We start from the raw sequence: 72,089 nt of genomic DNA, 5'->3' as shown, positions 1-72,089 counted from the left end.
AATTGACCAAAAAATCTAGTTTACGTCAGGGGGAGGCGATTGCCCTGAGGCGCTTAGTTATGACGATATTAAGGAAAAAGTTTTAGTCCCATAAGGCTGCCATGTTAATTCAACTCGATATATATCGAAAAGTATCGCACTTTTCGGAATTTTGAGATTTTTCCTCCCGATGAATTTTTTTTTAATTTTACCACCGAAAATTTCAACTCGATCGGCCCGGTAGTTTGGGCTGTGAATTTGTATCAATGAGTCAATTGTTAATCAATTTGCAGCTATTATATATCCAACGAGTATATTGGCGCTTGAATTCTTCAAGCGTGTCGTGGTGGGTAAGGAGATATGGTGGTGTGAATGGTGGCCTGGTCCTGGGTCCATAAGTTGTTGAAAAGTATGAGAAATTCACCATATCAAAGGTAAAGCCAGTCGATTAATTTTATGAAAACTCATATTTGATATTAATTGGAACTTAGCCCATAGTCTTCATTAATTTCTATTTGACAGCAAGTGGAATACTAATATGTACTCAGACACGAAATTTCATACCTCTAACTGAAATAGTTATTAAGATATGTCAATTTGCATATTTGCTACAATAATCGAATCGAACTTATGAATAAAGTGACATCTGTATTGAAAAATACACAAATCTATTCATACTTTCATCAAAATATCCATACAAATTCATTCTATTCATCCATTATCTATAAACCTTCTCGAATATGCCCGTTGATACAAAATATTATGTTGTAAAGCAATGTGATACACCTTAAGTAATCGCATTTTCGATATATATCGAATGAGAGACTAAATACAAAACATATGTCCTATGTGTATTTTGAAGAATACCAATATTTACTCATTTACCAAATTTCATTCATCTACCTCAAATACTTTTCATGTTATGTCAATATTCGTATTTGTTATAATAATCGAATCGATATTTCGAATATACTTACATACATAAAGTAAAATGCTCAGAGATAATGATTAATATTCATTCTATGGTCATCCACTATCTCTCACCTTCTCAACTATGCCCGTGGATGCCAAAACCTACGTGGTATAGCAAATCGATACATTTTAAGGAAACGAAGATTCGATATATATCGAATGTGAGCCTACATACAAAACGTAATTCCCCTTGGCATAATGAGAAATACCAATATGTACCCATTTACCAAATTTCTTTGATCTACCTGAAATACTTATCAAGTTATATCAATATTCGTATTTGCGATATTAATCAAATCGAACTTACGATTATACTGACATCGGTACAGTGAAATACTCATTGCTATTGATTAAAGTTGCGTTCTATGGTCATCAAATATCTATTACCATCACAAATATGCCCGTGGATGCTAAATACTATGTGATATAGCAATTCGATATATTTTAATGAAAAGCGGATTCGATATATATCGAATGTGAGACGACATACAAAACGTATTTCCCCTGTGCGTTATGAGGAATACCAATATGTACCCATTCACCAAATTTCATTCATGTATCTCAAATAATTCTCAAGTTATGTCAATATTCGTATTTCATATAATAATCGAATCGAACTTCGATTATAATGACAACTGTATGGTAAAATTCTCATATTAATTTCTTCGAATTTCATTCTATGGTGATCCACTATCTATTTCAATCACAACTATGCCCGTGGATGCTTAATTTTTACGTAGTATAGCAATTCGATACATTTGAAGAAAACGCAGGTTCGATATATATCGATTGTGAGACGACATACAAAACGTATATCCCCTGTTCATTATGCCAAATACCAATATGTACCCATTTACCAAATTTCATTCATCTACCTCAAACACTTCTCAAGTTATGTCAATATTCCTATTTCTTATTATAATCGAATCGAACGTTCGATTACACTGACATATGTGCGGCAAAATGCTCAAAGCTATTGATTCGAAATTCAATCTATGGTCATCCATTATCTATTACCATCGCGCATATGCCCGTGGATGCCAAATCGTATGTGTTATAGCAATTCGATATATTTTAAGAAAACGCAGATTCGATATATATCGAATATGGGACTACATGCAAAACATATTTCCACATTCCATTATGAGGAATACCAATATGTACCAATTTACCAAATTTCATTCATCTACCTCAAACACTTCTCAAGTTATGTCAATATTCCTATTTCTTATTATAATCGAATCGAACGTTCGATAACACTGAAATCTGTACGGCAAAATGCTCATACCTATTGATTCGAAAATCATTCTATGGTCATCCACTATCTATTACCATCGCACATATGCCCGTGGATGCCGAATCGTATGTGTTATAGGAGTTCGATATATTTTAAGAAAACGCAGATTCGATATATATCGAATATGGGACTACATACAAAACAAATTACCCCATTGAATTATGAGCAATACCAATATGTACCAATTTACCAAATTTCATTCATGTATCGCAAATACTTAAAAAGTTATCTCAATATTCATTTTAGTTATAATAATCGAATCGAAAATTCGATATTACTGACACCGGTACACTGAAATATCTATGTCATCTGTTGTTTTTTCAATTGGTTGGTCGTTTTTACATGTAATGCCGAAACTAATTCCCTTCGTAGATGAGTATTCCAATAAGTTATTAACATTCGATAGAATTAAAGAAAACGTAGGTTCGATATATATCGAAAGTGATGGCCATTATTGGACTAAATTTTATATGGTCATAATAACAATACAATGATGTACCAATCTCCCAAATTTCATAGGCCTAGGTGAAATACTTTGGAAGTTATGCTCTTTTCCGTTACACCATTGCAGTAAATTCACCTTCTAAGCCTATGGCCAATGTCAATGGGAAATCCCTATATATAACAAATGACTGTTGCACATGCGATACCGAATACGTAATGAAAAAATCAATACTCAAAAAAGTTAGGCGGTGACGCTTTACTGGGATCATAACCATGTTAGCCCTCTCCAAATTTCATCCGTATACATGCACGTATGAGATAGGGAAATGCGTGTATTACTTACGGGCACCGACCACCGCCCGTTTGGCGGAGAGGAATGGCGGCGATTGCCGCGGGCTCAAGAAAATAATTTGGGAAAAATTCGGAATGAAATAACTCGTTAAATATTACGAAATCTAAATAAAAATGAAAACCTGGACGTACCGAAGGTACGTTTGTAGGCATGCTTTTTTGAGCTGAATAGCCTAATTTTGAAGCGCCAGCTCTCAAATCGATATTTATCGATCGTCCTATCTCGACAATGTTATTTCGATAATACTAATAACTCGGAATCTATTCGACAAACTAAAATTGCGAGATAGCCAAAAAATCAGGTAAAAAATTAGATAAATTGTATTAGGCGGCGACGGTCCTACTACTTTTGCAAGTGGGTCAAAAAAAATTCCAAAGTTGGTCCATAAGAAAAGCATTGTCGATTTTTAAAAATTATTTCGACAGTGATCGAAAGAGTTCGAGGAAAAACGAAGAAACCAAAAAATCGACCAAAAAATCTAGTTTACGTCAATGGGAGACGATTACCCTGAGACGCCAAGTTTAGTCGTAATTAAGGAAATAGTTTTAGTCCCATAAGGCTGCCATGTTAATTCAACTCGATATATATCGAAAAGTATCGCACTTTTCGGAATTTTGAGATTTTTCCTCCCGATGAATTTTTTTTTAATTTTACCACCGAAAATTTCATCTCGATCGACCCGGCAGTTTGGGCTGTGAATTTGTGTCAATCAATAAGTGATCAATGACATCGCAGCTTTATATTATCCAACGAGTATTTTATCGCTTGAATTCTTCAAGCGTGTTAGTGAAGGGTATATAGTTAGAGTAGTGTCATAAGTAGTTGTGTCTTGGGTCCATAAGTTGTTGAAAGTTCGAAAGATCCACCACGTCAAGTTAAAGATCTTTGTTATATTTTATCAAAACGGATACTCAATTGTAATCGAAAGTTAGCCCATTAGCGTCATTATTTTTCTATTTAGCAGCAAGTGGAATAATAATAAGTACTCACATTCCAAATTTCATTGGTCTATCTTAAATAGTTATGAAGATATGTCAATTTGAATATTTGCTACAATAACCGAAACGATATTATGAAAAAAGTGACAGCTGTATTGAAAAATACGCAAATATAGTCATACTTTCATCAACATATCCATAGCGATTTATTCTATTCATTTACTATCTATAAACCTTCTCAACTATGCCCGTGGATACTAATTATTATGTGGTATAGAAATTTGATACATTTAAGGGAAACGCAGATTCGATATATATCGAATGTTAGACTACATACTAAACGTATTTCCCCTTTGCCTTATGAGAAATACAAATATGTACCCATGTACCAAATTTCTTTGATCTACCTAACAGACGTATCAAGTTATATAAATATTCGTATTTGCTGTATTAATCGAATCGAACTTACGATTATACTGACATCTCTACAGTAAAATACTCATCGCTATTGATTAGAGTTTCGTTCTATGGTCATCAAATATCTATTACCATCAACATTATGCCCGTGGATGGTAATATTTATGTGATAAAGCAATTCGATATATTTTAAGGAAAAGGGGATTCGATATATATCGAATGTGAGACGACATACAAAACGTATATCCCCTGTGCATTATGCAAAATACCATCATGTACCTATTCACCAAATTTCATTCATCTACCTCAAATAATTCTCAAGTTATGTCAATATTCGTATTTCATAAAATTATCGAATTGAACTTCGATTATACTAACACCTGTATGGTTAAATTCTCATTTTTATTTCTTCGAATTTTATTCTATGGTGATCCACTATCTATTATTATCACAATTATGCCCTCGGATGATTAATTTTTACGTATTATAGCAATTCGATACATTTGAAGAAAACGCAGATTCGATATATATCGAATGTGAGTCGACATACAAAACGTGTATCCCCTGGGCATTATGCCAAATACCAATCTGTACTTATTTACCAAATTTCATCCATCTACCCGAAATACTTCTAAAGTTACGTCAACATTCCTATTTCTTATTATAATCGAATCGAACGTTCGATTACACTGACATCTGTACGGCAAAATGCTCATAGCTATTGATTCGAAATTCATTCTATGGTCATCCACTATCTATTATCATCGCACATATGCCAGTGGATTCCGAATCGTATGTTTTATAGCAATTCGATATATTTAAGAAAACGCAGATTCGATATATATCGAATATGGGACTACATGCAAAACATATTTCCCCAGTGCATTATGCCAAATACCAATATGTCCCCATTTACCAAATTTCATTCATCTACCTGAAATACTACTCAAGTTATGTCAATATTCCTATTTCTAATTATAATCGAATCGAACGTTCGATTACACTGACATCTGTACGGCAAAATGCTCATAGCTATTGATTCGAAATCCATTCTATGGTCATCCACTATCTTATACCATCGCATATATGCCCGTGGATGCCGAATTGTATTAGTTAAAGCAATTCGATACATTTTAATAAAACGCAGATTCGATATATATCGAATATGGGACTACATGCAAAACATATATCCCCATTGCATTTAATAGAATACCATAAAGTACCAATTTACCAAATTTCATTCATCTACCTCAAATACTTCCCAAGTTATGTCAATATTCCTATTTCTTATTATAATCGAATCGAACGTTCGATTACACTGACATCTGTGCGGCAAAATGCTCATAGCTATTGATTCGAAAATCATTCTATGGTCCTCCACTATCTATTACAATCGCACATATGCCCGAGGATGCAAAATCGTATGTGTTATAGCAATTCGATATATTTTAAGAAAACGCAGATTCGATATATATCGAATATGGGACTACATACAAAACAAATTTCCCCATTGAATTATGAGCAATACCAATATGTACCAATTTACCAAATTTCATTCATCTACCGCAAATACTTATCAAGTTATCTCAATATTCATTTTAGTTATAATAATCGAATCGAAAATTCGATTATACTGACATAGGTTCTCGGAAATACGCATGTCATTTGTTTTTTTTCCATTGGTTGGTCGTTCCACATGTTATGCCGGCATAAGTAACTCTCAAGATATGTATTTCAAATAGTTATTAACATTCGATAGAATTAAAGAAAACGTAGGTTCGATATATATCGAAAGTGATGGACATTATTGGACTAAATTTTATATGGTCATAATAACAATACAATGATGTACCTATTCGCCAAATTTCATTGGCCTAGATGAAATACTTTGGAAGTTATGCTCTTTTCCGTTACACCATTGCAGTAAATTCACCTTCTAAGCCTATGGCCAATGTCAATGGGAAATCCCAATATATAACAAATGACTGTTGCATATGCGATACCGAATACGTAATGAAAAAATCACTACTCAAAAAAGTTAGGCGGTGAGGCTTTACTTGGATCATAACCATGTTAGCCCTCTCCAAATTTCATCCGTATACATGCACGTATGAGATAGGGAAATGCGTGTATATCTTACGGGCACCGACCACCGCCCGTTTGGCGGAGAGGAATGGCGGCGATTGCCGCGGGCTCAAGAAAATAATTTGGGAAAAATTCGGAATGAAATAACTCGTTAAATATTACGAAATCTAAATAAAAATGAAAACCTGGACGTACCGGAGGTACGTTTGTAGGCATGCTTTTTTGAGCTGAATAGCCTAATTTTGAAGCGCCAGCTCTCAAATCGATATTTATTTATCGTCCTATCTCGACAATGTTATTTCGATAATGCTAATAACTCGGAATCTATTCAAATTACGAAAATTCCGAGATAGCAAAAAAATCAGGTAAAAAATTAGATAAATTGTATTAGGCGGCGACGGTCCTACTACTTTTGCAAGTGGGTCAAAAAAAATTCCAAAGTTGGTCCATAAGAAAAGCATTGTCGATTTTCAAAAATTATTTCGACAGTGATCGAAAGAGATCGACGAAAAACTAAGGTTTAAAAAAATAGACCAAAAAATCTAGTTTACGTCAGTGGGAGGTGATCTCTCTAAAACTGTTATTCATGATGATATTAACCCCTCAACGCCGTCATGCGTACCCAGTACGCGCCCTTTAAATTTCGTATGCCGCCGTCATGCGTACCCAGTACGCTTCCTGACCTACTGTATACAATATTTTTTCTCCGCCAGACATTGCATGTTAAATTAAAACTAATTACTCTATCATTTGAAGAAATGTTTTTCCTCTCCAATAAAATATCCATAACGGCTTTATGCCTTCAAAATGTTTTTAAAATGCTTCGATAAAACTCCGTTTTAAACCGGTTGACGACTTCGGTCCAAAAACTCAACGCCTTCCTTCAACTGTTCTATCATGAAAACTTCCGCCTATTCTGCTTGAGAGACGTCAACAAGGGTCAGCTACTTTAGCTTGAGATACGGTATCTTCAGAACTGATTGCCTTCTCTCCGTCCTCTGCTTGTTTGTCGTCACCTCGAGCCCCAAGTGTGTTTGGCCCGCCTCGTTAGTCCTTAGCGTCCTAGGCGAAGGGGCCATGTGCCTCACTCTGCATTTATTTTTTTATATTTTTTTTCTGGACAGTAATCAACGAAGATAAGATTTCATCTAAACAGTCAGCATATACCAGGGCCCCTTCGAGATATTTTCTCGTCTCTTGAGGGAGCTTCTAAACCACGAACTTCAGTCCACTAGAGTCATTCATGCTGTGTGGTGTTCTTTCAAGCCGTGTGTTGAAATTCTAATCGGGTGTACTCACTGTGAGTGGTATTTTTTTTACAATTGGGGATCCTACGAAATGGGAATAATATTGAAAGGTAAAAAAGAGACTCGGAAGTCTGGTAGTGTGTTAGGTTATAGTAAATTCATTGGTGGGGTGAATTTCAAGGATCTGTAATTGCATTCGTAACTAATGGAAAGAAAACGCCATCACAAGTGGTGTATGAAGTTATTTAGGAGACAATTGAATGCGGCAGTCCTAAATTCATATGTTGATCATAGGAAAAACACGTATAAAAATTTGACTTATCATTTCGCGTGCCATTGGTCGAGGTAATATTTTTGAAATATCCGACGTCAAACGAACTGTTTGGACATGGCCGTCACTCATTGCACAATTTAGTACCAAGACTCACAGAAATACATTTCCTAAAGAAAATTCCTGCAGCTGGGAAGAAATCAAAGTCTCATAGGAGGTGTGCAGTTTGTGCCTAATATGGGAAATGAAGAGATTGCGTGTACTGGTGTGAAAAATGTGCAGTGGGATATGTTTGGATTGCTTCAAATCATGTCACACAAAGCAGATTTTCTAAGGTAAATCATTTGAATATTCACATATTGACGTTTGAAACATTAGCACATGATTACCTAAATGAAATGATACGGTAATAATGGAACAAAGTCAGAGAAGTGGGCGGAGTGGTAAATTTCATGTAGGCGAAACGGGTAATCCTATCGAAAGTATCCAATCTGTTATGACATTTTCAACCCTAAATAACTAAATTACATCATGTAATTGTATTTTTTTAATGCATGGAATGTTAGACATCTCGTAGCTTATTCAAAATCAAATTAAAATCTTTCGAAATTGAAAATTTATTCATTAGTTCATAAAAGGAGATACATAAAACAATAAATATTCTTTCAAATCGCTCGAAAAATTGTTATGTAGTAGCGTATTATATTAGGCAAGTTTACTCAAATTTTCAACGATACTGATTGTATATTATGAAAGATATAAATTATTGAATGATAGTATGCCAAAAAGGCGAAGTCATTTAAATCTCATCCGGCCGCTGAGATGGGATTTAATTAAATGCCCGCCGCGCTTGAGGGGTTAAGGAAAACGTTTTAGTCCCATAAGGCTGCCATGTTAATTCAACTCGATATATATCGAAAAATATCGCACTTTTTCCAATTTTGAGATTTTTCCTCCCGATGAATTTTTTTTTAATTTTACCACCGAAAATTTCAACTCGATCGGCCCGGTGGTTTGGGCTGTGAATTTGTATCAATCAATAAGTGATCAATCGTTTTGCAGCTTTATATTATCCAACGAGTATATAATGCTTGAATTCTTCAAGCGTGTTAGTGAAGGGTATGGAGGTAGAGTAGTGTCAGAAGTAGCCTAGTCCGGGGTCCATAAGTTAGTAAAAACTTAGAAAATTCCCAAACACCAAGTTAAAGTTATACGATATATTTTATGAAAACGCATATTAGATATAAATTTAAAGTAAACCAATTATCTTCATTAATTTCTATTCAACAGTAAGTGAAATACTAATATGTATTCACACCTGAAATTTCATACCTCTAACTGAAATAGTTAAGGAAGTATGTCAATTTTAATATTTGCTACCATAATCGATTCGAACTAATGAATAAAGTGACATCTGTATTGAGAAAAAAGCAAATCTATTCATACTTTCATCATATTATACATTTCCATTCATTCTTTTCATCAACTGTATATGACCTTCTCAACTTTGCCCGTGGATACTAAATATTATGTGATATAGCAATTCGATACATGTTAATGAAAAGCGGATTCGATATATATCGAATGTGAGACGATATACAAAGCGTATTTCCCCTGTGCGTTATGTGAATTACCAATATGTACCCATTTATCAAATTTCATTCATCTTCCTCAAATATTTCTCAAGTTATGTCAATATTCGTATTCCATATAATAATCGAATTGAACTTCGATTAAACTGACATCTGTATGGTAAAAATCTCATGGCAATAATTCGGAAATCATTCTATGGTCATCCACTATCTACTACCATCACAACTATGCCCGTGGATGCTTAATTTCTACGCATATAGCAATTCGATACATTTGAAGAAAACGCAGATTCGATATATATCGACTGTGAAACGACAAACAAAATGTTTATACCCAATGAATTATGCTAAATACCAATATGTACCCAGATACCAATTTTCATTCATCCACCTCTAATACTTCTCAAGTTATGTATATATTCCTATTTCTTATTGTAATCGAATCGAACGTTCGATTGCACTGACATCTGTACGGCAAAATGCTCATAGCTATTGTTTCGAATTTCATTCTATGGTCATCCACAATCTATTACCATCACTACTATGCCCTTGGATGCTTAATTTTTACGTAGTATAGCAATTCGATATATTTTAAGAAAACGCAGATTCGATATATATCGAATGTGAGACGACATACAAAACGTATATCCCCTGTGCATTATGCCAAATACCAATATGTACCCATTTACCAAATTTCATTCATCTACGTGAAATACTACTCAAGTTATGTCCATATTCCTATTTCTTATTATAATCGAATCGAACATTCGATTACACTGACATCTGTACGGCAAAATGCTCATTTATATTGATTCAAAACTCATTCTATGGTCATCCACTATCTGTTACCATCGCACATATGCCCGTGGATGCCGAATCGTATGTATTATAGCAATTCGATATATTTTAAGAAAACGCAGATTCGATATATATCGAATATGGGACTACATGCAAAACATATTTCCACATTCCATTATGAAGAATACCAATATGTACCAATTTACCAAATTTCATTCATCTACCACAAAAACTTGTTAAGTTATCTCAATATTCATTTTTGTTAAAATAATCGAATCGAATAATTCGATTATACTGACATAGGTTCTCGGAAATACGCATGTCGTTTGTTTTTTTTCCATTGGTTGGTCGGTTCACATGTTATGCCGGCACAACTATCCCCGGATATGAGTATTCCAATAAGTTATTAGCTTTCGATAAAATCCAAGAAAACGTAGTTTCGATATATATCGAAAGTAATGACCAGTACTGGACTACATTTTATATATTCAAATGCGCAATACAATGATGTACCGTTTCGCCAAATTTCATAGGCTTAGGTGAAATACTTTGGAAGTTATGCGCATTTCCGTTTCACCATAGCAGCAAAGTAACCTTCTAAAGCATGGGCCCATGTCAATGCAAAATCCGTATACATAACAAATGAGTGTCGCCTATGCGATACTGGTTTCGTAATGAAAAAATCAATACTTTAAAAAGTTATGCCGTGAGGCTTAACTGGGTATAGTCCTGTCAGCCCTCCGCAAATTTCACCCACCTAAATAAATGAATGGGATAGGGAAATGCGTGTATTTCTACCGGAGACCGACCACCGCCCGCTTGGCGGGGAGGAATGGCGGCGATTGCCGCGGGCTCAAGAAAATAATTTGGGAAAATTTCGGAATGAAATAACTCGTTAAATATTACGAAATCTAAATAAAAATGAAAACCTGGACGTACCGAAGGTACGTTTGTAGGCATGCTTTTTTGAGCTGAATAGCCTAATTTTGAAGCGCCAGCTCTCAAATCGATATTTATCGATCGTCCTATCTCGACAATGTTATTTCGATAATGCTAATAACTCGGAATCTATTCGACAAACGAAAATTCCGAGATAGCCAAAAAATCAGGCAAAAAATTAGAAACAATGTATTAGGCGGCGAACGTCCAACTACTTTTGCAAGTTGGTCAAAAAAAATTCCAAAGTTGGTCCATAAGAAAAGCATTGTCGATTTTTAAAAATTATTTCGACAATGATCGAAAGAGATCGACGAAAATCTAAGGTATCGAAAAATCGACCAAAAAATCTAGTTTACGTCAGTGGGAGACGAATACTCCAAGACGCCTAGTTATGGCGTAATTAAGGAAATAGTTTTAGTCCCATAAGGCTGCCATGTTAATTCAACTCGATATATATCGAAAAGTATCGCACTTTTTGGAATTTTCAGATTTATTCTTCCGATGAATTTTTTTTTAGTTTTCCCACCGAAAATTTCAATTCGATCGACCCGGTAGTTTGGGCTGTGAATTTGTGTCAATCAATAAGTCATCAATCGTTTTGCAGCTTTATTATATGCAACGAGTCGATATGCGCTTGAATATATCAAGCGTGTTAGTGAAGGGTATTGAGATCGAGTAGTGTCAGAAGTTGCCTAGTCCTGGGTCCATAAGTTGGTAAAATGTTTGAAAATTCAACCACGTCAGGTTATAGCAATTGGACATATTTTATGAAAATTTATATTCGATATAAATCGATAGTTAGCCTGTTATTTTCATTAAATTCGATTGGGAAGTAAGCCGAATACTAATATGTACACACACTCCAAATTTCATTGGTGTAACTGAAATAGTTATGAAGATATGTCAATTTGAATATTTTCTACAAATATCGAAACGAACTTGTGATGAGAGTGACATCTATATTGAAAAACACGCAAATGAATTCATACTTTTATTATTTTCTCCATTTCTATTCATTCCTTTCATCCACTATCTATTACTTTCTCAACTTTGCCCGTGGATGCTAAATTCTACCTGGTATAGCAATTCGATATATTTTAAGCAATCGTAGATTCGATATATATCGAATGTAACTCAACTTACAAAATATATTCCCCCTGAGCATTATGAGGAATACCAACACGTACCCATTCACCAAATTTCATTCATTACCTCAAATATTTCTCAAGTTATGTCAATATTCGTATTTCATATAATAATCGAATTGAACTTCGATAACACTGACATCTGTACGGCAAAGTGCTCATAGCTATTGATTCGATTTTCATTATATGGTCCTCCACAATCTATTACCATCAAAATTATGCCCTTGGCTGCTTAATTTTAACGTAGTATAGCATTTCGATACATTTGAAGAAAAGGCAGATTCGATATATATCGAATGTGAGACGACATACAAAACGTATATCCCCTGTGCCTTATGCCAAATACCAATATGTACCCATTTACCAAACTTCATTCATCGACGTGAAATACTTCTCAAGTTATGTCCATATTCCTATTTCTTATTATAATCGAATCGAACGTTCGATAACACTGAAATCTGTACGGCAAAATGCTCATAGCTATTGATTCGAAAATCATTCTATGGTCATCCACTATCTATTACCATCGCAAATATGCCCGTGGATGCCGAATCGTATGTGTTATAGCAATTCGATATATTTTAAGAAAACGCAGATTCGATATATATCGAATATGGGACTACATGCAAAACATATTTCCACATTCTATTATTAGGAATACCAATATGTACCAATTTACCAAATTTCATTCATCTACCACAAAAACTTGTCAAGTTATCTCAATATTCATATTAGTTAAAATAATCGAATCGAATAATTCGATTATACTGACATAAGTTCTCGGAAATACGCATGTCATTTGTTTTTTTTCCATTGGTTGGTCGGTTCACATGTTATGCCGGCACAACTATCCCCGGAGATGAGTATTCCAATAAGTTATTAGCTTTCGATAAAATCCAAGAAAACGTAGTTTCGATATATATCGAAAGTAATGACCAGTACTGGACTACATTTTATATGGTCAAATGCACAATACAATGATGTACCGTTTCGCCAAATTTCATAGGCTTAGCTGAAATACTTTGGAAGTTATGCGCATTTCCGTTTTACCATAGCAGCAAAGTCACCTTCCAAAGCATGGGCCCATGTCAATGCAAAATCCGTATACATAACAAATGAGTGGCGCCTATGCGATACTGGTTTCGTAATGAAAAAATCAATACTTTAAAAAGTTATGCCGTGAGGCTTTACTGGGTATAGTCCTGTCAGCCCTCCGCAAATTTCACCCGCCTAAATACATGAATGGGATAGGGAAATGCGTGTATTTCTTCCGGAGACCAACCACCGCCCGCTTGGCGGGGAGGAATGGCGGCGATTGCCGCGGGATCAAGAAATTAATTTGGGAAAATTTCGGAATGAAATAACTCGTTAAATATTACGAAATCTAAATAAAAATGAAAACCTGGACGTACCGGAGGTACGTTTCTAGGCATGTTTTTTTGAGCTGAATAGCCTAATTTTGAAGCGCGAGCTCTCAAATCGATATTTATCGATCGTCCTATCTCGACAATGTTATTTCGATAATGCTAATAACTCGGAATCTATTCGACATACGAAAATTTCGAGATAGTCAAAAAATCAGGTAAAAAAATAGATAAATTGTATTAGGCGGCGACGGTCCTACTACTTTTGCAAGTGGGTCAAAAAAAATTCCAAAGTTGGTCCATAAGAAAAGCATTGTCGATTTTCAAAAATTATTTCGACAGTGATCGAAAGAGTTCGACGAATAACGAAGGTACCAAAAAATCGAACAAAAAATCTTGTTTACGTCAATGGGAGACGATTACCCTGAGACGCCTAGTTATGTCGTAATTAAGGAAAGAGTTTTAGTCCCATAAGGCTGCCATGTTAATTCAAGTCGATATATATCGAAAAGTATCGCATTTTTCAGGATTTTGAGATTTTTCCTCCCGATGAATTTTTTTTTACTTTTACCACCGAAAATTTCATCTCGATCGACCCGGTAGTTTGGGCTGTGATTTTGTATCAATGAATAAGTCATCAATGAATTTGCAGCTTTATATTATGCAACGAGTATATTGTCGCTTGAATTCTTCAAGCGTGTTAGTGAAGGGTATAGTGTGTATCGTTGTGTCATAAGTAGTTTGGTCTTGGGTCCATAAGTTGTTGAAAAGTTGGAGAAATTCACCATGTCAAAGGTAAAGCCAGTCGATTAATTTTATGAAAACTCATATTTGATATTAATTGGAACTTAGCCCATAGTCTTCATTAATTTCTATTTGACAGCAAGTGGAATACTGATATGTACTCACACACGAAATTTCATACCTATAACTGAAATAGTTATGAAGATATGTCAATTTGCATATTTGCTACAATAATCGAATCGAACTTATGAAAAAAGTGACATCTGTATTGAAAAAAACACAAATCTATTCATACTTTCATCAAAATATCCATACAAATTCATTCTATTCATCCATTATCTATAAACATTCTCGAATATGTACGTGGATACAAAATATTATGATGTAAAAAAATTTGATACATTTTAAGTAATCGCAGATTCGATATTTATCGAAAGAGAGACTAAATACAAAACATATGTCCTATGTGCATTTTGAAGAATACCAATATTTACTCATTTACCAAATTTCATTCATCTACCTCAAATACTTTTCAAGTTATGTCAATATTCGCATTTGTTATAATAATCGAATCGATATTTCGAATATACTTACATACATAAAGTAAATTCCTCGGAGATATTGATTAATATTCATTCTATGGTCATCCACTATCTCTCACCTTCTCAACTATGCCCGTGGATGCCAAAACCTACGTGGTATAGCAAATCGATACATTTTAAGGAAACGAAATTCGATATATATCGAATGTGAGGCTACATGCAAAACGTATTTCCCCTTGGCATAATGAGAAATACCAATATGTACCCATTTACCAAATTTCTTTGATCTACCTTAAATACTTATCAAGTTATATCAATATTCGTATTTGCGATATTAATCGATTCGAACTTACGATAATACTGACATTGGTACAGTGAAATACTCATTGCTATTGTTTAAAGTTGCGTTCTATGGTCATCAAATATCTATTACCATCACAACTATGCCCGTGGATGGTAAATACTATGTGATATAGCAATTCGATATATTTTAATGAAAAGCGGATTCTATATATATCGAATGTGAGAAGACATACGAAACGTATTTCCCCTGTGCGTTATGAGGAATACCAATATGTACCCATTCACCAAATTTCATTCATGTATCTCAAATAATTCTCAAGTTATGTCAATAATCGTATTTCATATAATAATCGAATCGAACTTCGATTATAATAACATCTGTATGGTAAAATTCTCATATTAATTTCTTCGAATTTCATTCTATTGTGATACACTTTCTATTTCAATCACAACTATGCCCGTGGATGCTTTATTTTTACGTAGTATAGCAATTCGATACATTTGAAGAAAACGCAGGTTCGATATATATCGAATGTGAGACGACATACAAAACGTATATCCCCTTTTCATTATGCCAAATACCAATATGTACCCATTTACCAAATTTCATTCATCTACCTTAAACACTTCTCAAGTTATGTCAATATTCCTATTTCTTATTATAATCGAATCGAACGTTCGATTACACTGACATATGTGCGGCAAAATGCTCAAAGCTTTTGATTCGAAATTCAATCTATGGTCATCCATTATCAATTACCACCGCGCATATGCCCGTGGATGCCAAATCGTATGTGTTATAGCAATTCGATATATTTTAAGAAAACGCAGATTCGATATATATCGAAGGTGAGACAAAATACAAAACGTATATCCCCTGTGCATGATGCCAAATACCAATATCTACCCATTTACCAAATTTCATTCATCTACCTCAAATACTTCCCAAGTAATGTCAATATTCCTATTTCTTATTATAATCGAATCGAACGTTCGATAACACTGAAATCTGTACGGCAAAATGCTCAAAGCTATTGATTCGAAAATCATTCTATGGTCATCCACTATCTATTACCATCGCACATATGCCCGTGGATGCCGAATCGTATGTGTTATAGCAATTCGATATATTTTAAGAAAACGCAGATACGATATATATCGAATATGGGACTACATGCAAAACATATTTCCACGTTCCATTATGAGGAATACCAATATGTACCAATTTACCAAATTTCATTCATCTACCACAAAAACTTGTCAAGTTATCTCAATATTCATATTAGTTAAAATAATCGAATCGAATAATTCGATTATACTGACATAGGTTCTCGGAAATACGCATGTCATTTGTTTTTTTTTCCATTGGTTGGTCGGTTCACATGTTATGCCGGCACAACTATCCCCGGAGATGAGTATTCCAATAAGTTATTAGCTTTCGATAAAATCCAAGAAAACGTAGTTTCGATATATATCGAAAGTAATGACCAGTACTGGACTACATTTTATATGGTCAAATGCAAAATACAATGATGTACCGTTTCGCCAAATTTCATGGGCTTAGGTGAAATACTTTGGAAGTTATGCGCATTTCCGTTTCACCATAGCAGCAAAGTCACCTTCTAAAGCATGGGCCCATGTCAATGCAAAATCCGTATACATAACAAATGAGTGTCGCCTATGCGATACTGGTTTCGTAATGAAAAAATCAATACTTTAAAAAGTTATGCCGTGAGGCTTTACTGGGTATAGTCCTGTCAGCCCTCCGCAAATTTCACCCGCCTAAATACATGAATGGGATAGGTAAATGCGTGTATTTCTTCCGGAGACCGACCACCGCCCGCTTGGCGGGGAGGAATGGCGGCAATTGCCGCGGGATCAAGAAAATAATTTGGGAAAATTTCGGAATGAAATATCTCGTTAAATATTACGAAATCTAAATAAAAATGAAAACCTGGACGTACCGGAGGTACGTTTGTAGGCATGCTTTTTTGAGCTGAATAGCCTAATTTTGAAGCGCCAGCTCTCAAATCGATATTTATCGATCGTCCTATCTCGACAATGTTATTTCGATAATGCTAATTACTCGGAATCTATTCGACATACGAATATTCCGAGATAGCCAAAAAATCAGGTAAAAAATTAGATAAATTGTATTAGGCGGCGACGGTCTTACTACTTTTGCAAGTGGGTAAAAAAAAATTCCAAAGTTGGTCCATAAGAAAAGCATTGTCGATTTTCAAAAATTATTTCGACAGTGATCGAAAGAGTTCGACGAAAAACGAATGTACCAAAAAATCGACCAAAAAATCTTGTTTACGTCAGTGGGAGGCGATTACCGTAAGACGCCTAGTTAAGTCGTTATTAAGGAAACAGTTTTAGTCCCATAAGGCTGCCATGTTAATTCAACTCGATATATATCGAAAAGTATCGCACTTTTTGGAATTTTGAGATTTTTCCTCCCGATGAATATTTTTTTAGTTTTACCACCGAAAATTTCACCTCGATCGGCCCGGTAGTTAAGGCTGTGAATTTGTATCAATGAATAAGTGATCAATCGATTTGCAGCTTTAATATATGTAACGAGTCGATATGCGCTTGAATATATCAAGCGTGTTAGTGAAGGGTATTGAGATCGAGTAGTGTCAGAAGTTGCCTAGTCCTGGGTCCATAAGTTGGTGAAATGTTTGAAAATTCGACCACGTCAGGTTATAGCAATTGGACATATTTTATGAAAATTTATATTCGATATAAATCGATAGTTAGCCTGTTATTTTCATTATATTCGATTGGGAAGTAAGCCGAATACTAATATGTACACACACTCCAAATTTCATTGGTGTAACTGAAATAGTTATGAAGATATGTCAATTTGAATATTTTCTACTAATATCGAAACGAACTTGTGATGAGAGTGACATCTATATTGAAAAATACGCAAATGAATTCATACTTTTATTATGTTCTCCATTTCTATTCATTCCTTTCATCCACTAGCTATTACTTTCTCAACTTTGTCCGTGGATGCTAAATTCTACCTGGTATAGAAATTCGATATATTTTAAGCAATCGTAGATTCGATATATATCGAATGTAACTCAACTTACAAAATATATTCCCCCTGAGCATTATGAGGAATACCAACATGTACCAATTCACCAAATTTCATTCATTACCTCAAATATTTCTCAAGTTATGTCAATATTCGTATTTCATATAATAATCGAATTGAACTTCGATTACACTGACATCTGTACGGCAAAATGCTCATAGCTATTGACTCGATTTTCATTCTATGGTCATCCACAATCTATTACCATCAAAACTATGCCCTTGGCTGCTTCATTTTAACGTAGTATAGCAATTCGATACATTTGAAGAAAACGCAGATTCGATATATATCGAATGTTAGACGACATACAAAACGTATCTCCCCTGTGCATTATGCCAAATACCAATATGTACCCATTTACCAAACTATATTCATCTACGTAAAATACTTCTCAAGTTATGTCCATATTTCTATTTCTTATTATAATCGAATCGAACGTTCGATAACACTGACATCTTTACGGCAAAATGCTCATAGCTATTGATTCGAAATTCATTCTTTGGTCATCCACTATCTCTTACCATCGCACATATGCCCGTGGATGCCGAATCGTATGTGTTATAGCAATTCGATATATTTTCAGAAAACGCAGATTCGATATATATCGAATATAGGACTACATGCAAAACATATTTCCCCTATGCATTATGAGGAATACCAATATGTACCAATTTACCAAATTTCATTCATCTACCTCAAATACTTATCAAGTTATCTCAATATTCATTTTAGTTATAATAATCGAATCGAAAATTCGATTATACTGACATAGGTTCTCGGAAATACGCATGTCATTTGTTTTTTTTCCATTGGATGGTCGTTTAAAATGTTATGCCGGCATAAGTAACTCTCAAGATATGTATTTCAAATAGTTATTAACATTCGATAGAATTAAAGAAAACGTAGGTTCGATATATATCGAAAGTGTTGGACATAATTGGACTAAATTTTATATGGTCATAATAATAATACAATGATGTACCTATTCGCCAAATTTCATTGGCCTAGGTGAAATACTTTGGAAGTTATGCTCTTTTCCGTTACACCATTGCAGTTAATTCACCTTCTAAGCCTATGGCCAATGTCAATGGGAAATCCCTATATATAACAAATGACTGTTGCATATGCGATACCGAATACGTAATGAAAAATCAATACTCAAAAAAGTTAGGTGGTGAGGCTTTACTGGGATCATAACCATGTTAGCCCTCTCCAAATTTCATCCGTATACATGCACGTATGAGATAGGGAAATGCGTGTATTACTTACGGGCACCGACCACCGCCCGTTTGGCGGAGAGGAATGGCGGCGATTGTCGCGGGCTCAAGAAAATAATTTGGGAAAAATTCGGAATGAAATAACTCGTTAAATATTACGAAATCTAAATAAAAATGAAAACCTGGACGTACCGAAGGTACGTTTGTAGGCATGCTTTTTTGAGCTGAATAGCCTAATTTTGAAGCGCCAGCTCTCAAATCGATATTTATCGATCGTCCTATCTCGACAATGTAATTTCGATAATGCTTATAACTCGGAATCTATTCGACATACGAATTTTCCGAGATAGCCAAAAAATCAGGTAAAAAATTAGAAAAAACGTATTAGGCGGCGAACGTCCCACTACTTTTGCAAGTGGGTCAAAAAAATTCCAAAGTTGGTCCATAAGAAAAGCATTGTCGATTTTTAAAAATTATTTCGACCGTGATCGAGAGAGATCGATGAAAAACCAAGGTATCAAAAAATCGACCAAAAAATCTAGTTTACGTCAATGGGAGAAGATGTCTCTGGGACTTTTATTCGCGACGATATTAAGGAAAGAGTTTTAGTCCCATAAGGCTGCCATGTTAATTCAACTCGATATATATCGAAATGTATCGCAATTTTCGGAATTTTGAGATTTTTCCTCTCGATGAATATTTTTTTTGTTTTACAACCGAAAATATCATCTCGATCGACCCGGCAGTTTGGGCTGGGAATTATGATGAATCAGTCAGTCATCAATGAATTTGCAGCTTTTATATATGTAACGAGTATATAATGCTTGAATTCTTCAAGCGTGTTAGTGAAGGGTATGGAGGTAGAGTAGTGTTAGAAGTAGCCTAGTCCGGGGTCCATAAGTTAGTAAAAACTTGGAAAATTCCATCACACCAAGTTAAAGTTATACGATATATTTTATGAAAACGATTATTTGATATAAATTTAAAGTAAGCCAATTATCTTCATTAATTTCTATTCAACAGTAAGTGGAATACTAATTCACACCTGAAATTTCATACCTCAAACTAAAATAATTAAGGAAATATGTCAATTTTAATATTTGCTACCATAATCGATTCGAAGTAATGAATAAAGTGACATCTGTATTGAGAAAAAAGCAAATCTATTCATACTTTCATCATATTATACATTTCCATTCATTCTTTTCATCAACTGTATATGACCTTCTCAACTTTGCCCGTGGATACTAAATATTATGTGATATAGCAATTCGATACATTTTAATGAAAAGCGGATTCGATATATATCGAATGTGAGACGACATACAAAGCGTATTTCCCCTGTGCGTTATGTGAATTACCAATATGTACCCATTTACCAAATTTCATTCATCTTCCTCAAATATTTCTCAAGTTATGTCAATATTCGTATTCAATATAATAATCGAATTGAACTTCGATTATACTGACATCTGTATGGTAAAACTCTCATGGCAATAATTCGGAAATCATTCAATGGTATCCACTATCTACTACCATCAAAACTATGCCCGTGGATGCTTAATTTCTACGCAGTATAGCAATTGTAAACATTTGAAGAAAACGCAGATTCGATATATATCGACTGTGAGACGACATACAAAATGTTTATACCCTATGAATTATGCTAAATACCAATATGTACCCAGATACCAATTTTTATTCATCCACTTCAAATACTTCTCAAGTTATGTCAATATTCCTATTTCTTATTATAATCGAATCGAACGTTCGATTGCACTGACATCTGTACGGCAAAATGCTCATAGCTTTTGTTTCGAATTTAATTTTATGGTCATCCACAATCTATTAGCATCACAACTATGCCCTTGGATGCTTAATTTTACGTAGTATAGCAATTCGATATATTTTAAGAAAACGCAGATTCGATATATATCGAATGTGAGACGACATACAAAACGTATATCCCCTGTGCATTATGCCAAATACCAATATCTACCCATTTACCAAAATTCATTCATCTACGTGAAATACTACTCAAGTTATGTCCATATTCCTATTTCTTATTATAATCGAATCGAACATTCGATTACACTGACATCTGTACGGCAAAATACTCATAGCTTTTGATTTTAAATTCATTCTTTGGTCATCTAATATCTCTTATTATCGCACATATGCCCGTGGATGCCGAATCGTATGTGTTATAGCAATTCGATATATTATAAGAAAACGCAGATTCGATATATATCGAATATGGGACTACATGCAAAACATATTTCCACATTTCATTATGAGGAATACCAATATGTACCAATTTACCAAATTTCATTCATCTACCACAAAAACTTGTCAAGTTATCTCAATATTCATATTAGTTAAAATAATCGAATCGAATAATTCGATTATACTGACATAGGTTCTCGGAAATACGCATGTCATTTGTTTTTTTTCCATTGGTTAGTCGGTTCACATGTTATGCCGGCACAACTATCCCCGGAGATGAGTATTCCAATAAGTTATTAGCTTTCGATAAAATCCAAGAAAACGTAGTTTCGATATATATCGAAAGAAATGACCAGTACTGGACTACATTTTATATGGTCAAATGCACAATACAGTGATGTACCGTTTCGCCAAATTTCATAGGCTTAGGTGAAATACTTTGGAAGTTATGCGCATTTCCGTTTCACCATAGCAGCAAAGTCACCTTCTAAAGCATGGGCCCATGTCAAATCAAAATCCGTATACATAACAAATGAGTGTCGCCTATGCGATACTGGTTTCGTAATGAAAAAATCAATACTTTAAAAAGTTATGCCGTGAGGCTTTACTGGGTATAGTCCTATGTTAGCCCTCCGCAAATTACACCCGCCTGCATGAATGAATGAGATAGGGAAATGCGTGTATATCTTACGGGCACCGACCACCGCCCGTTTGGCGGAGAGGAATGGCGGCGATTGCCGCGGGCTCATGAAAATAATTTGGGAAAAATTCGGAATGAAATAACTCGTTAAATATTACGAAATCTAAATAAAAATGAAAACCTGGACGTACCGAAGGTACGTTTGTAGGCATGCTTTTTTGAGCTGAATAGCCTAATTTCGAAGCGCCAGCTCTCAAATCGATATTTATCGATCGTCCTATCTCGACAATGTTATTTCGATAATGCTAATAACTCGGAATCTATTCGACAAACGAAAATTCCGAGATAGCCAAAAAATCAGGCTAAAAATTAGAAACAATGTATTAGGCGGCGAACGTCCAACTACTTTTGCAAGTTGGTCAAAAAAAATTCCAAATTTGGTCCATAAGAAAAGCATTGTCGATTTTTAAAAATTATTTCGACAATGATCGCAAGAGATCGACGAAAATCTAAGGTATCGAAAAATCGAACAAAAAATCTAGTTTACGTCAGTGGGAGGCGATTACCCTAAGACGCCTAGTTAAGTCGTTATTAAGGAAATAGTTTTAGTCCCATAAGGCTGCCATGTTAATTCAACTCGATATATATCGAAAAGTATCGCACTTTTTGGAATTTTCAGATTTTTCCTCCCGATGAATTTTTTTTTAGTTTTACCACCGAAAATTTCATCTCGATCGGCCCGGCAGTTTGGGCTGCGAATTTGTATCAATGAATAAGTGATCAATGACATTGCAGCTTTAATATATGTAACGAGTCGATATGCGCTTGAATATATCAAGCGTGTTAGTGAAGGGTATTGAGATCGAGTAGTGTCAGAAGTTGCCTAGTCCTGGGTCCATAAGTTGGTGAAATGTTTGAAAATTCGACCACGTCAGGTTATAGCAATTGGACATATTTTATGAAAATTTATATTCGATATAAATCGATAGTTAGCCTGTTATTTTCATTATATTCGATTGGGAAGTAAGCCGAATACTAATATGTACACACACTCCAAATTTCATTGGTGTAACTGAAATAGTTATGAAGATATGTCAATTTGAATATTTTCTACTAATATCGAAACGAACTTGTGATGAGAGTGACATCTATATTGAAAAATACGCAAATGAATTCATACTTTTATTATGTTCTCCATTTCTATTCATTCCTTTCATCCACTAGCTATTACTTTCTCAACTTTGTCCGTGGATGCTAAATTCTACCTGGTATAGAAATTCGATATATTTTAAGCAATCGTAGATTCGATATATATCGAATGTAACTCAACTTACAAAATATATTCCCCCTGAGCATTATGAGGAATACCAACATGTACCAATTCACCAAATTTCATTCATTACCTCAAATATTTCTCAAGTTATGTCAATATTCGTATTTCATATAATAATCGAATTGAACTTCGATTACACTGACATCTGTACGGCAAAATGCTCATAGCTATTGACTCGATTTTCATTCTATGGTCATCCACAATCTATTACCATCAAAACTATGCCCTTGGCTGCTTCATTTTAACGTAGTATAGCAATTCGATACATTTGAAGAAAACGCAGATTCGATATATATCGAATGTTAGACGACATACAAAACGTATCTCCCCTGTGCATTATGCCAAATACCAATATGTACCCATTTACCAAACTATATTCATCTACGTAAAATACTTCTCAAGTTATGTCCATATTTCTATTTCTTATTATAATCGAATCGAACGTTCGATAACACTGACATCTTTACGGCAAAATGCTCATAGCTATTGATTCGAAATTCATTCTTTGGTCATCCACTATCTCTTACCATCGCACATATGCCCGTGGATGCCGAATCGTATGTGTTATAGCAATTCGATATATTTTCAGAAAACGCAGATTCGATATATATCGAATATAGGACTACATGCAAAACATATTTCCCCTATGCATTATGAGGAATACCAATATGTACCAATTTACCAAATTTCATTCATCTACCTCAAATACTTATCAAGTTATCTCAATATTCATTTTAGTTATAATAATCGAATCGAAAATTCGATTATACTGACATAGGTTCTCGGAAATACGCATGTCATTTGTTTTTTTTCCATTGGATGGTCGTTTAAAATGTTATGCCGGCATAAGTAACTCTCAAGATATGTATTTCAAATAGTTATTAACATTCGATAGAATTAAAGAAAACGTAGGTTCGATATATATCGAAAGTGTTGGACATAATTGGACTAAATTTTATATGGTCATAATAATAATACAATGATGTACCTATTCGCCAAATTTCATTGGCCTAGGTGAAATACTTTGGAAGTTATGCTCTTTTCCGTTACACCATTGCAGTTAATTCACCTTCTAAGCCTATGGCCAATGTCAATGGGAAATCCCTATATATAACAAATGACTGTTGCATATGCGATACCGAATACGTAATGAAAAATCAATACTCAAAAAAGTTAGGTGGTGAGGCTTTACTGGGATCATAACCATGTTAGCCCTCTCCAAATTTCATCCGTATACATGCACGTATGAGATAGGGAAATGCGTGTATTACTTACGGGCACCGACCACCGCCCGTTTGGCGGAGAGGAATGGCGGCGATTGTCGCGGGCTCAAGAAAATAATTTGGGAAAAATTCGGAATGAAATAACTCGTTAAATATTACGAAATCTAAATAAAAATGAAAACCTGGACGTACCGAAGGTACGTTTGTAGGCATGCTTTTTTGAGCTGAATAGCCTAATTTTGAAGCGCCAGCTCTCAAATCGATATTTATCGATCGTCCTATCTCGACAATGTAATTTCGATAATGCTTATAACTCGGAATCTATTCGACATACGAATTTTCCGAGATAGCCAAAAAATCAGGTAAAAAATTAGAAAAAACGTATTAGGCGGCGAACGTCCCACTACTTTTGCAAGTGGGTCAAAAAAATTCCAAAGTTGGTCCATAAGAAAAGCATTGTCGATTTTTAAAAATTATTTCGACCGTGATCGAGAGAGATCGATGAAAAACCAAGGTATCAAAAAATCGACCAAAAAATCTAGTTTACGTCAATGGGAGAAGATGTCTCTGGGACTTTTATTCGCGACGATATTAAGGAAAGAGTTTTAGTCCCATAAGGCTGCCATGTTAATTCAACTCGATATATATCGAAATGTATCGCAATTTTCGGAATTTTGAGATTTTTCCTCTCGATGAATATTTTTTTTGTTTTACAACCGAAAATATCATCTCGATCGACCCGGCAGTTTGGGCTGGGAATTATGATGAATCAGTCAGTCATCAATGAATTTGCAGCTTTTATATATGTAACGAGTATATAATGCTTGAATTCTTCAAGCGTGTTAGTGAAGGGTATAGTGTGCATCGTTGTGTCATAAGTAGTTGTGTCTTGGGTCCATTAGTTGTTGAAAAGTTGGAGAAATTCACCATGTCAAAGGTAAAGCCAGTCGATTAATTTTATGAAAACTCATATTTGATATTAATTGGAACTGAGCCCATAGTCTTCATTAATTTCTATTTGACAGCAAGTGGAATACTAATATGTACTCACACACGAAATTTCATACCTCTAACTGAAATAGTTATGAAAATATGTCAATTTGCATATTTGCTACAATAATCGAATCGAACTTATGAATAAAGTGACATCTGTATTGAAAAATACACAAATCTATTCATACTTTCATCAAAATATCCATACAAATTCGTTGTTTTCATCCATTATCTATAAACATTCGCGAATATGCCCGTGGATACAAAATATTATGTTGTAAAGCAATGTGATACACCTTAAGTAATCGCATTTTCGATATATATCGAATGAGAGACTAAATACAAAACATATGTCCTATGTGCATTTTGAAGAATACCAATATTTACTCATTTACCAAATTTCATTCATCTACCTCAAATACTTTTCAAGTTATGTCAATATTCGTATTTGTTATAATAATCGAATCGATATTTCGAATATACTTACATACTAAAAGTAAAATGCTCAGAGATATTGATTAATATTCATTCTATGGTCATCCACTATCTCTCACTTTCTCAACTATGCCCGTGGATGCCAAAACCTACGTGTTATAGCAAATCGATACATTTTAAGGAAACGAATACTCGATATATATCGAATGTGAGGCTACATACAAAACGTATTTCCCCTTGGCATAATGAGAAATACCAATATGTACCCATTTACCAAATTTCTTTGATCTACCTGAAATACTTATCAAGGTATATCAATTAAGGTATTTGCCGTAATAATCGAATCGAACTTACGATTCTACTGACATCGGTACAGTGAAATACTCATTGCTTTTGATTAAAAATTGGTTCTATTGTCATCAAATATCTATTACCATCACAACTGTGCCCGTGGATGCTAAATTCTATGTGATATAGCAATTCGATATATTTTAATGAAAAGCGGATTCCATATATATCGAATGTGAGACGACATACAAAACGTATTTCCCCTGTGCGTTATGTGGAATACCAATATGTACCCATTCACCAAATTTCATTCATCTACCTCAAATAATTCTCAAGTAATATCAATATTCGTATTTCATATAATAATCGAATCGAACTTCGATTATAATGAAATCTTTATGGTAAAATTCTCATAAACATTACTTCGAATTTCATTCTATGGTGATCCACTATCTATTTCAATCACAACTATGCCCGTGGATGCTTAATTTTTTACGTAGTATAGCAATTCGATACATTTGAAGAAAACGCAGGTTCGATATATATCGATTGTGAGACGACATACAAAACGTATATCCCCTGTTCATTATGCCAAATACCAATATGTACCCATTTACCAAATTTCATTCATCTACCTCAAACACTTCTCAAGTTATGTCAATATTCCTATTTCTTATTATAATCGAATCGAACGTTCGATTACACTGACATATGTGCGGCAAAATGCTCAAAGCTTTTGATTCGAAATTCAATCTATGGTCATCCATTATCTATTACCATCGCGCATATGCCCGTGGATGCCAAATCGTATGTGTTATAGCAATTCGATATATTTTAAGAAAACGATGATTCGATATATATCGAATGCGAGACTAAATGCAAAACGTATATCCCCTGTGCATGATGCCAAATTCCAATATCTACCCATTTACCAAATTTCATTCATCTACCTCAAATACTTCCCAAGTAATGTCAATATTCCTATTTCTTATTATAATCGAATCGAACGTTCGATAACACTGAAATCTGTACGGCAAAATGCTCATGGCTATTGATTCGAAAATAATTCTATGGTCATCCACTATCTATTACCATCGCACATATGCCCGTGGATGCCGAATCGTATGTGTTATAGCAATTCGATATATTTTAAGAAAACGCAGATTCGATATATATCGAATATGGGACTACATGCAAAACATATTTCCACATTCCATTATGAGGAATACTAATATGTACCAATTTACCAAATTTCATTCATCTACCACAAAAACTTGTCAAGTTATCTCAATATTCATTTTAGTTAAAATGATCGAATCGAATAATTCGATTATACTGACATAGGTTCTCGGAAATACGCATGTCATTTGTTTTTTTTTTCCATTGGTTGGTCGGTTCACATGTTATGCCGGCACAACTATCCCCGGAGTTGAGTATTCCAATAAGTTATTAGCATTCGATAAAATCCAAGAAAAAGTAGTTTCGATATATATCGAAAGTAATGACCAGTACTGGACTACATTTTATATGGTCAAATGCACAATACAATGATGTACCGTTTCGCCAAATTTCATAGGCTTAGGTGAAATACTTTGGAAGTTATGCGCATTTCCGTTTCACCATAGCAGCAAAGTCACCTTCTAAAGCATGGGCCCATGTCAATGCAAAATCCGTATACATAACAAATGAGTGTCGCCTATGCGATACTGGTGTCATAATGAAAAAATCAATACTTTAAAAAGTTATGCCGTAAGGCTTTACTGGGTATAGTTCTGTCAGCCCTCCGCAAATTTCACCCGCCTAAATACATGAATGGGATAGGGAAATGCGTGTATTTCTTCCGGAGACCGACCACCGCCCGCTTGGCGGAGAGGAATGGCGGCGATTGCCGCGGGCTCAAGAAAATAATTTGGGAAAAATTCGGAATGAAATAACTCGTTAAATATTACGAAATCTAAATAAAAATGAAAACCTGGACGTACCGAAGGTACGTTTGTAGGCATGCTTTTTTGAGCTGAATAGCCTAATTTTGAAGCGCCAGCTCTCAAATCGATATTTATCGATCGTCCTATCTCGACAATGTTATTTCGATAATGCTAATAACTCGGAATCTATTCGACATACAAAAATTCCGAGATAGCCGAAAAATCAGGCTAAAAATTAGAAACAATGTATTAGGCGGCGAACGTCCAACTACCTTTGCAAGTGGGTGAAAAAAAATTCCAAAGTTTGCCCATAAGAAAAGCATGGTCGATTTTCAAAAATTATTTCGACAGTGATCGAAAGAGATCGTCGAAACACAAAGGAATCAAAAAATCGACCAAAAAATCTAGTTTACGTCAGTAGGAGACGATTACCCTAAGACGCCTAGTTACGGCGTTATTAAGGAAATAGTTTTAGTCCCATAAGGCTGCCATGTTAATTCAACTCGATATATATCGAAAAATATCGCACTTTTCGGAATTTTGAGATTTTTCCTCCCGATGAATTTTTTTTTAATTTTACCACCGAAAATTTCATCGCGATCGGCCCGGTAGTTAAGGCTGTGAATTTGTATCAATGAATAAGTCATCAATCCGAATGCAGCTTTATTATATGCAACGAGTCGATATGCGCTTGAATATATCAAGCGTCTCGTGGTGGGTAAGGAGATATGGTGGTGTGAATGGTGGCCTGGTCCTGGGTCCATAAGTTGTTGAAAAGTATGAGAAATTCACCATGTCAAAGGTAAAGCCAGTCGATTAATTTTATGAAAACTCATATTTGATATTAATTGGAACTTAGCACATAGTCTTCATTAATTTCTATTTGACAGCAAGTGGAATACTAATATGTACTCACACACGAAATTTCATACCTCTAACTGAAATAGTTATTAAGATATGTCAATTTGCATATTTGCTACAATAATCGAATCGAACTTATGAATAAAGTGACATCTGTATTGAAAAATACACAAATCTATTCATACTTTCATCAAAATATCCATACAAATTCATTATATTCATCCATTATCTATAAACCTTCTCGAATATGCCCGTGGATACAAAATATTATGTTGTAAAGCAATGTGATACACCTTAAGTAATCGCATTTTCGATATATATCGAATGAAAGACTAAATACGAAACATATGTCCTATGTGCATTTTGAAGAATACCAATATTTACTCATTTACCAAATTTCATTCATCTATCTCAAATACTTTTCAAGTTATGTCAATATTCGTATTTGTTATAATAATCGAAACGATATTTCGAATATACTTACATAAATAAAGTAAAATGCTCAGAGATATTGATTGATATTCATTCTATGGTCATTCAATATCTCTCACCTTCTCAACTATGCCCGTGGATGCCAAAACCTATGTGGTATAGTAAATCGATACATTTTAAGGAAACGAAGATTCGATATATATCGAATGTGAGGCTACATACAAAACGTATTCCCCCTTTGCATAATGAGAAATACCAATATGTACCCATTTACCAAATTTCTTTGATCTACCTGAAATACTTATCAAGTTATATCAATATTCGTATTTGCGATATTAATCGAATCGAACTTACGCTTATACCGACATAGGTACAGTGAAATACTCATTGCAATTGATTAAAGTTGCGTTCTATGGTCATCAAATATCTATTACCATCACAACTATGCCCGTGGATGCTAAATACTATGTGATATAGCAATTCGATATATTTTAATGAAAAGCGGATTCGATATATATCGAATGTGAGACGACATACAAAACGTATTTCCCCTGTGCGTTATGGGGAATACCAATATGTACCCATTCACCAAATTTCATTCATGTTTCTCAAATAATTCTCAAGTTATGTCAATATTCGTATTTCATATAATAATCGAATCGAACTTCGATTATAATGACATCTGTATGGTAAAGTTCTCATATTTATTTCTTCGAATTTATTCTATGGTGATCCACTATCTATTTCAATCACAACTATGCCCGTGGATGCTTAATTTTTACGTAGTATAGCAATTCGATACCTTTGAAGAAAACGCAGGTTCGATATATATCGAATGTGAGACGACATACAAAACGTATATCCCCTGTTCGTTATGCCAAATACCAATATGTACCCATTTACCAAATTTCATTCATCTACCTAAAACACTTCTCAAGTTATGTCAATATTCCTATTTCTTATTATAATCGAATCGAACGTTCGATTACACTGACATATGTGCGGCAAAATTCTCAAAGCCATTGATTCGAAATTCAATCTATGGTCAACCATTATCTATTACCATCGCGCATATGCCCGTGGATTCCAAATCGTATGTGTTATAGCAATTCGATATATTTTAAGAAAACGCAGATTCGATATATATCGAATGTGAGACGACATACAAAACGTATATCCCCTGTGCATGATGCCAAATACCAATATCTACCCATTTACCAATCTTCATTCATCTACGTGAAATACTACTCAAGTTATGTCCATATTCCTATTTCTTATTATAATCGAATCGAACGTTCGATTGCCCTGACATCTGTACGGCAAAATGCTCATAGTTTTGTTTCGAATTTAATTCTGTGGTCATCCACAATCTTTTAGCATCACAACTATGCCCTTGGATGCTTAATTTTACGTAGTATAGCAATTCGATATATTTTAAGAAAACGCAGATTCGATATATATCGAATGTGAGACGACATACAAAACGTATATCCCCTGTGCATTATGCCAAATACCAATATCTACCCATTTACCAAATTTCATTCATCTACGTGAAATACTACTCAAGTTATGTCCATATTCCTATTTCTTATTATAATCGAATCGAACATTCGATTACACTGACATCTGTACGGAAAATGCTCATAGCTTTGGATTTTAAATTCATTCTTTGGTCATCTAATATGTCTTATTATCGCACATATGCCCGTGGATGCCGAATCGTATGTGTTATAGCAATTCGATATATTTTAAGAAAACGCAGATTCGATATATATGGAATATGGGACTACATGCAAAACATATTTCCACATTCCATTATGAGGAATACCAATATGTACCAATTTACCAAATTTCATTCATCTACCACAAAAACTTGTCAAGTTATCTCAATATTCATATTAGTTAAAATAATCGAATCGAATAATTCGATTATACTGACATAGGTTCTCGGAAATACGCATGTCATTTGTTTTTTTTCCATTGGTTGGTCGGTTCACATGTTATGCCGGCACAACTATCCCCGGAGATGAGTATTCCAATAAGTTATTAGCTTTCGATAAAATCCAAGAAAACGTAGTTTCGATGTATATCGAAAGTAATGACCAGTACTGGACTACATTTTATATGGTCAAATGCACAATACAATGATGTACCGTTTCGCCAAATTTCATAGGCTTAGGTGTAATACTTTGGAAGTTATGCGCATTTCCGTTTCACCATACCAGCAAAGTCACCTTCTAAAGCATGGGCCCATGTCAATGCAAAATCCGTATACATAACAAATGAGTGTCGCCTATGCGATACTGGTTTCGTAATGAAAAAATCAATACTTTAAAAAGTTATGCCGTGAGGCTTTACTGGGTATAGTCCTGTCAGCCCTCCGCATATTTCACCCGCCCAAATACATGAATGGGATAGGGAAATGCGTGTATTTCTTCCGGAGACCGACCACCGCCCGTTTGGCGGCGAGGAATGGCGGCGATTGCCGCGGGCTCAAGAAAATAATTTGGGAAAAATTCGGAATGAAATAACTCGTTAAATATTACGAAATCTAAATAAAAATGAAAACCTGGACGTACCGGAGGTACGTTTGTAGGCATGCTTTTTTGAGCTGAATAGCCTAAATTTGAAGCGCCAGCTCTCAAATCGATATTTATCGATCGTCCTATCTCGACAATGTTTTTTCGATAATGCTAATAACTCGGAATCTATTCGACAAACGAAAATTCCGAGATAGCCGAAAAATCAGGCTAAAAATTAGAAACAATGTATAAAGCGGCGAACGTCCAACTACTTTTGCAAGTTCGTCAAAAAAAATTCCAAAGTTGGTCCATAAGAAAAGCATTGTCGATTTTCAAAAATTATTTCGACCGTGATCGAGAGAGATCGATGAAAAACCAAGGTATCAAAAAATCGACCAAAAAATCTAGTTTACGTCAATTGGAGAAGATGTCTCTGGGACTTTTATTCGGGACGATATTAAGGAAATAGTTTTAGTCCCATAAGGCTGCCATGTTAATTCAAGTCGATATATATCGAAAAAAATCGCAATTTTCGGAATTTTGAGATTTTTCCTCCCGATGAATTTTTTTTTAGTTTCACCACCGAAAATTTCAACTCGATCGTCCCAGTAGTTAAGGCTGTGAATTTGTATCAATGAATCAGTCATCAATGAATTTGCAGCTTTAATATATGTACGAGTATATAATGCTTGAATTCTTCAAGCGTGTTAGTGAAGGGTATGGAGGTAGAGTAGTGTTAGAAGTAGCCTAGTCCGGGGTCCATAAGTTAGTAAAAACTTGGAAAATTCCATCACACCAAGTTAAAGTTATACGATATATTTTATGAAAACGATTATTTGATATAAATTTAAAGTAAGCCAATTATCTTCATTAATTTCTATTCAACAGTAAGTGGAATACTAATTCACACCTGAAATTTCATACCTCAAACTAAAATAATTAAGGAAATATGTCAATTTTAATATTTGCTACCATAATCGATTCGAAGTAATGAATAAAGTGACATCTGTATTGAGAAAAAAGCAAATCTATTCATACTTTCATCATATTATACATTTCCATTCATTCTTTTCATCAACTGTATATGACCTTCTCAACTTTGCCCGTGGATACTAAATATTATGTGATATAGCAATTCGATACATTTTAATGAAAAGCGGATTCGATATATATCGAATGTGAGACGACATACAAAGCGTATTTCCCCTGTGCGTTATGTGAATTACCAATATGTACCCATTTACCAAATTTCATTCATCTTCCTCAAATATTTCTCAAGTTATGTCAATATTCGTATTCAATATAATAATCGAATTGAACTTCGATTATACTGACATCTGTATGGTAAAACTCTCATGGCAATAATTCGGAAATCATTCAATGGTATCCACTATCTACTACCATCAAAACTATGCCCGTGGATGCTTAATTTCTACGCAGTATAGCAATTGTAAACATTTGAAGAAAACGCAGATTCGATATATATCGACTGTGAGACGACATACAAAATGTTTATACCCTATGAATTATGCTAAATACCAATATGTACCCAGATACCAATTTTTATTCATCCACTTCAAATACTTCTCAAGTTATGTCAATATTCCTATTTCTTATTATAATCGAATCGAACGTTCGATTGCACTGACATCTGTACGGCAAAATGCTCATAGCTTTTGTTTCGAATTTAATTTTATGGTCATCCACAATCTATTAGCATCACAACTATGCCCTTGGATGCTTAATTTTACGTAGTATAGCAATTCGATATATTTTAAGAAAACGCAGATTCGATATATATCGAATGTGAGACGACATACAAAACGTATATCCCCTGTGCATTATGCCAAATACCAATATCTACCCATTTACCAAAATTCATTCATCTACGTGAAATACTACTCAAGTTATGTCCATATTCCTATTTCTTATTATAATCGAATCGAACATTCGATTACACTGACATCTGTACGGCAAAATACTCATAGCTTTTGATTTTAAATTCATTCTTTGGTCATCTAATATCTCTTATTATCGCACATATGCCCGTGGATGCCGAATCGTATGTGTTATAGCAATTCGATATATTATAAGAAAACGCAGATTCGATATATATCGAATATGGGACTACATGCAAAACATATTTCCACATTTCATTATGAGGAATACCAATATGTACCAATTTACCAAATTTCATTCATCTACCACAAAAACTTGTCAAGTTATCTCAATATTCATATTAGTTAAAATAATCGAATCGAATAATTCGATTATACTGACATAGGTTCTCGGAAATACGCATGTCATTTGTTTTTTTTCCATTGGTTAGTCGGTTCACATGTTATGCCGGCACAACTATCCCCGGAGATGAGTATTCCAATAAGTTATTAGCTTTCGATAAAATCCAAGAAAACGTAGTTTCGATATATATCGAAAGAAATGACCAGTACTGGACTACATTTTATATGGTCAAATGCACAATACAGTGATGTACCGTTTCGCCAAATTTCATAGGCTTAGGTGAAATACTTTGGAAGTTATGCGCATTTCCGTTTCACCATAGCAGCAAAGTCACCTTCTAAAGCATGGGCCCATGTCAAATCAAAATCCGTATACATAACAAATGAGTGTCGCCTATGCGATACTGGTTTCGTAATGAAAAAATCAATACTTTAAAAAGTTATGCCGTGAGGCTTTACTGGGTATAGTCCTATGTTAGCCCTCCGCAAATTACACCCGCCTGCATGAATGAATGAGATAGGGAAATGCGTGTATATCTTACGGGCACCGACCACCGCCCGTTTGGCGGAGAGGAATGGCGGCGATTGCCGCGGGCTCATGAAAATAATTTGGGAAAAATTCGGAATGAAATAACTCGTTAAATATTACGAAATCTAAATAAAAATGAAAACCTGGACGTACCGAAGGTACGTTTGTAGGCATGCTTTTTTGAGCTGAATAGCCTAATTTCGAAGCGCCAGCTCTCAAATCGATATTTATCGATCGTCCTATCTCGACAATGTTATTTCGATAATGCTAATAACTCGGAATCTATTCGACAAACGAAAATTCCGAGATAGCCAAAAAATCAGGCTAAAAATTAGAAACAATGTATTAGGCGGCGAACGTCCAACTACTTTTGCAAGTTGGTCAAAAAAAATTCCAAATTTGGTCCATAAGAAAAGCATTGTCGATTTTTAAAAATTATTTCGACAATGATCGCAAGAGATCGACGAAAATCTAAGGTATCGAAAAATCGAACAAAAAATCTAGTTTACGTCAGTGGGAGGCGATTACCCTAAGACGCCTAGTTAAGTCGTTATTAAGGAAATAGTTTTAGTCCCATAAGGCTGCCATGTTAATTCAACTCGATATATATCGAAAAGTATCGCACTTTTTGGAATTTTCAGATTTTTCCTCCCGATGAATTTTTTTTTAGTTTTACCACCGAAAATTTCATCTCGATCGGCCCGGCAGTTTGGGCTGCGAATTTGTATCAATGAATAAGTGATCAATGACATTGCAGCTTTAATATATCCAACGAGTATATAATGCTTGAATATATCAAGCAGGTGTGTAAAGGGTGTTGAGAAATTATAGTGTGACGTGTAGCCTAGTCTTGTGTCAATAAGTTGGAAAAAATTTGAAAATTCCACCATGTCAAGTTGAAGTAATTCGACATAAATTATGAAAACGCATAATCGATACATATCGACAGTTAGCCCATTATCTTCATTGTTTTCTATTAGGAAGTCCGTGGCATACTAATACGTACCCACACTACAAATATCATTGTTCTAACTGAAATAGTTTTGAAGATATGTAAATTTGATTATTTGCTACAATAATGCAATCGAACTTATGAGTAAAGTTACATCTGCATATAAAAATAGGCTAATGATTTCATATTTTCAGTATGATACTCATTTCAATTCATTCTATCCATCCACTATCTGTAACCTTCTAAACTATGCTCGTGGCTGCTAAATTCTACGTGCTATAGCAATTCGATACATTTTAAGGAAACGCAGATTCGATATATATCGAATGTGAGACGACATACAAAACGTATATCCCTGTGCATTATGCCGAATACTAATCTGTACCCATTTACCAAATTTCATTCGTCTACCTGAAATACTTCTCAAGTTATGTCAATATTCATATTTCTTATTATAATCGAATCGAACGTTCGATTACACTGGCATCTGTACGGCAAAATGCTCATAGCTATTGATTCAAAACTCATTCTATGGTCATCCACTATCTGATACCATCGCACATATGCCCGTGGATGCCGAATCGTATGTGTTATAGGAATTCGATATATTTTAAGAAAACGCAGAATCGATATATATCGAATATGATACTACATGCAAAACATATTTGCACAGGATACTATAAGGTATATCAATATTTACCCATTCGCAAAATTTCATAGCTCCAGTGGAAATACTTATCAAGTTATGACAATTTAAATATTTGGTATAATAATATAATCGAACTTTCGATTAAACTGACACCTGTATGGTTAAATGCGCAATTTTATTGATTCATATTCCATTATACTGGCATTCACTATATTATTCGCTTTCAACTTTCCCCGTGGATATTAAATCCTGTACATTAAAGCAATTCGATATATTTTAAGAAAACGAAGATTCGATATATATCGAATGTGAGACTACATACAAAACATATCTCCCCATTGTATTATGTGGAATACCAATATGCACCCATTTACTAAATTTCATTCATCTACCTGAAATACTTCTCAAGTTATGTCAATAATCTTATTTCGTATAATAATCGAATCGAAAGTTCGATTACACTGACATCTGTACGGCAAAATACTCAAAGCTATTGATTGGAAATTCATTCTATGGTCATCCACTATCTATTACCATCGCACATATGACCGTGGATGCCGAATCATATGTGTTATAGGAATTCGATATATTTTAAGAAAACGCAGATTCGATATATATCGAATATGGGAATACATGCAAAACATATTTCCGCATTGCATTATGACGAATACCAATATGTACCAATTTACCAAATTTCATTCATCTACCACAAATACTTATCAAGTTATCTCAATATTCATTTTAGTTATAATAATCGAATCGAAAATTCGACTATACTGACTCCGGTGCTCTGAAATACGCATGTCATTTGTTTTTTTTTCATTGGTTGGTCGTTTCACATGTTATTCTGGCCCAACTATCCCCGGAGATGATTATTCCAATAAGATAGTAGCATTCGATAAAATTCAAGAAAACGTAGTTTCGATATATATCGAAAGTGTTGGCCATTAGTGAACTTAATTTAATATGGTCATATTAACAATACAATGATGTACCTATTCGCCAAATTTCATAGGCCTAGATGAAATACTTTGGAAGTTATGCTCATTTCCGTTTCACCATAGCAGCAAAGTCACCTTCTAAGGCATGGGCCCATGTCAATGCAAAATCTGTATACATAACAAATGAGTGTCGCCTTTGCGATACCGGTTACGTAATGAAAAAATCAATACTTTAAAAAGTTATGCCGTGAGGCTTTACTGGGTATAGTCCTATGTTAGCCGTCCGCAAAATTCACCCGCCTAAATACATGAATGGGATAGGGAAATGCGTGTATTTCTTCCGGAAACCGACCACCGCCCGTTTGGCGGGGAGGAATGGCGGCGATTGCCGCGGGCTAAATAAAATAATTTGGGAAAAATTCGGAATGAAATAACTCGTTAAATATTACGAAATCTAAATAAAAATGAAAACCTGGACGTACCGAAGGTACGTTTGTAGGCATGCTTTTTTGAGCTGAATAGCCTAATTTTGAAGCGTCAGCTCTCAAATCGATATTTATCGATCGTCCTATCTCGACAATGTTATTTCGATAATGCTTATAACTCGGAATCTATTCGACATACAAAAATTCCGAGATAGCCGAAAAATCAGGCTAAAAATTAGAAACAATGTATTAGGCGGCGAACGTCCAACTACCTTTGCAAGTGGGTCAAAAAAAATTCCAAAGTTTGCCCATAAGAAAAGCATTGTCGATTTTCAAAAATTATTTCGACAGTGATCGAGAGAGGTCGACGAAAAACGAAGGTACTACAAAATTGACCAAAAAATCTAGTTTACGTCAGGGGGAGGCGATTGCCCTGAGGCGCTTAGTTATGACGATATTAAGGAAAAAGTTTTAGTCCCATAAGGCTGCCATGTTAATTCAACTCGATATATATCGAAAAGTATCGCACTTTTCGGAATTTTGAGATTTTTCCTCCCGATGAATTTTTTTTTAATTTTACCACCGAAAATTTCAACTCGATCGGCCCGGTAGTTTGGGCTGTGAATTTGTATCAATGAGTCAATTGTTAATCAATTTGCAGCTATTATATATCCAACGAGTATTTTATCGCTTGAATTCTTCAAGCGTGTTAGTGAAGGGTATAGTGTGTATCGTTGTGTCATAAGTAGTTTGGTCTTGGGTCCATAAGTTGTTGAAAACTTGGAAAAATCTATCACGTTAAGTTAAAGCAATTTGATATATTTTATGAAAATTGATATTCGATGCTAATCAAAAGTTAGCCAATTATCTTCCTTATTTTTCTACTTGGCAGTAAGAGGAATATTAATAAAAAATCATATTCCAAATTTCATTGATCTAATTTAAATAGTCATGATGATATGTCAACTTGAATATTTGCTACAATAACCGAGTCGAACTTATGAATAAAGTGACATCTGTTTGCAAAATACGTTAATCTAGTCATACATTCATCATATTATCCATTCCGATTCATTCTATTCATCCACTATCTATAAACCTCAACTATGCCCCTGGATACTAAATATTATGTGCTATAGCAATTTGATTCATTTTAAGGAAACGCGGATTCAATATATATCGAATGAGAGACTACATAAAAAATATTTCCCATGTGCATAATGAGGAATACCAATTAGTACTCATTTACCAAATTTCATTCCACTACCTCAAATACTTATGAAGTTATGTCAATATTCGTATTTGAGATAATATTCGAATCGATCTTTCGAATATACTGACATCTGTACGGAAAAATACTCAAAGGTATTGATGAGAGATTCATTCTATAGTCATACACTATCTTTTACCTACTCAACTATGCCCGTGTATGCTAAAACCTACGTAGTATAGCAATTCGATACATTTAAAGAAAACGCAGATTCTATATATATCGAATGTGAGACTATATACAGAACGTTTTTCCCCTTTGCATTAAGATAAACACCAATAGGTACCCATTTGCCAAATTTCTTTGATCTACCTGAATTACATATCAAGTTATATCAATGTACGTATTACCGTAATAATCGAATCGAACTTACGACTATACTGACATCTGTACAGTGAAATACTCATTTATATCGATTAGAGTTTCGTTCTATGGTCATCAAATATCTATTACCATAACAACTATGCCCATGGATGCTAAATTATATATGATATAGCAATTCGATATATTTTAATGGAAAGCGGATTCGATATATATCGAATGTGAGACGACATACAAAACGTAATTCCCCTGTGCGTTATGTGGAATACCAATATAAACCCATTCACCAAATTTCATTCATCTACCCCTCATAATTCTCAAGTTATATAAATATTCGAATTTCATATAATAATCGAATTGAACTTCGATTATACTGACATCTGTATGATAAAAATCTCATAGATATTGATTCCAATTTCATGTTATGGTCATCCGATATCTCTTACCATCACAACTTTGCCCGTGGATGCTCAATTTTTACATAGTATAGCAATTCGATATATTTTAAGAAAACGCAGATTCGATATATATCGAATGTGAGACGACATACAAAACGTATATCCCCTGTGCATTATGCCAAATACCAATATGTACTCAGTTACCAAATTTCATTCATCTACCTGAAATACTTCTCAAGTTATGTAAATATTCGTATTTCATATAATAATCGAATTGAACTTCGATTATACTGACATCTGTATGGTAAAAATCTCATAGATATGGATTCGATTTTCATTTTATGGTCATCCACTATCTATTACCATCACAACTATGCCCGTGGATGCTTAATTTTTACGTAGTATAGCAATTCGATATATTTTAAGAAAACGCAGATTCGATATATATCGAATGTGAGACGACATACAAAACGTGTATCCCCTGTACATTATGCCAAATACCAATATGTAATCAGTTACCAAATTTCATTCTTCTACCTCAAATACTTCTCAGGTTATGTCAATATTCCTATTTCTTATTATTATCGAATCGAACGTTCGATTAAACTGACATCTGTACGGCAAAATTCTCATAGCTATTGATTCGGAATTCATTCTATGGTCATCCACTATCTATTACCATCGCACATTTGCCCAAGGATGCCGAATCGTATGTGTTATAGCAATTCGATATATTTTAAGAAAACGCAGATTCGATATATATCGAATATGGGACTACATGCAAAACATTTTTCCCCATTGCATTATGAGGAATACCAATATGTACCAATTTACTAAATTTCATTCTTCTACCACAAATACTTAATAAGTTATCTCAATATTCATTTTAGTTATAATAATCGAATCGAATATTCGATTTTACTGAGTCCGGTTATCTGAAATACGCATGTCATTTGTTTAAATTCTCCATTGGTTGGTCGTATCACATGTTATGCCGGCACTACAACACCCGGAGATGAGTATTCCAAAAAGTTAGTAGCATTCGATAAAATTCAAGATAACGTAGTTTCGATATATATCGAAAGTGATGTCCATTTACGTTCTCTATTTTATATAGTAATATTTGGAATACTATGATGTACCTACTGGCCGAATTTCATAGGCCTAGGTGGAGTACTTTGGATGTTATGCTCATTTCCGTTTCACCATAGCAGTAAAGTCACGTTCTAAGATATGGGCCCATGTCAATGCATAATCCGTATACATAACTAATGACTGTTGCATAGGCGATACCAATTACGTAATGAAAAAATCAATACTTAAAAAGTTGGGCGGTGAGGCTTTACTGGGAATAGTCCTATGTTAGCCGTCTCCAAATTTCATCAGTATACATGCACGTATGAGATAGGGAAATGCGTGTATATCTTACGGGCACCGACCACCGCCCGTTTGGCGGAGAGGAATGGCGGCGATGGCCGCGGGCTCAAGAAAATAATTTGGGAAAAATTCGGAATGAAATAACTCGTTAAATATTACGAAATCTAAATAAAAATGAAAACCTGGACGTACCGGAGGTACGTTTGTAGGCATGCTTTTTTGAGCTGAATAGCCTAATTTTGAAGCGCCAGCTCTCAAATCGATATTTATCGATCGTCCTATCTCGACAATGTTATTTCGATAATGCTAATAACTCGGAATTTATTCGACATACGAAAATTCCGAGATAGCCAAAAAATCAGGTAAAAAATAAGATAAATTGTATTAGGCGGCGACGGTCCTACTACTTTTGCAAGTGGGTCAAAAAAAATTCCAAAGTTGGTCCATAAGAAAAGCATTGTCGATTTTCAAAAATTATTTCGACCGCGATCGAGAGAGATCGATGGAAAACCAAGGTATCAAAAAATCGACCAAAAAATCTAGTTTGCGTCAATGGGAGAACATGTCTCTGGGCCTTTTATTCGCGACGATATTAAGGAAAGAGTTTTAGTCCCATAAGGCTGCCATGTTAATTCAACTCGATATATATCGAAAAGTATCGCACTTTTTGGAATTTTCAGATTTTTTCTCCCGATGAATTTTTTTTTAGTTTTACTACCGGAAATTTCATCTCGATCGGCCCGGCAGTTTGGGCTGCGAATTTGTATCAATGAATAAGTGATCAATGACATTGCAGCTTTAATATATGTAACGAGTATATAATGCTTGAATTCTTCAAGCGTGTTAGTGAAGGGTATGGAGGTAGAGTAGTGTTAGAAGTAGCCTAGTCCGGGGTCCATAAGTTAGTAAAAACTTGGAAAATTCCATCACACCAAGTTAAAGTTATACGATATATTTTATGAAAACGATTATTTGATATAAATTTAAAGTAAGCCAATTATCTTCATTAATTTCTATTCAACAGTAAGTGGAATACTAATTCACACCTGAAATTTCATACCTCAAACTAAAATAATTAAGGAAATATGTCAATTTTAATATTTGCTACCATAATCGATTCGAAGTAATGAATAAAGTGACATCTGTATTGAGAAAAAAGCAAATCTATTCATACTTTCATCATAATATACATTTCCATTCATTCTTTTCATCAACTGTATATGACCTTCTCAACTTTGCCCGTGGATACTAAATATTATGTGATATAGCAATTCGATACATTTTAATGAAAAGCGGATTCGATATATATCGAATGTGAGACGACATACAAAGCGTATTTCCCCTGTGCGTTATGTGAATTACCAATATGTACCCATTTACCAAATTTCATTCATCTTCCTCAAATATTTCTCAAGTTATGTCAATATTCGTATTCAATATAATAATCGAATTGAACTTCGATTATACTGACATCTGTATGGTAAAACTCTCATGGCAATAATTCGGAAATCATTCAATGGTATCCACTATCTACTACCATCAAAACTATGCCCGTGGATGCTTAATTTCTACGCAGTATAGCAATTGTAAACATTTGAAGAAAACGCAGATTCGATATATATCGACTGTGAGACGACATACAAAATGTTTATACCCTATGAATTATGCTAAATACCAATATGTACCCAGATACCAATTTTTATTCATCCACTTCAAATACTTCTCAAGTTATGTCAATATTCCTATTTCTTATTATAATCGAATCGAACGTTCGATTGCACTGACATCTGTACGGCAAAATGCTCATAGCTTTTGTTTCGAATTTAATTTTATGGTCATCCACAATCTATTAGCATCACAACTATGCCCTTGGATGCTTAATTTTACGTAGTATAGCAATTCGATATATTTTAAGAAAACGCAGATTCGATATATATCGAATGTGAGACGACATACAAAACGTATATCCCCTGTGCATTATGCCAAATACCAATATCTACCCATTTACCAAAATTCATTCATCTACGTGAAATACTACTCAAGTTATGTCCATATTCCTATTTCTTATTATAATCGAATCGAACATTCGATTACACTGACATCTGTACGGCAAAATACTCATAGCTTTTGATTTTAAATTCATTCTTTGGTCATCTAATATCTCTTATTATCGCACATATGCCCGTGGATGCCGAATCGTATGTGTTATAGCAATTCGATATATTATAAGAAAACGCAGATTCGATATATATCGAATATGGGACTACATGCAAAACATATTTCCACATTTCATTATGAGGAATACCAATATGTACCAATTTACCAAATTTCATTCATCTACCACAAAAACTTGTCAAGTTATCTCAATATTCATATTAGTTAAAATAATCGAATCGAATAATTCGATTATACTGACATAGGTTCTCGGAAATACGCATGTCATTTGTTTTTTTTCCATTGGTTAGTCGGTTCACATGTTATGCCGGCACAACTATCCCCGGAGATGAGTATTCCAATAAGTTATTAGCTTTCGATAAAATCCAAGAAAACGTAGTTTCGATATATATCGAAAGAAATGACCAGTACTGGACTACATTTTATATGGTCAAATGCACAATACAGTGATGTACCGTTTCGCCAAATTTCATAGGCTTAGGTGAAATACTTTGGAAGTTATGCGCATTTCCGTTTCACCATAGCAGCAAAGTCACCTTCTAAAGCATGGGCCCATGTCAAATCAAAATCCGTATACATAACAAATGAGTGTCGCCTATGCGATACTGGTTTCGTAATGAAAAAATCAATACTTTAAAAAGTTATGCCGTGAGGCTTTACTGGGTATAGTCCTATGTTAGCCCTCCGCAAATTACACCCGCCTGCATGAATGAATGAGATAGGGAAATGCGTGTATATCTTACGGGCACCGACCACCGCCCGTTTGGCGGAGAGGAATGGCGGCGATTGCCGCGGGCTCATGAAAATAATTTGGGAAAAATTCGGAATGAAATAACTCGTTAAATATTACGAAATCTAAATAAAAATGAAAACCTGGACGTACCGAAGGTACGTTTGTAGGCATGCTTTTTTGAGCTGAATAGCCTAATTTCGAAGCGCCAGCTCTCAAATCGATATTTATCGATCGTCCTATCTCGACAATGTTATTTCGATAATGCTAATAACTCGGAATCTATTCGACAAACGAAAATTCCGAGATAGCCAAAAAATCAGGCTAAAAATTAGAAACAATGTATTAGGCGGCGAACGTCCAACTACTTTTGCAAGTTGGTCAAAAAAAATTCCAAATTTGGTCCATAAGAAAAGCATTGTCGATTTTTAAAAATTATTTCGACAATGATCGCAAGAGATCGACGAAAATCTAAGGTATCGAAAAATCGAACAAAAAATCTAGTTTACGTCAGTGGGAGGCGATTACCCTAAGACGCCTAGTTAAGTCGTTATTAAGGAAATAGTTTTAGTCCCATAAGGCTGCCATGTTAATTCAACTCGATATATATCGAAAAGTATCGCACTTTTTGGAATTTTCAGATTTTTCCTCCCGATGAATTTTTTTTTAGTTTTACCACCGAAAATTTCATCTCGATCGGCCCGGCAGTTTGGGCTGCGAATTTGTATCAATGAATAAGTGATCAATGACATTGCAGCTTTAATATATCCAACGAGTATATAATGCTTGAATTCTTCAAGCGTGTCGTGGTGGGTAAGGAGATATGGTGGTGTCATAAGTAGTTGTGTCTTGGGTCCATAAGGTGTTGAAAAGTTCGAATATTCGCCATGTCAAAGGTAAAGCCATTTGATTAATTTTATGAAAACTCATATTTGATATTTATAAGAACTTAGGCCACTCTCTTCATTTATTTCTATTTGACAGCAAGTGGAATACTAATATGTACTCACACACGAAATTTCATACCTCTAACTGAAATAGTTATGAAGATATGTATATTTGCATATTTGCTACAATAATCGAATCGAACTAATGAATAAAGTGACATCTGTATTGAAAAATACACAAATCAATTAAAACTTTCATCAAAATATCCATACAAATTCTTTCTACTCATCCATTATCTATAAACCTTCTCGAATATGCCCGTGGATACAAAATATTATGTTGTAAAGCAATGTGATACACCTTAAGTAATCGCATTTTCGATATAAATCGAATGAGAGACTAAATACAAAACATATGTCCTATGTGCATTTTGAAGAATACCAATATTTACTCATTTACCAAATTTCATTCATCTACCTCAAATACTTTTCAAGTTATGTCAATATTCGTATTTGTTATAATAATCGAATCGATATTTCGAATATACTTACATACATAAAGTAAAATGCTCAGAGATATTGATTAATATTCATTCTATGGTCATCCACTATCTCTCACCTTCTCAACTATGCCCGTGGATGCCAAAACCTACGTGGGATAGCAAATCGATAGATTTTAAGGAAACGAACATTCGATAAATATCGAATTTTAGGCTAAATACAAAACGTATTTCCCCTTGGCATAATGAGAAATACCAATATGTACCCATTTACCAAATTTCTTTGATCTACCTGAAATACTTATCAAGTTATATCAATATTCGTATTTGCGATATTAATCGAATCGAACTTACGATTATACTGACATCGGTACAGTGAAATACTCATTGCTTTTGATTTAAAATTCGTTCTATGGTCATCAAATATCTATTACCATCACAACTATGCCCGTGAATGCTATATACTATGTGATATAGCAATTCGATATATTTTGATGAAAAGCGGATTCGATATATATCGAATGTGAGACGACATACAAAACGTATTTCCCCTGTGCGTAATGAGGAATACCAATATGTACCCATTCACCAAATTTCATTCATGTATCTCAAATAATTCTCAAGTTATGTCAATATTCGTATTTCATATAATAATCGAATCGAACTTCGATTATAATGACATCTGTATGGTAAAATTCTCATATTTATTTCTTCTTATTTCATTCTATGGTGATCCACTATCTATTTCAATCACAACTATGCCCGTGTTTGCTTAATTTTTACGTAGTATAGCAATTCGATACATTTGAAGAAAACGCAGGTTCGATATATATCGATTGTGAGACGACATACAAAACGTATATCCCCTGTTCATTATGCCAAAAACCAATATGTACCCATTTACCAAATTTCATTCATCTACCTCAAACACTTCTCAAGTTATGTCAATATTCCTATTTCTTATTATAATCGAATCGAACGTTCGATTACACTGACATATGTGCGGCAAAATGCTCAAAGCTATTGATTCGAAATTCAATCTATGGTCATCCATTATCTATTACCATCGCGCATATGCCCGTGGATGCCAAATCGTATGTGTTATAGCAATTCGATATATTTTAAGAAAACGCAGATTCGATATATATCGAATGCGAGACAAAATGCAAAACGTATAGCCCCTGTGCATGATGCTAAATTCCAATATCTACCCATTTACCAAATTTCATTCATCTACCTCAAATACTTCCCAAGTTATGTCAATATTCCTATTTCTTATTATAATCGAATCGAACGTTCGATTACACTGACATATGTACGGCAAAATGCTCATAGCTATTGATTCGAAAATCATTCTATGGTCATCCACTATCTATTACCATCGCACATATGCCCGTGGATACCGAATCGTATGTGTTATAGGAATTCGATATATTTTAAGAAAACGCAGATTCGATATATATCGAATATGGTACTACATGCAAAACATATTTCCACATTCCATTATGAGGAATACCAATATGTACCAATTTACCAAATTTCATTCATCTATCGCAAATACTTAAAAAGTTATCTCAATATTCATTTTAGTTATAATAATCGAATCGAATATTCGATTTTACTGAGTCCGGTTCTATGAAATACGCATGTCATTTGTTTTTATTCTCCATTGGTTGGTCGTATCACATGTTATGCCGGCACAACAACACACGGAGATGAGTATTCCAAAAAGTTAGTAGCATTCGATAAAATTCAAGATAACGTAATTTCGATATATATCGAAAGTGATGTCCATTTACGGTCTCTATTTTATATAGTAATATTTGGAATACTATGGTGTACCTACTGGCCGAATTTCATAGGCCTAGGTGGAGTACTTTGGATGTTATGCTCATTTCCGTTTCACCATAGCAGTAAAGTCACGTTCTAAACATGGGCCCATGTCAATGCAAAATCCGTATACATAACAAATGAGTGTCGCCTATGCGATACTGGTTTCATAATGAAAAAATCAATACTTTAAAAAGTTATGCCGTGAGGCTTTACTGGGTATAGTTCTGTCAGCCCTCCGCAAATTTCACCCGCCTAAATGCATGAATGGGATAGGGAAATGCGTGTATTTCTTCCGGAGACCGACCACCGCCCGCTTGGCGGAGAGGAATGGCGGCGATTGCCGCGGGCTCAAGAAAATAATTTGGGAAAAATTCGGAATGAAATAACTCGTTAAATATTTCGAAATCTAAATAAAAATGAAAACCTGGACGTACCGGAGGTACGTTTGTAGGCATGCTTTTTTGAGCTGAATAGCCTAATTTTGAAGCGCCAGCTCTCAAATCGATATTTATCGATCGTCCTATCTCGACAATGTTATTTCGATAATGCTAATAACTCGGAATCTATTCGACATACGTTAGTTCCGATAAAGCCAAAAAATCAGGTAAAAAATAAGAATCAACGTGTTAGGCGGCGAACGACGTACTATTTTTGCAAGTGGGTCAAAAAAAATTCCAAAGTTGGTCCATAAGAAAAGCATTGTCGATTTTTAAAAATTATTTCGACAATGATCGAAAGAGATCGACGAAAATCTAAGGTAACGAAAAATCGACCAAAAAATCTAGATTACGTCAATGGGAGACGATTACCCTGAGACGCCTAGTTATGTCATAATTAAGGAAACAGTTTTAGTCCCATAAGGCTGCCATGTTAATTCAACTCGATATATATCGAAAAGTATCGAACTTTTTTGAATTTTCAGATTTATTCTCCCGATGAATATTTTTTTAATTTCACCACCGAAAATTTCACCTCGATCGACCCGGCAGTTTGGGCTGTGAATTTGTATCAATGAATAAGTGATCAATCCGAATGCAGCTTTATATTATCCAACGAGTCGATATGCGCTTGAATATATCAAGCGTGTTAGTGAAGGGTATTGAGATCGAGTAGTGTCAGAAGTTGCCTAGTCCTGGGTCCATAAGTTGGTGAAATGTTTGAAAATTCGACCACGTCAGGTTATAGCAATTGGACATATTTTATGAAAATTTATATTCGATATAAATCGATAGTTAGCCTGTTATTTTCATTATATTCGATTGGGAAGTAAGCCGAATACTAATATGTACACACACTCCAAATTTCATTGGTGTAACTGAAATAGTTATGAAGATATGTCAATTTGAATATTTTCTACTAATATCGAAACGAACTTGTGATGAGAGTGACATCTATATTGAAAAATACGCAAATGAATTCATACTTTTATTATGTTCTCCATTTCTATTCATTCCTTTCATCCACTAGCTATTACTTTCTCAACTTTGTCCGTGGATGCTAAATTCTACCTGGTATAGAAATTCGATATATTTTAAGCAATCGTAGATTCGATATATATCGAATGTAACTCAACTTACAAAATATATTCCCCCTGAGCATTATGAGGAATACCAACATGTACCAATTCACCAAATTTCATTCATTACCTCAAATATTTCTCAAGTTATGTCAATATTCGTATTTCATATAATAATCGAATTGAACTTCGATTACACTGACATCTGTACGGCAAAATGCTCATAGCTATTGACTCGATTTTCATTCTATGGTCATCCACAATCTATTACCATCAAAACTATGCCCTTGGCTGCTTAATTTTAACGTAGTATAGCAATTCGATACATTTGAAGAAAACGCAGATTCGATATATATCGAATGTTAGACGACATACAAAACGTATCTCCCCTGTGCATTATGCCAAATACCAATATGTACCCATTTACCAAACTATATTCATCTACGTAAAATACTTCTCAAGTTATGTCCATATTTCTATTTCTTATTATAATCGAATCGAACGTTCGATAACACTGACATCTTTACGGCAAAATGCTCATAGCTATTGATTCGAAATTCATTCTTTGGTCATCCACTATCTCTTACCATCGCACATATGCCCGTGGATGCCGAATCGTATGTGTTATAGCAATTCGATATATTTTCAGAAAACGCAGATTCGATATATATCGAATATAGGACTACATGCAAAACATATTTCCCCTATGCATTATGAGGAATACCAATATGTACCAATTTACCAAATTTCATTCATCTACCTCAAATACTTATCAAGTTATCTCAATATTCATTTTAGTTATAATAATCGAATCGAAAATTCGATTATACTGACATAGGTTCTCGGAAATACGCATGTCATTTGTTTTTTTTCCATTGGATGGTCGTTTAAAATGTTATGCCGGCATAAGTAACTCTCAAGATATGTATTTCAAATAGTTATTAACATTCGATAGAATTAAAGAAAACGTAGGTTCGATATATATCGAAAGTGTTGGACATAATTGGACTAAATTTTATATGGTCATAATAATAATACAATGATGTACCTATTCGCCAAATTTCATTGGCCTAGGTGAAATACTTTGGAAGTTATGCTCTTTTCCGTTACACCATTGCAGTTAATTCACCTTCTAAGCCTATGGCCAATGTCAATGGGAAATCCCTATATATAACAAATGACTGTTGCATATGCGATACCGAATACGTAATGAAAAATCAATACTCAAAAAAGTTAGGTGGTGAGGCTTTACTGGGATCATAACCATGTTAGCCCTCTCCAAATTTCATCCGTATACATGCACGTATGAGATAGGGAAATGCGTGTATTACTTACGGGCACCGACCACCGCCCGTTTGGCGGAGAGGAATGGCGGCGATTGCCGCGGGCTCAAGAAAATAATTTGGGAAAAATTCGGAATGAAATAACTCGTTAAATATTACGAAATCTAAATAAAAATGAAAACCTGGACGTACCGAAGGTACGTTTGTAGGCATGCTTTTTTGAGCTGAATAGCCTAATTTTGAAGCGCCAGCTCTCAAATCGATATTTATCGATCGTCCTATCTCGACAATGTAATTTCGATAATGCTTATAACTCGGAATCTATTCGACATACGAATTTTCCGAGATAGCCAAAAAATCAGGTAAAAAATTAGAAAAAACGTATTAGGCGGCGAACGTCCCACTACTTTTGCAAGTGGGTCAAAAAAATTCCAAAGTTGGTCCATAAGAAAAGCATTGTCGATTTTTAAAAATTATTTCGACCGTGATCGAGAGAGATCGATGAAAAACCAAGGTGTCAAAAAATCAACCAAAAAATCTAGTTTACGTCAATGGGAGAATATGTCTGTGGGACTTTTATTCACGAAGATATTAAGGAAATAGTTTTAGTCCCATAAGGCTGCCATGTTAATTCAACTCGATATATATCGAAATGTATCGCAATTTTCGGAATTTTGAGATTTTTCCTCTCGATGAATATTTTTTTTGTTTTACAACCGAAAATATCATCTCGATCGACCCGGCAGTTTGGGCTGGGAATTATGATGAATCAGTCAGTCATCAATGAATTTGCAGCTTTTATATATGTAACGAGTCGATATGCGCTTGAATATATCAAGCGTGTTAGTGAAGGGTATTGAGATCGAGTAGTGTCAGAAGTTGCCTAGTCCTGGGTCCATAAGTTGGTGAAATGTTTGAAAATTCGACCACGTCAGGTTATAGCAATTGGACATATTTTATGAAAATTTATATTCGATATAAATCGATAGTTAGCCTGTTATTTTCATTATATTCGATTGGGAAGTAAGCCGAATACTAATATGTACACACACTCCAAATTTCATTGGTGTAACTGAAATAGTTATGAAGATATGTCAATTTGAATATTTTCTACTAATATCGAAACGAACTTGTGATGAGAGTGACATCTATATTGAAAAATACGCAAATGAATTCATACTTTTATTATGTTCTCCATTTCTATTCATTCCTTTCATCCACTAGCTATTACTTTCTCAACTTTGTCCGTGGATGCTAAATTCTACCTGGTATAGAAATTCGATATATTTTAAGCAATCGTAGATTCGATATATATCGAATGTAACTCAACTTACAAAATATATTCCCCCTGAGCATTATGAGGAATACCAACATGTACCAATTCACCAAATTTCATTCATTACCTCAAATATTTCTCAAGTTATGTCAATATTCGTATTTCATATAATAATCGAATTGAACTTCGATTACACTGACATCTGTACGGCAAAATGCTCATAGCTATTGACTCGATTTTCATTCTATGGTCATCCACAATCTATTACCATCAAAACTATGCCCTTGGCTGCTTCATTTTAACGTAGTATAGCAATTCGATACATTTGAAGAAAACGCAGATTCGATATATATCGAATGTTAGACGACATACAAAACGTATCTCCCCTGTGCATTATGCCAAATACCAATATGTACCCATTTACCAAACTATATTCATCTACGTAAAATACTTCTCAAGTTATGTCCATATTTCTATTTCTTATTATAATCGAATCGAACGTTCGATAACACTGACATCTTTACGGCAAAATGCTCATAGCTATTGATTCGAAATTCATTCTTTGGTCATCCACTATCTCTTACCATCGCACATATGCCCGTGGATGCCGAATCGTATGTGTTATAGCAATTCGATATATTTTCAGAAAACGCAGATTCGATATATATCGAATATAGGACTACATGCAAAACATATTTCCCCTATGCATTATGAGGAATACCAATATGTACCAATTTACCAAATTTCATTCATCTACCTCAAATACTTATCAAGTTATCTCAATATTCATTTTAGTTATAATAATCGAATCGAAAATTCGATTATACTGACATAGGTTCTCGGAAATACGCATGTCATTTGTTTTTTTTCCATTGGATGGTCGTTTAAAATGTTATGCCGGCATAAGTAACTCTCAAGATATGTATTTCAAATAGTTATTAACATTCGATAGAATTAAAGAAAACGTAGGTTCGATATATATCGAAAGTGTTGGACATAATTGGACTAAATTTTATATGGTCATAATAATAATACAATGATGTACCTATTCGCCAAATTTCATTGGCCTAGGTGAAATACTTTGGAAGTTATGCTCTTTTCCGTTACACCATTGCAGTTAATTCACCTTCTAAGCCTATGGCCAATGTCAATGGGAAATCCCTATATATAACAAATGACTGTTGCATATGCGATACCGAATACGTAATGAAAAATCAATACTCAAAAAAGTTAGGTGGTGAGGCTTTACTGGGATCATAACCATGTTAGCCCTCTCCAAATTTCATCCGTATACATGCACGTATGAGATAGGGAAATGCGTGTATTACTTACGGGCACCGACCACCGCCCGTTTGGCGGAGAGGAATGGCGGCGATTGCCGCGGGCTCAAGAAAATAATTTGGGAAAAATTCGGAATGAAATAACTCGTTAAATATTACGAAATCTAAATAAAAATGAAAACCTGGACGTACCGAAGGTACGTTTGTAGGCATGCTTTTTTGAGCTGAATAGCCTAATTTTGAAGCGCCAGCTCTCAAATCGATATTTATCGATCGTCCTATCTCGACAATGTAATTTCGATAATGCTTATAACTCGGAATCTATTCGACATACGAATTTTCCGAGATAGCCAAAAAATCAGGTAAAAAATTAGAAAAAACGTATTAGGCGGCGAACGTCCCACTACTTTTGCAAGTGGGTCAAAAAAATTCCAAAGTTGGTCCATAAGAAAAGCATTGTCGATTTTTAAAAATTATTTCGACCGTGATCGAGAGAGATCGATGAAAAACCAAGGTATCAAAAAATCGACCAAAAAATCTAGTTTACGTCAATGGGAGAAGATGTCTCTGGGACTTTTATTCGCGACGATATTAAGGAAAGAGTTTTAGTCCCATAAGGCTGCCATGTTAATTCAACTCGATATATATCGAAATGTATCGCAATTTTCGGAATTTTGAGATTTTTCCTCTCGATGAATATTTTTTTTGTTTTACAACCGAAAATATCATCTCGATCGACCCGGCAGTTTGGGCTGGGAATTATGATGAATCAGTCAGTCATCAATGAATTTGCAGCTTTTATATATGTAACGAGTCGATTGGGTGCTTGAATTCTTCAAGCGGGTAATTAGGAGGGTGGGAACATTGTTGTGTCACGTGTTGTCGAGCATTGTGTCCATAAGTGTTTAAAATATTCAAACATTTGCCTGCCGGTTTTTGAAAGGGTAAGACACTTAATTGTTTATTTTTAAAATTATTTGTTATTTTCAATGTGATTTCATTTGACGGATAGTTCATTATTTGAATAGGCTAAGTTTAGCATTGAGACATAATTGGAATAAGGTTTTTAAAATTTCAAGACAGTGATGATTTTGTGGTTATTTTTCAACTCTTAAAGTCCAAAAGCGTTGTGATAAGCGAAACTTGAAAATGAAACGCAGATACGTTAGATAAATATATAAAGATATACCACTCGCAAAACATATGTCCATAATGCAGTGTGTAAAATACTAAATTGTAACGATTCCCCAAATTTCTTTGGTACTAAAAAATAGTTATTCTAAAGATATTCCAATTTGAAAAAAATAGCTTTGGCATATTTGCTATCATTATCGTATCGAATTATCATGTATACTGACACGTGTATTGAAAATTCGCAATCCTGTTCCAGTCTTCGATCATCAACCCTAAATTTCCTGGTCACCTATGTACGTGGATAGAAAATCCTGTATGTAATAACGATTCGATATATTTTAAGAAAAAGCATATTCAATATATATAGATCGTGAGACTACACGCAAAGCATATTTCCATTGGGCATTGTGAGGAAGACCAAGATGTATCCATTCACAAAATTTCATTGGTCAAACGGATACACTAATCAAGTTATGCCAATTTAAGTATTTGCTAAAATAATCAAATCGATTTTTCAATTATACTGACATCTGTACTGTTAAATCCGCAATGCTATTGGTTTAACTTCCAGTGTATGGGTATCTACTACATAATTCCTGGTCAACTATGTCCTTGGATGTAAAATCCTACATGTAATAGCAATTCGATATATTTTAAGAAAAAGTAAATTCGATTTATATCGAACGTGAGACTATAAACAAAAAATATTTCAATTGGGCATTGTGAGGAATACCAAGATGTACCCATTTACCAAGTGTCATTGGTCCAACGTAAATACTAATCATGTTATGCCAATTCGCGTATTTGCTACAATTATGGAATCGATCTTTCGATAAAACTGCAATCTGCACTGTAATATCCGCAATGCCGTGGATTTTAATTCCAGTTAATAGAAATCTTCTCTATATTTCCTGGTCAACTATGCCCTTGGATGTAAAATCCTATATGTTATAGCAATTCGATATATTTTAAGAAAAAGTAGATTCGATATATATCGAACGTGAGACTTAACATAAACAATATTTCAATTGGGCATTGTGAGGAATCCCAAGATGTACCCATTCACAAAATTTCATTGGTGCAACGTATATACTAATCAAAATATGCTAATTTCAGCATTTGCTATAACTATCGAATCGAACTTTCGATTATACTGACATCTGTACTGTAAAATCCGCAACGATATTGATTTTATTTCCACGATATGGTCATCTTCTATATAATTGCTGGTCAACAATGCCCGTGGGTGTAAAATCCTAAATGTTATAGCTATTCGATATAATTTGTGAAAAAGCAGATTCGATATGTATCGAATGTGAGACTACATGCAAAACATATTTCCATTGGGCAATGTGAGGAATACCAAGATGTACCCATTAACCAATTTTTATTGGTCCAACGTATTTACTAATCCAGTTATGCCAATTTGCGTATTTGCTAAAATAATCGATTCGATCTTTCGATTATACTGACATCTGTAATGTAAAATCCGCAATGACATTTTTTTATATCCAGTCTATGGTCATCTACTATATAATTCCTGGTCAACAATGCCCGTGGGTGTAAAATCCTATATGTTATAGCTATTCGATATAAATTGTGAAAAAGCAGATTCGATATATATCGAATGTGAGACTACATGCAAAACATATTTTCATTGGACATTGTGAGGAATAAAAAGATGTACCCATTCACCAAATTTCATTGGTCAATCGGAAACACTATTGAAGTAATGCCAATTAACGTATTTGCTATAATAATCGAATCGATTTTTCGATCATACTGACATCTGTACTTAAAAATTCGCAATGTTTTTGGTTTAATTTCTGGTCTATGGGTATCTACTATATATTTCCTGGTCTACTATGTCCTTAGATGTAAAATCCTATATGCTATAGCAATTCGATATATTTTAAGAAAAAGTAGATTCGATATATATCGAGCGTGAGACTATATACAAAACATGTTTCCATTGCACATTGTGAGGAATACCATGATGTACCAATTCACTAAATTTCATTGGTCCAACGTATACACTTATCATTTTATGCCAATTTGCGTATTTGCTATAAAAATCGAATCGTACATTCGACTATACTGCCACCTGTATTGAAAAATTCGCATTCTATTGATAACCCTTCCATTCTATGGCCATTCCCTTATCCCTCTCTTCTCTACTATCCCCGCTTTCAAAATTTCGCCTATATTCTTATATTGGTGACGTATATAGGGCGATGCGTGTATTTCTTATGGGGACCTAATACAAAAAGATATAAATTCATATTGATATATCTTCGTTAGGAAACAATACTCATCTAAACAATTAATGTGTACGCATAACCCATTTCTTCCTTTACATATTGCCATAATTTTTATCCCCGTAACTATGTAAATAAGCCCAAAAAATGGCTCAATCGAATACAACCTTTTATCGATCATAACTTCGACTGTAATCGCTCGATTCGCTTGATTTAACTTTTGTCGAAGAAAAGACATTAACAGTAGTATTATATATGACTTTCACATTCATGCCTTGATTTAGAAAAAAGTTATTTGCGATTTAAGCGTAACCAAGGAGATTGGTATCGATATAACTCGCACATGAATCGATCGAGCGAAATGGTCATCATTGCAAAAGTTGACCATTTTGATAAAAGTATTACTCTGAAAATTTCATTTCTCTAGCTTAAACGGTTGCTAAGATATTCAAGATTGCATGCTCCACAAAAAAATGGCGACAATGATTTTTCGCGTGCAGGACATTTTTCGGAATTTAATTATGAATAACCCAAGAGGGATACGGAGAAAGTGAGCTCAAACGTGAGGGTTCGGAGAACCCTCTAACGGTTTTTCCTAAAGAGTCCAAATTTTCATATGGCACATGTCTCAAGGCTGAAATCCGAGTTTGAAAATTCGCCCATCACGACAATGTTAAATCGAAATCGATTATTCCTCGGAATTGTATCGACGTACGAAAATTTTAAGATAGCCAAAAAATTAAACAAAGAATTATCTAACTTTTTGGCAAAGAAATTTGTCGTACGATTATTGGAAGTTGGTCAAAAAAATTCCCAAAGTTTTCCCATAAGAAAAGCATGGAGAGCATTCAAACAGTAATAAAAAATACTAAATATCAATTCGTCGCTATGACAACCACACCAAAAAATCGACCAAAAAATCTAGTCCATGTCCATTGAATAAGATGTTCCTCGGAAGTTTAAAAGTACAAAATAAAAGCGAAAAAGTTGTAGTCCCATAAGGCTCCCATGTTAATTCAAGTCGATATATCTCGAAAACCATTCGACTTTTTCAACTTTTCAGATTTTTCCTCCCGATGAATTTTTTTTTACTTTTACGTCCAATATTCCATATACCCACACCTATCACAGTTTGGGCTACTAATTTGTGTCAATCACACAATCAATGAATTACTTTCCCACTTTAAATATGTAACGAGTCGATTGGGTGCTTGAATTCTTCAAGCGGGTGTGTAAAGGGTAGAAGATATGGTGGTGTCAATTGTAGCCTAGTCCTGGGTCCATAAGTTGGTAAAAAGTTCGAAATTTTCACCACGTAATGTTAAAGCAATTCGACATATTTTATTAAAACGCATATTCGATATAAATCTAAAGGTAGTCCATTCTCTTCATTAATTTTTATTGGGAAGTAAAAGGAATACTAATATGCACACACACTTCAAATTTCATTGGTCTAACTGAAATAGTTATGAAGATATGTCGTTTTGAATATTTTCTACAGTAATCGAATCGAACTTAAAAAAAGTAACATCTATTTTGAAAAATACGAAAATCTATTCATATTTTTATTAGGTTATACATTTCTATTCATTCTATTCATCGACTATCAATTAATTTCTCAACTATGCCCGTGGATGCTAAATTCTATGCGGTATGGCAATTCGTTATATTTTAAGGAAACGCAGATTCGATATATATCGAATTTGACGCAACATACAAAACATATTTCCCCTGTGCATAATGAAGAATACCAATATGTACCAATTTACCAAATTTCGTTCATCTACCTCAAATACTTATCATGTTATGTCAATATTGGTATAACTTACAATGATTTAATCGAACTTTCTATTATATACTGGCATCTGTACAGTAAATTGCTCAAAGCTTTTGGTTATAATTTCAATCTATGGTCATCCACTATCTATTTTCTTCTCAACTATGCCCGTGGATGCTAAATTCTATGTGGTATAGCAATTCGATATATTTTAGGTAAAAGCAGATTCGATATATATCGAATATGAGACTCTATAGTAAACATATTTCCCCTGTGCATTATGAGGAATACCAATATGCACCCATTTACCAAATATCATTCATCTACCTGAAATACTTATCATGTTATGTCAATATTCGTATTTATTGTAATAATCGAATCGAACTTTCGATTATACTGACACCTGTACAGTAAAATGCTCATAGCTATTGATTATAATTTCATTCTATGGTCGTACACTATCTATTTCCTTCTCAACTATGCCCGTGGATGTTAAATCCCATGTATTATAGCAATTCGATATATTTTAAGAAAACGCAGATTCGATATATATCGAATATGAGACTACATAGTAAACATATTTCCCCTGTGCATTATGAGGAATACCAATATGCACCCATTTACCAAATATCATTCATCTACCTGAAATACTTATCATGTTATGTCAATATTCGTATTTATTGTAATAATCGAATCGAACTTTCGATTATACTGACACCTGTACAGTAAAATGCTCATAGTTATTGATTAGAATTTCATTCTATGGTCGTACACTATCTATTTCCTTCTCAACTATGCCCGTGGATGTTAAATCCCATGTATTATAGCAATTCGATATATTTTAAGAAAACGCAGATTCGATATATATCGAATATGAGAGTACATAGTAAACATATTTACACAACACATTATGTGTAATACCAAGATGTATCAATTCACCAAATTTCATTGGTCTAACAGTAATACTTATTAAGTTATGGCAATTTACGTATTTGGTAAAATAATCGAATCGAACTTTCGATTATACTGACACCTGTACAGTAAAATGCGCAATGCTACTGATTCAAATTACCTTCCGTGGTCTTACATTATAATATTCCCCCTCAACTTTGTCCGTGGATGTTAAATCCCATTTATTATTGCAATTCGATATTTTTTAAGAAAACGCAGATTCGATATATATCGAATAGGAGACTACATAGTAAACATATTTACGCAACACATTATGTGTAATACCAAGATGTATCAATTCACCAAATTTCATTGGTCTAACAGTAATACTTTAACCAATTAAATTTTTAAATTATACCAATATTCGCATTTGCTATAAAAATCGAATTGAACTTTCGATTATACTGACACCTGTATAGTAAAATGCGCAATGCTACTGATTCAAATTGCATTCTGTGGTCTTACTCTACAATATTCCTCCTCAACTTTGCCCGTGGATGTTAAATCCTAAGTATTATAGCAATTCGATATATTTTTGGAAAACGCAGATTCGATATATATCGAATGTGAGACTACATACAGTACGTATTCCCAGTGTAATTCATGACAAATACCAAGATGTACTCATTTACGAAATTTCGTTGGTGTAACGAAAATACTTATCAAGTTATGCCAATTTACTTATTTGGTATAATAATCGAATCGAACTTTCAATTACACTGACACCTGTATGGTGAAATGCGCAACTCTAATGATTCAGAATTCTTTTTACGATCATCAACTATTTAATACCACCTCAACTTACCCCTTCGATGCTACATACTATGTGGTGTAGCAATTCGATACATTTTAAGAAAACGCAGAATCGATATATATCGAATATGAGACTACATACAAATTATATTTTTACAATGAATTATGAGGAATACTATGATGTACCAAATAACCAAATTTTATCGGTCTATCAAAAATATTTAAGAAGTTATGCTACTTTACGTATTTGGTATAATAATCGTATCGAACTTTCGATTATGCTGACCCCGGAACTCTGAAATACGCAATTTCATTGGTTGGTATTCCATTTCTTGGTCTTTCTCAATATTAGGCCGGCACATCTGTCCCCATTTATGAATATTCCAAGTACTTATTAGCATTCGATAAAATACAATAAAACGTAGATTCGATATATATCGAAGGTGAGCCCACCAGCAGTAGTATGTTTAACATTGCTCCGTGAAGAATACCAAGATGTACCATTCCTGCAAATTTCATTGGTCTACCTGTAATACCAACCAAGTAGTGCAAATTCGCGTTTTTCAATGGCAGCATAGGTTGGGCGAACAGGCAATGGCGGCCCTTATATCAAACTCATATACCCACCCATGGTGCATGAGGCCTAAGATAATAATTTGAAAACAAAAGAGCAATGCATTTCGAAGAATAGACCGCGATGGTTGATTGGGTATCGTCCCATACTTATCGTATTTCTCCCGTCTACTGCCATGCTCCCTCCTATAAGGCGATGCGAGTTTTTCTTACCGAGTCCGACCACTTGCCGTTTGGCGGGGAGGAATGGCGGCGATCGCCGGGAAGCCAAAAAAATAATTTGGGAAAATTTCAAAATGAAATAATTCATTAACTATTACGATACCTAATTAAAAAAGAAAACCCAAAGTCTAACGAATAGTTAGGCTTGTGCCAACATCTTCGCGAGCTACATAGCTTAAGTTTCGTTCGCCAGCTGTCAAATCGAAATCACATAAGAACGCGTGTAAATCGATATCTCGAAATCGGCTCGACTTGGAAGCTTCTAACCCATGCCAAAAAAATCGGCCAAAAAACTAATGTTTCCCATTTGGATGTCGTCCGCGTGCGGCGATTTAAAGTAGGTCATATCGCGAATTTATTTTTTTTCCATAAGAGCCCATGTTAAAGTAGATCGATATATCTCGAAAAGTATCGCACTTTTTGGCATTTTCAGATTTTTTCTCCCGATGAATATTTTTTTAGTTTTACCACAAAAAATCTCAGCTCGATCGGCCCGGTAGTTTGGGCTGCTAATTATGGTCAATCACGCAATTTTAATGAATTTCCAGCTTTAAATATATAACGAGTCGATATGCGCTTGAATATATCAAGCGTGTTAGTGAAGGGTATTGAGATCGAGTAGTGTCAGAAGTTGCCTAGTCCTGGGTCCATAAGTTGGTGAAATGTTTGAAAATTCGACCACGTCAGGTTATAGCAATTGGACATATTTTATGAAAATTTATATTCGATATAAATCGATAGTTAGCCTGTTATTTTCATTATATTCGATTGGGAAGTAAGCCGAATACTAATATGTACACACACTCCAAATTTCATTGGTGTAACTGAAATAGTTATGAAGATATGTCAATTTGAATATTTTCTACTAATATCGAAACGAACTTGTGATGAGAGTGACATCTATATTGAAAAATACGCAAATGAATTCATACTTTTATTATGTTCTCCATTTCTATTCATTCCTTTCATCCACTAGCTATTACTTTCTCAACTTTGTCCGTGGATGCTAAATTCTACCTGGTATAGAAATTCGATATATTTTAAGCAATCGTAGATTCGATATATATCGAATGTAACTCAACTTACAAAATATATTCCCCCTGAGCATTATGAGGAATACCAACATGTACCAATTCACCAAATTTCATTCATTACCTCAAATATTTCTCAAGTTATGTCAATATTCGTATTTCATATAATAATCGAATTGAACTTCGATTACACTGACATCTGTACGGCAAAATGCTCATAGCTATTGACTCGATTTTCATTCTATGGTCATCCACAATCTATTACCATCAAAACTATGCCCTTGGCTGCTTAATTTTAACGTAGTATAGCAATTCGATACATTTGAAGAAAACGCAGATTCGATATATATCGAATGTTAGACGACATACAAAACGTATCTCCCCTGTGCATTATGCCAAATACCAATATGTACCCATTTACCAAACTATATTCATCTACGTAAAATACTTCTCAAGTTATGTCCATATTTCTATTTCTTATTATAATCGAATCGAACGTTCGATAACACTGACATCTTTACGGCAAAATGCTCATAGCTATTGATTCGAAATTCATTCTTTGGTCATCCACTATCTCTTACCATCGCACATATGCCCGTGGATGCCGAATCGTATGTGTTATAGCAATTCGATATATTTTCAGAAAACGCAGATTCGATATATATCGAATATAGGACTACATGCAAAACATATTTCCCCTATGCATTATGAGGAATACCAATATGTACCAATTTACCAAATTTCATTCATCTACCTCAAATACTTATCAAGTTATCTCAATATTCATTTTAGTTATAATAATCGAATCGAAAATTCGATTATACTGACATAGGTTCTCGGAAATACGCATGTCATTTGTTTTTTTTCCATTGGATGGTCGTTTAAAATGTTATGCCGGCATAAGTAACTCTCAAGATATGTATTTCAAATAGTTATTAACATTCGATAGAATTAAAGAAAACGTAGGTTCGATATATATCGAAAGTGTTGGACATAATTGGACTAAATTTTATATGGTCATAATAATAATACAATGATGTACCTATTCGCCAAATTTCATTGGCCTAGGTGAAATACTTTGGAAGTTATGCTCTTTTCCGTTACACCATTGCAGTTAATTCACCTTCTAAGCCTATGGCCAATGTCAATGGGAAATCCCTATATATAACAAATGACTGTTGCATATGCGATACCGAATACGTAATGAAAAATCAATACTCAAAAAAGTTAGGTGGTGAGGCTTTACTGGGATCATAACCATGTTAGCCCTCTCCAAATTTCATCCGTATACATGCACGTATGAGATAGGGAAATGCGTGTATTACTTACGGGCACCGACCACCGCCCGTTTGGCGGAGAGGAATGGCGGCGATTGCCGCGGGCTCAAGAAAATAATTTGGGAAAAATTCGGAATGAAATAACTCGTTAAATATTACGAAATCTAAATAAAAATGAAAACCTGGACGTACCGAAGGTACGTTTGTAGGCATGCTTTTTTGAGCTGAATAGCCTAATTTTGAAGCGCCAGCTCTCAAATCGATATTTATCGATCGTCCTATCTCGACAATGTAATTTCGATAATGCTTATAACTCGGAATCTATTCGACATACGAATTTTCCGAGATAGCCAAAAAATCAGGTAAAAAATTAGAAAAAACGTATTAGGCGGCGAACGTCCCACTACTTTTGCAAGTGGGTCAAAAAAATTCCAAAGTTGGTCCATAAGAAAAGCATTGTCGATTTTTAAAAATTATTTCGACCGTGATCGAGAGAGATCGATGAAAAACCAAGGTATCAAAAAATCGACCAAAAAATCTAGTTTACGTCAATGGGAGAAGATGTCTCTGGGACTTTTATTCGCGACGATATTAAGGAAAGAGTTTTAGTCCCATAAGGCTGCCATGTTAATTCAACTCGATATATATCGAAATGTATCGCAATTTTCGGAATTTTGAGATTTTTCCTCTCGATGAATATTTTTTTTGTTTTACAACCGAAAATATCATCTCGATCGACCCGGCAGTTTGGGCTGGGAATTATGATGAATCAGTCAGTCATCAATGAATTTGCAGCTTTTATATATGTAACGAGTATATTGGCGCTTGAATTCTTCAAGCGTGTTAGTGAAGGGTATGGAGGTAGAGTAGTGTCAGAAGTAGCCTAGTCCGGGGTCCATAAGTTAGTAAAAACTTAGAAAATTCCATCACACCAAGTTAAAGTTATACGATATATTTTATGAAAACGCATATTTGATATAAATTTAAAGTAAGCCAATTATCTTCATTAATTTCTATTCAACAGTAAGTGAAATACTAATATGTATTCACACCTGAAATTTCATACCTCTAACTGAAATAGTTAAGGAAGTATGTCAATTTTAATATTTGCTACCATAATCGATTCGAACTAATGAATAAAGTGACATCTGTATTGAGAAAAAAGCAAATCTATTCATACTTTCATCATATTATACATTTCCATTCATTCTTTTCATCAACTGTATATGACCTTCTCAACTTTGCCCGTGGATACTAAATATTATGTGATATAGCAATTCGATACATGTTAATGAAAAGCGGATTCGATATATATCGAATGTGAGACGATATACAAAGCGTATTTCCCCTGTGCGTTATGTGAATTACCAATATGTACCCATTTATCAAATTTCATTCATCTTCCTCAAATATTTCTCAAGTTATGTCAATATTCGTATTCCATATAATAATCGAATTGAACTTCGATTAAACTGACATCTGTATGGTAAAAATCTCATGGCAATAATTCGGAAATCATTCTATGGTCATCCACTATCTACTACCATCACAACTATGCCCGTGGATGCTTAATTTCTACGCATATAGCAATTCGATACATTTGAAGAAAACGCAGATTCGATATATATCGACTGTGAAACGACAAACAAAATGTTTATACCCAATGAATTATGCTAAATACCAATATGTACCCAGATACCAATTTTCATTCATCCACCTCAAATACTTCTCAAGTTATGTATATATTCCTATTTCTTATTATAATCGAATCGAACGTTCGATTGCACTGACATCTGTACGGCAAAATGCTCATAGCTATTGTTTCGAATTTCATTCTATGGTCATCCACAATCTATTACCATCACTACTATGCCCTTGGATGCTTAATTTTTACGTAGTATAGCAATTCGATATATTTTAAGAAAACGCAGATTCGATATATATCGAATGTGAGACGACATACAAAACGTATATCCCATGTGCATTATGCCAAATACCAATATGTACCCATTTACCAAATTTCATTCATCTACGTGAAATACTACTCAAGTTATGTCCATATTCCTATTTCTTATTATAATCGAATCGAACATTCGATTACACTGACATCTGTACGGCAAAATGCTCATTGATATTGATTCAAACCTCATTCTATGGTCATCCACTATCTGTTACCATCGCACATATGCCCGTGGATGCCGAATCGTATGTATTATAGCAATTCGATATATTTTAAGAAAACGCAGATTCGATATATATCGAATATGGGACTACATGCAAAACATATTTCCACATTTCATTATGAAGAATACCAATATGTACCAATTTACCAAATTTCATTCATCTACCACAAAAACTTGTTAAGTTATCTCAATATTCATTTTTGTTAAAATAATCGAATCGAATAATTCGATTATACTGACATAGGTTCTCGGAAATACGCATGTCGTTTGTTTTTTTTCCATTGGTTGGTCGGTTCACATGTTATGCCGGCACAACTATCCCCGGAGATGAGTATTCCAATAAGTTATTAGCATTCGATAAAATCCAAGAAAACGTTGTTTCGATATATATCGAAAGTAATGACCAGTACTGGACTACATTTTATATATTCAAATGCGCAATACAATGATGTACCGTTTCGCCAAATTTCATAGGCTTAGGTGAAATACTTTGGAAGTTATGCGCATTTCCGTTTCACCATAGCAGCAAAGTCACCTTCTAAAGCATGGGCCCATGTCAATGCAAAATCCGTATACATAACAAATGAGTGTCGCCTATGCGATACTGGTTTCGTAATGAAAAAATCAATACTTTAAAAAGTTATGCCGTGAGGCTTAACTGGGTATAGTCCTGTCAGCCCTCCGCAAATTTCACCCGCCTAAATAAATGAATGGGATAGGGAAATGCGTGTATTTCTTCCGGAGACCGACCACCGCCCGCTTGGCGGGGAGGAATGGCGGCGATTGCCGCGGGCTCAAGAAAATAATTTGGGAAAATTTCGGAATGAAATAACTCGTTAAATATTACGAAATCTAAATAAAAATGAAAACCTGGACGTACCGAAGGTACGTTTGTAGGCATGCTTTTTTGAGCTGAATAGCCTAATTTTGAAGCGCCAGCTCTCAAATCGATATTTATCGATCGTCCTATCTCGACAATGTAATTTCGATAATGCTTATAACTCGGAATCTATTCGACATACGAATTTTCCGAGATAGCCAAAAAATCAGGTAAAAAATTAGAAAAAACGTATTAGGCGGCGAACGTCCCACTACTTTTGCAAGTGGGTCAAAAAAATTCCAAAGTTGGTCCATAAGAAAAGCATTGTCGATTTTTAAAAATTATTTCGACCGTGATCGAGAGAGATCGATGAAAAACCAAGGTATCAAAAAATCGACCAAAAAATCTAGTTTACGTCAATGGGAGAAGATGTCTCTGGGACTTTTATTCGCGACGATATTAAGGAAAGAGTTTTAGTCCCATAAGGCTGCCATGTTAATTCAACTCGATATATATCGAAAAGTATCGCACTTTTTGGAATTTTCAGATTTATTCTCCCGATGAATTTTTTTTTAGTTTTCCCACCGAAAATTTCAACTCGATCGACCCGGTAGTTTGGGCTGTGAATTTGTGTCAATCAATAAGTCATCAATCGTTTTGCAGCTTTTATATATGCAACGAGTCGATTGGGCGCTTGAATTCATCAAGCGGGTAATTAGGGGGGGTGGAAACATAGTTGTGTCACATATTTTCGAGTCATGTGCCCATAAGTGGTTTAATATTCAAAAATTTCCCCGCCTTTTTTTGAAAGGGTAAGGAACTAAATTTTTCACTGTTACAAATATTTGTTATTTTCAATGTGATTTTATTTGACGGATAATTGATTCTTTGATCCATTAAGTTAACCATTGACACATAATCGGAATAAGGTTTTAAAAATTTCAAGAAAGGTTTGATTATGTGGTTTTTTTTCAACTGTTAAAGTTCATAAGCATTGTGATAAGCCACTCTTGAAAATACAACGCAGATTCTTTAGATAAATATATAAAGATATTCCACTTGCAAAACGAATATCCATAATGCAGTTTGTAAAATACTGAATTGTAACGATTCCTCTAATTTCTTTGGTCTTAAAAAATAGTTATTCTCAAGATATTCCATTTTGCAAAAAAGATTTGGCATATTTGATATCATAATCGTATCGAATTATCAAGTATACTGACACGTGCATTGAAAATACGCAATCCGATTGATTTACCTTCCAATCTTTGATCATCAACACTAAAATTCCTGGTCGACTATGTACGTGCATGCAAAATCCTATGTTATAACGATTCGATATATTTTAAGAAAAAGCATATTCGATATGCATCAATCGTGAGACTACATGCAAAACATATTACCTTTGGGAATTGTGAGGAATACCAAGATGTACCAAGCACCAAATTTAATTGGTCCAACGGATACACTATTCAACTTGTGCCAATGTTATGTATTTGTTATAATAATCGAATCCATTCTTCGATTATACTGGCATTTGTATTGTTGAATCCGCAATGCTATTGATTTAACTTACAGTCTATGGCTATCTTCCACATAATTATATTGGTCAACTATGTCCTTGGATGTAAAATCCTATATGTTATAGCAATACGATATATTTTAAGAAAAAGTAGATTCGATTAATACCGAACGTGAGACTATACCCAAAATATGTTTCATTTGGGCATTGTGAGGAATACCAAGATGTACCCATTTGCCAAATTTCATTGGACCAACGTATAAACTAATCAAGTTTTGCAAATTTGCGTATTTGATAGAATAATCTAATCGATCTTGCAATTACACTGCCATCTGTACTGTAAAATCCGCAATGCTATTGGTTTAATTTTCAGTCTGTGTGTCTACTATACAATACCTGGCCAACTATGCCCTTGGATGTAAAATCCTATATGTTATAGCGGTTCGATATATTTGAAGAAAAAGCATATTCGATATATATCGCACGTTAGACAACATACAAAGCATATTTCTGTTGGGCAGTGTGAGGATTACCAAGATGTGCACATTCGCCAAATTTCATTGGTCCAACGGGTATACTTTTCAAGTTATACCAATTTGTGTATATGCTATAATAATCGAATCGATTTTTCGATCATACTGACATCTGTACGGTAAAGTCCGCAATCCCATTGGTTTAATTTTCAGTCTATGGGAATCTACTATTTAATACCTGGTCAACTATGCCTGTGGATGTAAAATCCTACATGTTATAGCAATTCGATATATTTTAAGAAAAAGTAGATTCGATATATATCGAATGTGAGACTACGTACAGAACAAATTTTCATTGGGCATTGTGAGAAATACCAATATGTACCCATTCACCGAATTTCATTGATCCAACGGTAAATCTATTGAATTTATGCCCATTTACGTATTTGCTATAATAATCGAATCGATTTTTCGATCATACTTACATCTGTACGGTAAAGTCCGCAATCCTATAGGTTTAAAATCCAGTCTATGGGTATCTACTATTTAATCCCTAGTAAACTATGTCCTTGGATGTATAATCCTACATGTTATAGCAATTCGATATATTTTAAGAAAAAGTAGATTCAATATATATCGAATGTGAGACTACTTACAAAATAAATTTTCATTGGACATCGTGAGGAATACCAATATGTACCCAATCACCAAATTTCATTGATCCAACGGTAAATCTATTGAAGTTATGCCCATTTACGTATTTGCTATAATAATCGAATCGATTTTTCGATTATACTGACATCTGTACTGTAAAATCCGCAAGGCTATTGGTTTAAAATCCAGTCAATGGGTATCTACTATTTAATCCCTAGTAAACTATGTCCTTGGATGTAAAATCCTACATGTTATAGCAATTCGATACATTTGAAGAAAAAGTAGATTCGATATATATCGAATGTGAGACTACGTACAAAACAAATTTTCGATGGGCATCGTGAGGAATACCAATATGTACCCAATCACCAAATTTCATTGATCCAACGGTAAATCTATTGAAGTTATGCCCATTTACGTATTTGCTATAATAATCGAATCGATTTTTCGATCATACTGACATCTGTACTGTAAAATCCGCAAGGCTATTGGTTTAAAATCCAGTCAATGGGTATCTACTATTTAATCCCTAGTAAACTATGTCCTTGGATGTAAAATCCTACATGTTATAGCAATTCGATACATTTGAAGAAAAAGTAGATTCGATATATATCGAATGTGAGACTACGTACAAAACAAATTTTCATTGGGCATCGTGAGGAATACCAATATGTACCCAATCACCAAATTTCATTGCTCCAACGGTAAATCTATGGAAGTTATGCCCATTTACGTATTTGCTATAATAATCGAATCGATTTTTCGATCATACTGACATCTGTACTGTAAAATCCGCAATGGTATTGGTTTTAAATCCAGTCTATGGGTATCTACTATTTAATCCCTAGTAAACTATGTCCTTGAATGTTAAATCCTACATGTTATAGCAATTCGATATATTTTAAGAAAAAGTAGATTCGATATATATCGAACGTGAGACTGAATACAAAACATACTACCATAGAGTATCGTGAGGAATACCAAGATGTACGTGTTTACCAAGTTTCATTGGTCCAACGTACACACTTATCAAGTTATGCCAATTTGCGTATTTGCTATACTAATCGAATCGTACTTTAGACACTGCTGACATCTGTACTGTAAAATCCGCAATCCTATTGATATCCCTTCTATGGTCACTCCCTTATCCCTACCTTCTCTAATATCCCCGCTTTCAAAATTTAGCCTATGTTCTTATATTGGTGACGTAATTGGACGGGATGCGTGTATTTCTTACGGGGGCCTAATACAAAAAGATATAAATTCAAATCGATGTATCTTCAGTAGGAAACATAATTCATCTAAATAATTTATGTGTGCGCATAATTCATTTTTTTCCTTACATATTGTTAAAATTTTTATTTCCGTAACCATGTAAATAAGCCCAAAAAATGGCTCAATCGAATACAACCTTTTATCGATCATAACTTCGAGTCTAATCAATCGATTCGCCTGATTTAACTTTTGTCGGATGAATGACATTTTCAGTCGTATTTTGTATGACATTCATGTTCAAAACTTGATTAATAAAAAAGTTATTAGCGATTAAAGCGTATCCAAGGAGATTCGTATCGATATAACTCGCACATGAATCGATCGAGCGGAATGGTCATCATTGCAAAAGTTGACCATTTTAATAATATTATTACTCTGAAAATTTCATTCCTCTAGCTTAAACGGTTGCTAAGATATTCAAGATTGCATGCTCCACAAAAAAATGGCGACAATGATTTTTCGCTTGCAGGACATTTTTCGGAATTTAATAATTAATTAACCAAGAGGGATACGGCGAAAGTAAGCTCAAACGTGAGGGTTCGGAGAACCCTCTAACGGTTTTTCTTGGAGATTCCAAATTTTCATATGGCACATGTCTCAACGCCGAAATCCAAGATTGAAAATTCGACCACCTCTACAATGGAAAATCGAAATCGTTTATTCCTCGGAATTGTTTCGACATATGAAAATTCCGAGATAGCCAAAAAATCAACCAAAAAATCTAGTATCTTGCGTTTCAAGGAATTTGTCCTGCGATGGTTGCAAGTTGGTCAAAAAAATTCTTTACGTAGTGCCATAAGGAAAGCATGGGGCACTTTCAAAAAATCATAAAAAATACTAAATATTGATTCATCGCATTGACAACCACCCCAAAAAATCAACCAAAAAATCTAGTTTATGTCAAGGGAATGTCATGTTCCTCACATATTTATAAATACATTAAAAAAGTGAAAAAGTTTTAGTCCCATAAGGCTCCCATGTTAATTCAAGTCGATATATCTCGAAAACTAATCGACTTTTTCAACTTTTCAGATTTTTCCTCCCGATGAATATTTTTTTACTTTTACGTCCAATATTCCATATACCCACACATATCACAGTTTGGGCTGCTAATTTTGATGAATCACCCAATCAATGAATTACTTTCCAGCTTTAAATAGCGTAATATTTTTCAGTTTTCGCATGCACCGATCTTATTTTCATGATTATAGAGTTGAAAAAAAGACTTGTGGAATAAAAATAATGTGAAGACCGATCCATTAAAAATTTAATTTCGCCTTTTCTTTGCGTATTTTTTTTTGCCTCTACCGCCCTTTCAAATTGAGGAAATCGCTCTCCTTCCGCCAATCTCAGCCAACGGCCCCGAGTTGTACGTGATGTGGAACCTTGAAATGGACATGACTTCCTCAAAGGTGCTTCGCCCTCTGCGAAAAATCCAGGGACGGAGTCATCAACGTTGTCTTCTTGGGAGAAATATTTTGGCGGTAGCATTATAAATTTTTTATCCATCATTATCGGTTAGTTTCTCCGATTTCCTGGGTGTTATATTACCCTCACTGTATGCACGTAGCCAGGGAGGGCTTTGAGGCCTTCAGCCCCCCGAAATTTTCCCCTTATGGCGAATACCCGTGATTCATCTGCTGAGGAGGTCACATCTATCATCGTGACACCCAATTTTCTATATAGTCATCATCATCATCATAAGTCAAAAATCATAAGATTGGTTTTACTCCGCTCCGCTCTCCTAACCGCCAGGCTTTTCCATTGCAAAATATCTCTTCTCTTTTACATCCTTTATAACCTGTCCTATGTAACTCATTCGGGGTCGTCCCTTGCCCTTCTTCCCTTCCACCGGTCTTTCTACGATTGCTTTCATCAGGCCATCATGTCTCACAATGTGGCCAACTAAGTTGTTGCGTCTTCTACTCAAGGCTTTTAAAAGACTTCTCTTTTCTCCAACTCATCTTA

Source organism: Ischnura elegans, chromosome 3, assembly GCF_921293095.1.
Source record: "Ischnura elegans chromosome 3, ioIscEleg1.1, whole genome shotgun sequence".
In the NCBI taxonomy this organism is placed as follows: domain Eukaryota; kingdom Metazoa; phylum Arthropoda; class Insecta; order Odonata; family Coenagrionidae; genus Ischnura; species Ischnura elegans.
The sequence above is the reverse complement of the archived record's forward strand: the minus strand, read 5'-3'. Positions refer to the sequence as shown.